This window comes from Chlorocebus sabaeus, chromosome 10 (genome assembly GCF_047675955.1).
Source record: "Chlorocebus sabaeus isolate Y175 chromosome 10, mChlSab1.0.hap1, whole genome shotgun sequence".
Taxonomy (NCBI): Eukaryota; Metazoa; Chordata; class Mammalia; order Primates; family Cercopithecidae; genus Chlorocebus; species Chlorocebus sabaeus.
This window is the reverse complement of record NC_132913.1, coordinates 93647003-93719091: the sequence shown is the minus strand read 5'-3', so window position 1 is coordinate 93719091 and position 72089 is coordinate 93647003. Positions and strand designations below refer to the sequence as shown.

The following is a 72089-nucleotide window of genomic DNA, read 5'->3' as shown; positions in this document are numbered from 1 at the left end:
CTAACACGGGGAAATCCTGTCTCTACTAAAAATACAAAAAATTAGCCGGACGTGGTTGTGGGCACCTGTAGTCCCAGCTACTTGGGAGGCTGAGGCAGGAGAATGGCGTGAACCCGGGAGGCAGAGCTTGCAGTGAGCTGAGATCGTGCCACTACATTCCAGCCTGGGCAACAGAGCGAGACTCCATCTCAAAAAAAAATATATACTCAAGGCTTTTAATCTTTGGGGGTGGGGGGACACGTCACAAACTCAACCACTGACAATCTGATGAAACTACAAATCTTTTATCCAGAAAAAGTTCACACTCAATTTTAAGGAGTTTATGTACCCAAGTAAATAACACATTCAATAAATGTTATTGAGTTTCACTGAGTCCTAACGTTGTAATAATTTGTATGATCTTTTTTATTTTTTGAGACAGAATCTCACTGTTGCCCAGGCTGGAGTGCAGTGTCGTGATCACAACTCACTGCAGCCTCAACCTCCTGGCTCAAGCAATCCTCCCATATCAGCCTCCCAAGTAGCTAGGACCAGAGGTGCATGCGTCACAACACTGGGCTAATTTTTTTAAATTTTTTGTAGAGATGGGGTTTTGCTAATTTTTTTAAATTTTTTGTAGAGATGGGGTTTTGCTCTGTTGCCCAGGCTGGTCTTGGACTCCTGGGCTCAAGTGATCCACCCACCTCAGCCTCCCAAAGTGCTGGGATTACAGGCATGAGCCACCACACATGGCCGTTTGCATGATCTTAAAGCAGCTATGAATTTCATTCCTCCAAAGAATTGGTTCACACAATCTTCCTAGTGAACTTTTCTTAACAGATTCATCTGTTCAAATCATTCCCAATTCTAGGCTTTCTTCAAGGTGTCAGAAGCCCTTACCGCTGTGTCATTCTCACAGGGTTCCACCCAAGTTCAAATATGACAGAACCTCTGGCCTCACGCAGTATCTGCCATCATGTGTTTGCTTTATGGGAAAACATCCCTTTGTGCCTGGTTTGTCCATGAACATATTACTGTGCATTCACTCAGTTAAATTAAACAACTTAAGCCAGGCGTGGTGGCTCATGCCTGTAATCCTAGCACTTTGGGAGGCCAAGGTGGGTGGATCACCTGAAGTCAAGTGGATCAGCTGAAGTCAAGAGTTCAAGACCATCCTGGCCAACATGTTGAAACCCCGTCTCTACTAAAAATATAAAAATTAGCTGGGCATGGTTGCGGGCCCCTGATATTCCAGCTACTCAGAGGCTGAGGCAGGAGAGTCACTTGAACACGGGAGGAGGAGGTTGCAGTGAGCCGAGATCACACCATCGCACTCCAGCTTGGGCAACAAAGCAAAACTCCATCTCAAAAAATAAAAAAATTAAGCACCTTGATGTAACGCATATTTCCAGGACACACGAGCCTGGAGGTTAAAAATAATCAAAATAGACATCACCTAAAAGGATAACCTTGATTTCATTCTCATTTATGCTGTAGGAAATCCAACCATCCATCAAATTCCTCCCAAATGGTGCCACTTAGCTCTATTGGGTGCCTCCAATGTACCCTTGAAGCCACCTTCCATGTACCTCACTCAGCACTTACTATAATCCCAGCACTTTGGGAGGCCGAAGTGGGTGGATCACAAGCTGTCATAACAGTTGTTGGCCATGAAGTCATACCATCACTGATCCAATTAGGAAGCCATCATGAGTAGAAACCTGTCTCCACAATGACCAACTTCAGAATGGAGCTGTACCTGCTGTAGCCTGCTCCTGGACAGAGGAGCTAGTGCCTGAATGCTGCTAATCCTACCCCAGAGAAACCACCACAACATCCTCACAACCCTGCCCTCTCTTGTCCCCAATACTTGGCTTCTTGCTATCTTTAAACCAACCTATGAACTTCAATTCTTTTTTCCCTTTATGTGGTTCCTTTCCATAAGGCTCTTAATAAAAAGCCCAAGCCCGGGACACATCAGCCTTCCAGATCATGCCCAAGCAAGTTTGACCTCTAAAGCGACCATAATGTTGCAAGACCTGATATCCTCCCTGCTTTTACTCCGTAAGTCCCTGTGTCCACCACCCACTCCAACTGCATCCAAGGAGAAACATATCCTGCCACTGGATGGAAGTAAAACTGCATAAAAGCAAGCTTACTGCAGTCATTTCTGCCTTGCAAGAGGCCACAGTCCATGCACAATTCATATCAAGGGGCAGAGAAATTTCTTCACTGCTTCCATCTACTGCAAACAGACACTGGTGGAGGCGAGAGGAAAAGGAAGGCTGAAATTTCAAAGGCACAGCTCCTCTATGTTGCTAAACTGTGTGATACAGAGAGTAGATGGCATGTCGTTTTCACAGAGATATTCATGAGACTTCAGCTATAAAACCAAAGGCCTGAAAAACTAAGAGAGGGCAGAGAATTTAAACTAGTAGCAAATGAAATACAGAGAGTAGGTGTCTTGGTTTAGATTTTACAAAAAGCAGCTGCTAAGGAAGGGCTTAGGTGTAGGCAGGTTGCCGGGAGGTGTTGCCAGGAAACAGAAGTGAGGGGGTGGGTAAAGTGAGAGACAGGAAAAGAGAAGCCATGAAGGATTTTTGTTTTTCTGTGTTTTTTTTAAACTAAATTTTATTTTGTTAATTGGCAAATAATAATGGGATACATTCATGGGATATATAGTGATGTTGCAATACATACGTAGAGTGATCAGATCGGGATAATTAGCATATCCATCATCTCAAACATTTATCATTTCTTTGTGTTGGGAACATTCAATATCTTCCTTCTCACTATTGAAATGACATAATATATTATTGTTAATTATAGCCACCCTACAGTGGCACGTGTTAGTGAGAACACTGCTGGTGCTGAGCCTCTCCGCAGAGCTCTGTAGAACATGCTCACGATCTCCCCACTGAGACTGGGAAGCTGGGCTATTTATCTACCAACATAGGCTCCCCATCAGCTGTGGCTTGGTATTGGGGCATAAAACCCCCTGTCCCAGGTCCGGTGTCTGAGAATGCCCTTTAGCAGTGAGGCACTTAGGGCCCTGAGGTGAGGAATAGTCAGTGTGCCTGATAACCAGTCACCAAAATGGGCAGGTGACCTCAGGCAGATTGCTTTGTGGTGAGATAGACTTTCCAGGGAAGGCTGAGCTGGGCAGTGATGTGATACCATTTCTGGACCCTAAATATTCAATAAAATCTGCCACATGTATAAACACCTTCCATGAAGGGGTCTTTGAAAGAAAGCAGGAAAGGCTGGGTGTGGTGGCTTCTGCCTATAATCCCAGCACTTTGGGAGGCCCAGGCGGGTGGATCACCTCAGGTTAGGAGTTTAAGACCAGCCTGACCAGGGCTGGGCGCGGTGGCTCACGCCTGTAATCCTAGTACTTTGGGAGACCGAGACGGGTGGATCACAAGGTCAGGAGATCGAGACCATCCTGGCTAACACGGTCAAATCCCGTCTCTACTGAAAATACAAAAAATTAGCTGGGTGTCATGGCACATGCCTGTAGTCCCAGCTACTTAGGAGGCTAAGGCAGGAGAATGGCGTGAACCCAGGAGGCGGAGCTTGCAGTGAGCCGAGATCGCACCACTACACTTCAGCCTGGGCGACAGAGCGAGACTCTGTCTCAGAAAAAAAAAAAAAGACCAGCCTGACCAATATGGTGAAACCCCGTCTCTACTAAAAATACAAAAATTAGCTGGGCATGGTGGTGCATGTCTATAGTCCCAGCTACTCGGGAGGCTGAGACAGGAGAATTGCTCGAACCCAGGAGGCAGAGGTTGCAGTGAGCCAAGATTGCGCCACTGCACTCCAGCCTGGGTGACACAGTGAGACTCTGTCAGAAACAGAAAAAGAAAGAAAGAGAGAGAGAGAGAGAGAGAGAGAGAGAGAGAGAGGGAGGGAGGGAGGGAGGGAGGGAAGGAGAACAGGAAGGAAGGAAGGAAGGATGGAAGGAAGGAAGGAAGGAAGGAAGGAAGGAAGGAAGGAAGGAAGGAAGGCAGGCCGGCCTTGGAAGGAAGGATGAAAGGAAGGAAGGAAGGAAGGAAGGAAGGAAGGAAGGAAGGAAGGAAGGAAGGAAGGAAGGAAGGGAGGGAGGGAGGGAGGGAGGGAGGGAGGGAGAAATAATCCTAGGAAAGTGCTTGAACTCCAAATCTGGGGGCTGAGGGGTGGGGCGAAGAGGCCAGTGGGAGCAGGAGCCAGAGGTGACCCTGGGGATAGCCACGGAAAACTGAAAAATCGGGGTGCTCTCAGATGAAGCTTCACAGTAAGGTGTCCTGGTCCCCTTTATGCCTTACTGAGGTTACCAGCAGAGCAACTCTTTCCATTCTCATTTGATGTTTATTGCCGTTCCTTCTCCCTCCTCCAGGACGCAGGAGTGCAGCCGGGCAAGCTGACACAGAGGGCAATGGGAGTGAATGGGAGTGGCGGATATCCACCACAACACCCTCACAACCCTGCCCTCTCTTGTCCCCAATACTTGGCTTCTTGCTATCTTTAAACCAACCTGTGAACTTCAATTCTTTTTTCCCTTTATGTGGTTCCTTTCCATGAGGCTCTTCATTCAAAAGCCCAACCCCCTGGGACACATCAGCCTTCCAGATCATGCCCAAGCAAGTTTGAGTCCTGAGATGAATGGGGCTTAGGCTATCCAGCAGGGATCCCTGCTGTGAACCTGCTGCAAGCGTAGAGGGGATCAGCCCCAGGGCAGTTGGCTAATTGCTGCCTCACAGAAATATAGCACCGTGTCAGCAGTTCTGAGAGCACCCTTAGAGACAGACCCTGTGGTGAGCCAGAAAGAGCTGTTTTTCTGTCCACTGGAAAATATTTCTAAGACAAAGCCTGATCCACCAAAGCATTAGCTAGGATTTTAGGCCATGGGCAAATTAATCACATTCCTGCCCAGTGGGGCTCCACTGAGGGAAACCAGGGAGAGCTGCTAAGTGGGTAACTGCAGTGCCTGAATAAATGCACCCAGGATTCAGGCAGATAACAAATCCCAGATCCTGCCTGAAGATGGGGAAGGAGTTCCAAATATCCCACCATGCTTGGTCCTCAGAGTTTCCAGACCTAGACTGGGTCAAAGTTTCCAACCATTTTACTTTCCTTACGAGTGTTCTTTGAATACTTACCAAGTCCTCTACAGACTTCCTAATGTTTGAAGCGTCTCAACCTGCCTCACTCCCCAGCCCCAGCCCCAGCTCTTCTTGCTCTGATTATAGGGCCCATAGACTGGGCCACCCTCTGCTAGTGCAACCCATTTTGGCAGGGAAGGAAGGGTAGCGTGATGCTGCCAAAGAAGGATCTATTTTTAACTTCCATTCTTGTGAAAAGATAAGAGAAAAACCTTCTCTGAAAACACAGAACCTTCTCTGTGGTCCTACCAGAAAAAACAGATGTAGGTACCATTACTATGAGACCCAGATGGAGAACACACACTTGGTGGCATTAAATTCTCCCTTGGCCACATTGATAAGATGTTACTGCAAATGTATGTCTGACTGAATGCTACTCTCAGAATCCATTAAACCTCTTCTATATTTTATTATGTTAAAATGTATCCCTAAATCAAATGGGCTAAGTTATGCTGCAGTAATAAACACTTGCAAAATGTCAGTTGCTTAAGACAATAAAGGTTTATTCTCACTCTCCCTACACATCCATCATACCTTGGCTGGAAACTCTGCTCCAAGTTTACTCACTCTAGGACTCAGGGGAAAAGGAGAAGACATTCTCGAGAATATTGCCTGTCTCTCTGTCACAGGAAAAGAGAGAACGTGGTGTTGTAGACCGAATTCTGAAAGTTCAAAAAAAAAGGCAAGCATTATCCCCCTTCCCTCTCTATAGAATCTCTTCACATTAAAAAAAAAAAAAAAAAAAAGTCAGCACACAAACCTTTCTCAAACTCCTCTAGTTACTATTATTATTACTATTACTATTTTTATTAGTATCTTTCCAGCCTTTTTTTTTTCTTCTGAGATGGAGTTTCGCTCTTGTTGCCCAGGCTGGAGTGCAATGGCACGATCTCGGCTCACCGCAACCTCCACCTCCTGGGTTCAAGTGATTGAACCCCATCTCTACTAAAAAAATGCACAAAATTAGCCAGGTGTGGTGGCGCATTCCTGTAATCCCAGCTACTCAGGAGGCTGAGATAGTTGAATTACTTAAACCTGGAAGGTGGAGGTTGTAGTGAGCTGAGATCGTGCCACTGCATTGCAGCCTGGGCGATAGAGTGAAACCCCTGTCTCAAAGGGAAAAATAAGTAATTTCTCACTGACTGCACTTGTCCACCCCCTTTCCTCTAACTACTCCCCAAATCATTTGGTCTGGCTTGCTCCTCAACCACCCATCTGTCTGCAGATGCTCTTGTAAAATCACCAATGACTCACCTACTGCTTAAACCAAGGAATGCTTTTCCCATTCTACCCTCCTGGTCATCTCTGAAACATTTCTGCCTGATGGCTATACCTTTCTTTAAATCTTTTTGTTTAGTATTTTAGGACACCGTCATATTTTAAAGACCCAGATATCATATGATTAATTAGCATTTCAGTATGTATTGCTAACAAACTTTTTAAAACATAATCATCTTTCCATTATCGCACCTGACAAAATTAACAAGGGCTCCTTGACTTACTTCATCTAATACCCAGTGTGTGTTAAAATTTCTCTGATTGTCTCAAAGGCAGTCAGGCTTCAAACAAGGTCTACACATTTTATCTGGTTATAAAGTCCCTTAACTCTCTTTTATTTTATGAGTCCCTCATCTCTCCTTTCATTCTCGTACAATAAATTTGATGGAGAATCATTTATCCTTTAGAATGTTACACATTTTAGATGTGGCTGGTTGCTTTCTCATAATGTCATTTAACTTTTCCTCCATCCCCGGCATTTCCGGCAAAATGGTAGTTAGATTTAGAGATTTGATTCTATTTGGTTCAATTTACTTTAGGCAAGAACACTTCATAGGTGATGCTGTGCACTTCCTATTGTATCACATCAAGAGGCACGGAATGTCTGGCTAGCTCACATTTAGTGATGTTAAGATCGATCAGGTAGGTTCAAGTAGTAGCCTAATTCTTCATTTGTAAAGTTCCTCCATCAACCTTTAATCTACTTATTTTAGCATCCACAGAAGATCGTTTTTATCTCCTAGATCCATTATATCTTCAGAAGTTGCAAAATGGTGATTTTCTAATCCTTTCATTTTCTTCCCCCTACAATTATAAGCTGGATTTTTTTATGTAAAGAAAAACTTTCCTTTATTAATAGTTCGGCTATCCTCAGCATAGCGCATACAGGAAATACAGGAAAATGCTTAATTCTTTCCTTATTTTCAGGGTAATGACAGTAAATGAGTTATAATGCCCTAACGACCTCCAAATGGTGACCAATTAGTTTTTCCTTCCGTGTCATTATGAACTCACAGATTTTTAATATATTTGATGAGCTGCAGTCTTTATTTATCTTGATTTTTGTCCAAAACGTCTCTTCTGAGACCAGAGAAAGGCCTTCAAGTTGGTTCTTTTATGGCCAGGTGCAGTAGCTCATGCCTGTAATCCCAGGACTTTGAGAGGCCGAGGCAGGAGGATCACCTGAGGTCAGGAGTTCAAGACCAGCCTGGTCAGCATGGCGAAACCCTGTTTCTACCAAAAATACAAAAATTAGCCAGGCATGGTGGTGCATGCCTGTAGTCCCAGCTACTCAGGAGGCTGAAGCAGGAGAATCACTTGGACCCAGGAGGCGGAGGTTGCAGTGAGCCGAGATCACGCCACCACACTCCAGCCTAGGTGACAGTGAGACTCCATCTCAAAAAAATAGATGGCTCGGCCGGGCGTGGTTGCTCATGCCTGTAATCCCAGCACTTTGGGAGGCCGAGGCAGGCGGATCACAAGGTCAGGAGATCAAGACCACGGTGAAACCCCGTCTCTACTAAAAATACAAAAAATTAGCCAGGGGCAGTGGCGGGCGTCTGTAGTCCCAGCTACTCAGGAGGTTGAGGCAGGAGAATGGCGTGAACCCAGGAGGCGGAGCTTGCAGTGAGCCGAGATCGCCTGGCCAACATGGTGAAACCCTGTCTCCACTAAAAATACAAAAACAATTAGCTGAGTGTGATGGTATGTGCCTGTAATCCCAGCCACTCAGGAGGCTGAGGCAGGAAAATCTCTTGAATCTGGGAGGCAGAGGTTGTAGTGAGCCGAGATCATGCCACTGCACTCCAGCCTAGGCAACAGAGTGAGACTCTCAAAAAATAAAATAAAATAAAAACTTCACAAACAGCCACTGAGTCCCTTCCTCCTCCATGTTGTGTTCCTGACTATACCACGGGCAAATAGGAGTAGAGAATCAGGAAAGAGTAAGCCAACCTCTGGAAACTGTCCTACAGGCTTAGAGAATGTGGTAACTAACAACAAATTCTCCAATTTGTCTTGCAGGGCAGCAGATAAGGAAATAGTTTGTTACAATCCCTTCCCTTTGCAACAAAATTGGGTGACAGGTTGAAACTGGCTGAAACCAATATGGCTGACTAGAGTCAGCTCAGAATAGACCTGCTTACCCAATGAGTGACCTTCTGACATCACAGCCCAAATTTCCACCACATGTTACATACCAACTCCACCTGAATTTGCATGTGCGACCTATGAAGAAGAATGAAGAGGCAACAAACAGCCCATGCCCAACAAACACTCTCAGCGGCAGGCACAGCTGCCTTTTTCTGAATCTACATCCTACCCGAGCACTCAACAGTGACATAATCCCTTCAGATATTGGGTACAGGGTGCGGTCATGTCCCAGAAACATAACATCCAGAGATTACAAATTGTTATCTGGCACTCTCTTCAAATAGAAGGGCACTCCTTTTGTAATTCCAGTCTCATGAAATCCATTGCCTTTCCTTAAGGCCTTACCTTCTCAATTATTTTTGAGCTGAAATCCTCCTGAATAATGAACTGTCAGACAAAAAGAGGTTCGGAAAATAACAATACAGACTGCCAACGGCTAAGCTATAAAAATGATTGTCCCTGCTTTTTACTCCAAGGATAAACAGGATTTTTTTCTAGCTTGTTTCCCTTTGTGGTAGCCCTATAATGTTAGCCACTATGAACCAAGTAACCAGTATGTGTCAGGGGCTGTGCTAAGCAGGTAAACTTACGTGCTTTCTTTTCATTCCATCGTCACAAAAATTCCGTAAGGGAGAGTTTGCAGTCAGTTTTTCATTTATTTGTTTCAAACACAAAGTCACCCAGATTACCTCACACAATGAGATGTTATTGTAATGATACCTTGAATGATGAAGTTGTCCTTATTTTTCAAGGAATTTAACACGGTGTGATGTATGTGAGTCACAACTTAGTCTGGCAACATATCATAACAAACTCAAAGTAATGGTGACCTAAACACATAAGAGCTTGTATCTCTCAAGAGACAAAAAGTCTGGAAATAAAAGGTTGCTAGCATTACTTCAGTGCCTCAAGAATTTCTGAACTGAGACAGCTTTGGTAACTTCTCCCCTACACTTGTCTTTCCCTTGTAGTTCCAAAAGAGTTGCTGAAGCTACAGCCGTCTTGTTGACCTTCCAAGTCATACCTTGAAATCTGAGCCAGCTTTCCTTGAAGCCCCAGCCGGTGTTTTCTACCGAAATCTTAGTGGCCACGCTCAGTTTCATTGGAAGCTGGGAAATGTAGTGCTTTGTCTGAGTATACTGCTGTCCTAAGTAAAACTATGGTTCTGATGATAAGAAAGGAGGGAATGGATTTTTTGGTGGTAATTGTGGTCCCTGTCACAAGGTGAAGAAGTGGTATAGCACCTTACCAATAGAAAGTATAACCAGTCTGGGCATGGTGGCTCACACCTGTAATCCCAGCACTTTGGAAGGCCAAGGCGGGAGGATCACTTGAGCCCAGGAGTTCAAAACCAACCAGGGCAATGTAGCTGAGGTTGTTAATCAGCAGCACTTGTTTTCTGAGCACCCGTCATGATCCTGCTGATCAATAATAGAATATGATTAAAACAGGATGGTGTAAAGACACTGGCCAAAACCAGCTACAACCAAGATGGCGACGAAAGGGACTTCTAGTTGCCCTTACTGCTCATTATAAGCCAATTATAATGTATTAGCATGCTAAGACAATGCCACCAGCACCATGAGTTTACAAATGGCCATGGCAACGCCCAAAAGTTACCTTATATGGTTTAAAAGGGGAGGAACTCTTGGTTCTGGAACCTCTCCACCCCTTTTCTAGAAAATTTGTGAATGACCCACCCCTTATGTAGCATATAATTACGGAATGGCTATAGATCTAGCTAGACAGCAATCCGTATGTACTACTCTCTGCCTGTGGGGTAGTCCTGCTCTGTCTATGGAGCAGTCATTTTCCCATACTCTATTCCTGTAATAAACTTCCATTGCTCACACTTTATTCTGTTGGCTCACTCTTGAATTATTTCCTGTGTGAAGTCAAGAACTCTACTGGTCCGACCCCAATTTGGGGATTCACCTATTTATAGTGAGACCCCAACTCTACAAGAAAAAAAAATTAGCTGGGCATGGTGGGGGCACATGCCTAGAGTTCCCATTACTTTGGAGGCTGAGATGGGAGAATCACTTGAGTCCAGGAGGTTGAGACTGCAGATCATGGCCACTGCATTCCAGCTTGGGCAACAGAGTGAGACCCTGTCTCAAAAGAAAGAAAGTATAAGGCTGGGCATGGTGGCTCACACCTGTAATCCCAGCACTTTGGGAGGCTGAGGCAGGTGGATCACTTGAGGTTAGGAGTTCAAGACCTGCCTGGCCAATATGGCGAAACCCTGTCTCTACTAAAAATACAAAACAAAGTTAGCCAGGCATAGTGGCATGCACTGGTAATCCCAGCTACTGGAGGGGCTGAGGCAGGATGATCACTTGAACCAGGGAGGTGGAGGTTGCAGTGAGCCAAGATCATGCCACTGCACTCCAACCTGGGAGACAGAGTGAGACTGTCTCAAAAAGAAGAAAGAAAGAAAGAAAAACCAGAAAGTATCTAGGGCAGTTCATAGCAAGTAACAATAAAAACACAAACATTTATTGAAACTTTATTCTTTATGTGCTTTACACATACCATCTCAGTGAAACCTCACAACAACATTATGATATAGGTAATATCATTATCCCCATTCTCCAGATTAAAAAACCAGGGCTTGAATAATTTCAGAAACATGCTTATGGTCATCTAGCCAGGCAGTGCAAGAGCAACTCGGATTTAAAAACTCATCCTTCTAATGTCCCAGATCTTGCCATCAGTATCTGATGAGCTCTCCTCTCCCTCTGAAACAAGCGACTAATCACAAAATTGCAAGTTGAAGAGTCTCATTCTAGAGAGGAAAGACCTCTCCTGGAAAATATGTGGTCAGTGTCTTTCTCAGGGCTGGGCCTTTTATCTGCAAGTGCAACAGCACTTAATCAGTCTGACTCTGTTTTTTCTACCAGCAAGTAATTTCTTCAGTGCCATTTCCATTTTCTCTTCTGGCCAAGAGTGCCCTGCTCTTTGCATTTATCACCCTTATGTGCATTGGTGCCATAATAATTTTGGTTTTGTTTCCAGACAAATTTCCAAAGGTGACATTAACTGCAACTTTTTGATAGCCACGATGACAGGAGAGGAAATAAAATATCAAGTATGCTCTTTTTATTATGTTTTAAAGCACTATAAATTTGTATTCATTGCAGAGGGCTTATGGACTCTAGCTGAAGCTATACACTTCCAACTCTGTTGCTACCTGACTCTAGAGGATGCAAGAGAGGCTTTTGTTTTTCCATTTCAATATGCTTTATAATTCAACAAAAATTTCTCCTCACGTTGCTTCCTGGATTTCGTAAAAACTTAAATGGAAAATGTTAAGTAGCTTAATAGCAAAGCAACACCAAGTAGCATGCTTGGAATAACATTTTTAAAATATAGTCTCATTATATTAAATAAGTCTCATTATTGTAATTATGCTGCTGCAAGTACAGTGAATGACATACACGTCATTATTTAATTTTATGGAAAAAGCTTTCTAAATTGTTTGTTGACAGATAACACCAGATTCTCTTTTTACTTTGCCTAAATTGCAGCCTATGCTAAGGTTTTGTCTTTTACTTTAATATTTCTTAAAATGTACTTATCCTTTAGGGTACAACTTGATAATAGCATGAGATAAACCAGTAATTGCTTGGAAGACAGGTTCGACAGCACTGAAACTTTCGTATTCTAGGGTGGCAATAAATTTAGTTGTCACTTTTTAAAATGCCTTAAAGAACTCTGTAGCGTATGATATTATGCAACCATTAAAAGCATGTTTGTGAATAATATGTAATGACATGAAAAAATGCTCATGATGTAAGTAAAATGGGTAGGCTATAAAACTCCATGTCTGACCTAATCTCACATATCTTTTAAATATTAAAAATATGCCAAAATGTCAAGACTGGTTTCTCTAAATGGGGGTGGGGGTGGATTAAGAATGATTTTTGTCATTTTCAAAATGAGGTCTCCTTGTGTTACCCAGGCTGGTCTTGAACTCCTAGACTCAAGTGATTCTCCCACCTTGGCCTCCCAAAGTGCTGGGATTATAGGCGTGAGCCACCATGCCTGGCTGCAACTTTTTTAATTGAAAAAAAAAAGATTTTGGCTTGGCACAGTGGCTCACGCCTGTAATCCCAGCACTTTGGGAGGCCAAGGAGGGCAGATCACCAGCGATCAGGAGTTCAAGACCAGCCTGACCAATGTGGCAAAACCCCGTCTCTACTAAAAATACAAACATTAGCAGGGCCTGGTGGTGGGCGCCTGTAAACCCAGCTACTTGGGAGACTGAGGCAGGAGAATCGCTTGAACCCGGGAGGTAGAGGTTGCAGTGAGCCGAGATTGTGCCATTCCACTCCAGCCTGAGCAACAAGAGCAAAATTCTGTCTCCAAAAGAAAAGAAAAAAGGGGCCGGGCGCGGTGGCTCAAGCCTGTAATCCCAGCACTTTGGGAGGCCGAGACGGGCGGATCACGAGGTCAGGAGATCGAGACCATCCTGGCGAACACGGTGAAACCCTGTCTCTACTAAAAAAATACAAAAAACTAGCCGGGCGAGTTGGCGGGCGCCTGTAGTCCCAGCTACTCGGGAGGCTGAGGCGGGAGAATGGCGTAAACCCGGGAGGCGGAGCTTGCAGTGAGCTGAGATCCGGCCACTGCACTCCAGCCTGGGAGACAGAGCCAGACTCCATCTCAAAAAAAAAAAAAAAAAAAAAAAAAGAAAAGAAAAAAGGTTTTTTGTTATGGGGGATTTCGGGGTTTTTCTTTTCTTTTTTTTTTTTTTTTTAAATGAGACAAGGTATTGCTCTGTTACCGAGGCTGGAGTACAGTGCCATGAATACAACTCACTGCATCCTCAACCTCCCAGACTCAAGCACTCCTCCCACCTCAGCCTCCTGAGAAGCTGGAACTACAGCCGTGCACCACCACGCCTGGCTACTTATTTGTATTTTTTGTAGAGATGGGGTTTCTCCATGTTGCCCAGGCTGGTCTTTAACTCCTGGACTCAAGTAATCTGCTAGCCTCAGCCTCCCAAAGTGCTAAGACTATAGGCGCGAGCCACTGCACTCAACCAAAGTTATTATTTTAAAAGTTCCTTTGAATGAGTGAGTGGAAGGTGCTACAGTGTGACCATGATTGTAACTCAGTAAAGCCTAAACAAGCCACTAGCATCTTATTCTATGGACAGTTTCATTCCAAAGATATCAAGCATCTCCAGAGCCTGTGGTAAAGATAATGGTCTGGGCTCTTTTCTATCCTCCTTCTTCCAGCAACTCCACTGGGACCTCTGCCACTCCAGGCAAATCAGGCAGTCCTGTCAGGACCTGCTTGGACTGTTCTTTCTGTCTATTTACATTGCCACTGTGAGGTTGACTCCCTTCTTCAGGATGGCTGAAAAGATCAGTTGAGATCTCCTTTTGAAAATTCAGGGGACCAGGTGCAGTGGCTCACACGTATAATCCCGGCACTTTGGGAGGCCGAGGCGGGTGGATCACCTGAGGTCAGGAGTTTGAGACCAGCCTGGCCAACATGGTGAAACCCTGTCTCTACTAAAAATACAAAAACTAGCCGGGTGTGGTGGCAGGCGCCTGTAATCCCAGCTACTTGGAAGGCTGAGGCAGGAGAATCGCTTGAACCCAGGAGGCGGAGGTTGCAGTGAGCCAAGATGGTGCCACTGCACTTCAGTCTGGACGACAGAGTGAGACTCTATCCCCATACCCACCCCCAAAAAATGGTTAAGGTCCAGACACATGCCTTACAACTGTAATCCCAGCAGTTTGGGGGTCTGATGTGACAGGATCACTTAAGCCCAGGAGATCAAGGCTGTAGTGAGCCATGATCATGCCACCGCACTCCAGCCTGGGTGACAGGCTGAGATCCTGTCAAAATAATAATAATAATAATAATAAGTAAATAAAAATAAAAGTGGTCAAGATAAGTCAGGCACTGTGGTGTGTATCCGTATTCCCAGTTACCCAGAAGGCTAAGGCAAGAGGATCACATGAGCCCAGAAGTTGAGACTATAATGCACTATGATAGTACCTGTGAATAGCCACTGTACTTCAACCTAGGCAAAATAGCAAGACCTCGTCTCTTTTTAAAAATGGTTAAAACAGTAAGTTTTGTGTGTTTTTTACTACAATTTTTTTTAGAAAGAAAATTTTCTAAAAATTCAGTACAGAGAGCTCCAACAGAACAGAAGAAACCCAATGAACCTGGACATACATTGATAAGTTTGTGAAGGGGATCAGAATATGCCACCCCCAAATATATCACTTTGGTATAAGGTTTATTTTAAGCTGAAGGCAATTAAGAAATAGTGGACACAGGAAGAACCTTTGCTCTCTTCCTTTCTGCCTAAAACCAGTGCATAAGTTTCTCTTTGTACAGATAACACAAGTTTCCATTTATAAAGATACGTTTGTCTGTAGTACCAGGAGAGAAGAATAACTTTTTTTTTTTTTTGAGATGGAGTCTTGCTCTGTCACCCAGGCTGGAGTGCAGTGGCACGATCTCCACTCACTGCAAGCTCCGCCTCCTGGTTTCACGCCATTCTTCTGCCTCAGCCCCCCAAACAGCTGGGACTACAGGCGCCCTCCACCGCGCCCGGCTAATTTGTTGTATTTTTAGTAGAAACAGGGTTTCACCATGTTAGCCAGGAAGGTCTTGATCTCCTGACCTCATGATCCGCCTGCCTCGGCCTCCCAAAGTGCTGGGATTACAGGCATGAGCCACGAGGAAAACAATTTTTAACCACCAGACTGTCATCACTGGAGATGACACTGAATTGAGTCTGCATAACAAACTTGGGAGCTTGTTTGGAGGTTCTAGCAGGGAAGCACGGTTACTCTTATACCCTTGACCGAAGATCAGTCCTTCTTTATGGGGGATGGTCATCCTCTTCCACCAAGCGTGCAGCTTTGGGAGGATGCACATGGGGTGGTGAGGGAAGAAGAGGACACCCACCTAGCCATCTAGATCAGCTGAATCAACCTTGGCAATCAATGGGGTGAGAGATGTCACAACCAGATTGCCCTCACATCCTGCATAACAAACTTTACTTAACAAGCCTTGTCTACTATACATTTCCTAGTCACCTGCCCACAATTTACTGCCCCTAGAAGCCCAAACCACCTCACTTCCCTTTGTCTAGTCACTTCTCTACAATTTATCACCCTTTGTTAAAATGGCATATAAGCTCCAAACCGCTTCTTTGGGTTTTTAATTCTTTTCTGTGAAGACCCTGTGTGCTTGTGAAATAAATCTTTTCTTCTGTTAATCTGTCTTTTGTCAGTTCAGTGTGCAAGCCCCAGCTTCCAAATTTAAGGGGGTACACAGGAACTTTTTCCTCCTACATTACTTTGATGTCTCTGTGTACCATTGCAGTGGTGTATCTAGGCTGGCAACTATAGTAGATCAATTTTTAGTACCCCCTTTTTCAATATGACCAGAATAATTTCAGTAATATCATGAAATGAAACAAAAACTGTAGATGGTGAGGTGTTTTTTTGTTTGTGTGTTTGTTTTAGAGTCTCCTTCTGTTGCCCAGACTGGAGTACAGTGGCACAATCGTGGTTCACTGCACCCTCAACCTCCTGGGCTCCAGTAATTCTCACATCTCAGCCTCCAAGTAGCTTGGACTACAGGCATGTGCTGCCATGCTAACTTTTACAGACAGGGTCTCACTATGTTGCCCTGGCTGGTCTCAGACTTCTGCACTCGAGCAATCCTCCCGCCTCAGCCTCCCGAAGTGCTGAGATTTCAGGTGTGAGCTACCACACTGAGGCATGAGCTACCACAGAATTTTTTTTAATTGAACCTCATAATATATAATTATACCAGGAAGCTAAATTAAAAATAAACGAGTAATATATAGCCACAGTACAAGAAAAGAAAAAATGGACAATGATTTCCTCACAGTTTTTATATCTAACTAACAATTTGACCATAGATCTCTTGGTTACAGTATGACATAATAATATTTTATGCAAATAATTGTCCAGTAATTAATAACTAAATTTTTAAAAAACTGAAATGTCTGCAGAAGATACAATTTAGGCAACTACTAAATCACATCATTGCCATATGCCTTTACTTCTTGATTCAGTTTGTAGTTTTAAAATAGAATATTTTTTTAAAAAGTCTTTTTTTTAACTTTTTCCTTCCTCTTTTTTTTTATTTTTTTTTTTTTGAGACAAGGTCTTACTCTGTCACCCAGGCTCCAGAATGCAGTGGCACAATCACACCTCGCTGCAGTCTCAAAGTCCCAGGGTCAAGTGATCCTTCCACCTCAGTGTCCCAAGTAGCTGGGACCACAGGTACAAGCCACCATACCCAGCTTTTTTTTTTTTTTTTGTGGTAGAGACAGAGTCTCACTATGTTGCCCAGGTTGGTCTTGAACTATTGGGCTCAAGTGATCCTCCTGCCTCAGCTCCCAAAGTGACCATTTTTTGAAATAATTTTTAGACCAGGCACTGTGGCTCATGCCTGTAATCCTAGCACTTTGGGAGGCCAAGGCAGGCAAATCACCAGAGATCAGGAGTTCAAGACCAGCCTGGCCAACATGGCGAGACCCCATCTCTACTAAAAATACAAAAATTAGCTGGGCGTGGTGGTACATGCCTGTAATCCCAGCTACTGGGGAGGCTGAGGCAGGAGAATCGCTTGAACCCGGGAGACAGAGGTTGGAGTGAGCCGAGATCGTGCCACTGCACTCCAGCCTGGGCGACAGAGTGAGACTCCATCTCAAAAAAAAAAAAAATTTAATGTAAAAAAATCCAAATTCAGCCAAAAATTTCATCTATGGACTAAAATTTACAATTGCCAAAGGGGAAAAAAAATAGTACACCTTGAAGCACTTTTTGTTTCACTGTTTAAAATTTTTAAAAACTAAAACTTCCAAGAGAGAATATGGAATAAAGAAGTTGAAATGCCAACTTCTGCTTCTTTATTTTGCCATGGTTGTGCTATCACTATGTATTTTGAATCTATTGCTTGAATGCAGGCCCATGTAGATCGCAATGGGAAAATACAAGCTGTGCCAATGTTTTGGAACCATTATCAACTTAATCTCAAGAGAAAGCATATCTGAATCAACACACGGCATCAGGGCATCTTTCTAAATGGGAGTTGTTTCAGTTATCTTCAATGTAAAATACATTGTCAATTAAAGAGAAGTAACAAAAATTAAAATAAGAACAGTTATTTTTTATGTAAAATACATTCTCTATTTAAGAGTAGATTATACATATTCATGAAACTACAGCTCATTATAATCACAGTAATTGTTCACAACTTAAACCAAAATCAACAAGAGGTCTCTTGAGGGGAGGAGTAGTTCATCATTGAGTTGAGAATTGCTGGCACATGGTGCCAACAAAAAGCAGAAGGGCTTTAGTTGGTTTTATTATCGTTTTTTAAATTCCCTACAGACAGTAGTCCCTTTATTGCCTACACCTGGGTGGACTGCCTCCTACTACATGACCTTTCATCATACCTCCATTCCGTAGTTAAGCTCGGCATGGTTGGTTTTGTTAATTTCATAATGCTTTATAATGCATTCAGGTTTTAGTAGGGAAACATTGGGGATTCATTTTCTTTTAGTGAACAAATCTAAAGTTCCTTAGGCAATAAAAATAAGCACCCAGTGACTTATCATTCTGCATATTCAATTTTCCTAAATGGAAGAAACTCAATAGGAAAAGAATTAGAAAGAGATACAAAAACTGAAAGTGCAAATTGCTGGAGGATCCAGACGGTGTCCATGAGTGAGGAGGACAGAGGAGAAAGGTGTGGAGCTGGGATGCAATGCCCTGCCAAAAGCGGGCAGGTGGTGCTGGGAGTAAGCCACTACGCAGGCAGCTCAAACAGTATCCTTGTTGGGACATGGGTCCAGTGTACCCAAATCTGCTGATTTTTTCATGAGGAGCCAATAATCTAGATGGCTAAGATTCCTGACTTCTAAAGGTTGGAAATTAATTCAAACTCTAGAAAACACTGCTTCACAAACAAAACACATTCACAGCTGCAGTGAGCCCTCAGGCTACCAATTTCCTAATGAAAAATGCAAAAGTAGCAGCTGAACAAGTTTAAAGAGGTTGAGAAAATATGCTGTTTTATCTGATCCTTTTCCTTTCCTAAAATGTGGCATTTTGGAAAACTCCAGATACACTTACATCATAGCCACAATTATCTGCAGTTTAATGAGAAAAGTAGCATAATTAGAGTAGGTAATTGGGAGTGACCTGAATGTCCACAGCAGCCCTTTCTCTTAAATCAGGGCCAACAATGGTGTCACCCAGATGCTGTTGACTAACTGAGGTACAACAGATTTACTTAACCACTGGCAAACCACATTTCCTTTTCCAGAGCAATAACTTAAAAGATTATGTATCTCCCTTTGTTGCAGAGAGAGGAAATACTTCCTAGACTCAGGGCAGCTGTGACCTGTTCTCCCAGAGAAATCATTAAACCACAAGGATTCAGACAGAGCCCAGAGCCCTGAAAACTTTGGTCACGCGCTTTCCTGCAGCAGCCACGGGCACCAGCGACTTCCGAGAGGTGAGTGCTTGCTCTGCCCCCCAAAGCTTCACACCCCGCCTGCATGCCATGTGTCTGAGCCAGTAGATTGTAGTTAAGAAAACCAACCTAAAAATGCTTTGTATCTGGATCTCTTTTGAATTTGCATTTGACATATTAAAAGTAAGGTTTATTCAAATTAGAGATAAAACAGAAGTTGTTCCCCGCATTTCTACAGGTAATGAGAACTTTGGAAATCTTAGTGGAAGAGATGGAGAACTAAGTCCTCCGTAGACTTTCCCACTAAGTATCCTCAAGACTCACTTTCTACACGGGGCAAAACAGAATTAGAAGCAAGAATCTAGACAAGGCTTTGTCCTCATTTAGAAGCCTTTAAGAATTCTCTGCTTTAAGTGGATGAAAACTTCCCTTTATGGCTGGGTTGCCATGGTTCCTTGCTGTGACCCCCAGGGCTACTGAGCCTGCCACTGTGAGTCCATTTCAGTCTCTGGAAAAAGCTTTGTGTGTCTCCAGCCTCACAGTTTAACCAAGTAAGGGCCCCCCAAGTCTAATCTCCTTCCTGACTACCCTGAAGAGCCAGGCCTAAGAAAGGCATTTACACAAGATAGTCATCACCCTGTATGACGGGAGGAAAAAACTGAAGTGTCTTTGTTTCTCATTAATCAGCTTCTTTGTAAGAAAGTGTCCTTTTGTATATCTCTTTTCCAATGCTTTTGTTCCAGATTTCTTTTTCAAACAACAACAAAAAGGTTAGAAAAGATAATTGACAAAAAATAATATGACCTGATGATATCATATTCTCCCAAATGTCTATTTCTAAAATTTCTATCAACAGAGTTTTTAGATGTTTGGGGGAAAGATGCTATTTTAGCATCACACAAGAAAGAGCAAGAATAATACTAACTTTAATGATATCAAAAGATGAAAGGCCAAGTTAGCAACCCCAATTTTTCTCATGGGGTTGATGGGAGGGGAGGGGATAACCTACTTAAAATCGCCCAACCCTTTCTCACTATTAAATCTTCATTAGATTAATATGAATCTTCTCTTTTACAATGTAATATCTTCAAAAGAACAGTTTTCTAATAGTGGTATTTCAAGCATTAGTGGAGAAGTGCTATTTGTATGAAATGGGAGATCCCATTCCCCAGAATAATATGATAGTGGCATTGTGTATCTTCCATCTCTGAGCCCAGTTGACCCTATAGACCTCCTTGCACACATTCTCCTGTCAAAAACTCATTGAGACCAGGCATGGTGCCCCATGCCTGTAATCCCAGCACTTTGGGAGGCTGAGGCAGGAGGATTACTTGAGCCCAGGAGTTTAAGACCTGCCTGAGCAATACAGTGAGACCCTGTCTCTAATTTTATTTTTATTTTGAGATGGAGTCTTGCTGTGTCGCCCAGGCTGGAGTGCAGTGGCACTATCTCGGCTCACTGCAACCTCCACCTCCTGGTTCAAGCGATTCTCCTGCCTCAGCCTCCCAAGTAGCTGGGGACTACAGGCGCACGCCACCACTTCTGACTAATTTTTGTATTTTTAGTAGAGACAGGGTTTCACCATATTGGTCAGGCTGGTCTCGAACTCCAGACCTCAGGTGATCCACCCACCTCCACCTCCCAAAGTGCTAGGATTTCAGGTGTGAGCCACCACGCCCAGCTCCTGTCTCTATTTTTAAAAATAAAAAAGTATATTATAAAAAGAAACCCCTTGAAATACTAGCCATAACAGCCTTCAGAAAATTTGCAAATGATTTTTTAAAAAGTGGCAAAACTGTCCTGAAATCCTTCTACCTGGCAGAAGTTTTGCTATCCCTTCCTCTCATACACTCAATTCTGTAAATATCTCTTCCAATAAGGAGATGGATAGCCCGATGATTAAGTCTCTTAAGATAATGGTATTTGAAGTCAGAACGTCTGGAACCAAACCCCAACTCTGCCACTTACATGAAAGGCTCTCTTAACAGATCTCCAATTAACTGGCCACCAGCTTAACCAATGCACCAAACAGCCTGGCTGGTATCTACTATACCCTTAATGCTCTGAGGTGGCAAGTAGCTTATCTCTAGTACACCTGAGCACTTCAGCTCCTTTTGCATAACAGATCAACTGCAAGTCATGCCTTAGGGTGTCAAAGGGAAGCTCTTCAAACATACATCAAACTATAAGGCACATTTGCAGAGATATTTTATTTATTATTCCTTTTATTTATTGTTTCTTAGACTAATTTCAAAGCTAAGCAAGCATGTGTTTTAATTGTTTTAGGTGGTGGCTAAAACATAAAATCGCATACACTTTCCTGGGTTTCATTGTGTACTGTGCTTAAACTACGCTTGGCACATAGGACAGTCCTTGATCAATGGCATTTCTCTTGTCGCTTTTTATATTCTTTGCTACTCAATGGTTCCTGCTCTAGAGCCAAAAATAAACTCATATAACGTAACCACAACTTCCTGAGATTCTCCTCAATAATGGCTTTTACAGATGAAATTGTGATTTTGTGTGATTACAGAACATAGTATAGACTATAGTAAATACTAATACTGCTAATGCAAAGGAATGGAAACTAGCAGAGCTCTACTAAGTACCCCCTTCACTGACCACATCTATTCATCCGGTCTCACAAAACACTGAAAAATATGCCAAGATTGAATCAAAGGATTGCGGGTAGGTGTGGAAGAGCATATATTCTTATAAAGCAGAGGGATATTTGTAGTTTGAAAAAGTGCACCCCACTTTTTCTGACCCCCACCGTGAGAATTCCTGCTTTAGATTTCCTAGACTTGGTCTTTAACAGTGGACAAAAACAAAAGCCTGTGCTTCTCTGGCAGCTGACCTTTCACGGCCTAACAATGTTCACTTTCAGGTATCACATGGTTAAGCTGAAGTTAGACTATACAAAAATAAAGAGAGCAGCCGGGCTCAGTGTCTCACGCCTCGAGGCGGGAAGATCACTAGGTCAGGAGATTGAGACCATCCTGGCTAACATGGTGAAACCCTGTCTCTACCAAATATACAAAAAAAAAAAAAAATATATATATATATATATAAAAGCCAGGTGTGGTGGCGGGTGCCTATAGTCCCAGCAACTCGGCAGGCTGAGGCAGAAGAATGGCATGAACCCGGGAGGCGGAGCTTGCAGTGAACCGAGACTGCACCACTGCACCCCACGCTGGGCAACAGAGTAAGACTCCATCTCAAAAAATAATAATAATAATAATAAATAAATAAAATAAAAAATAAAGATAACTAGCTGTCAGAGGTAAGCTCGCTACATTAAGGCATGCCTACCTTCCAGCTCCACACTTCTCATCCCTTGAATTTATGAATTCTAAGTCCTACCTCAGGTACACAGATGTGCCCACATCTGCCAGGCCCATAGATGGTGACCAGGGATAAAAATCAAACCTTTAGGCCGGGCACTTTGGGAGACTGAGGTGGGTGGGTCACAAGGTCAGGAGTTCGAGACCAGCCTGGCCAATATGGTGAAACCCCATCTCTACTAAAAATACAAAAAAATTAGCTGGGCATGGTGGCGCATGCCTGTAATCCCAGCTACTTAGGAGGCTGATGTGGAGAATTCCTTGAACAAGGGAGGTGGAGGTTGCAGTGAGCCGTGATCACACCACTGCACTCCAGCCTGGGCAACAGAGCGAGATTCCATCTCAAAAAAAAAAAAAAAAAAATCAAGTCTTTAGGGCCAGGCATGGTGGCTCATGCCTGTAATCCCAGCACTTTGGGAGACTGAGGTGGGTGGATCAACTGAGGTCAGGAATTCAAGACCAGCGGGGCCAACATGGTGAAACCCCATCTCTACCAAAAATACAAAAATTAACTGGGCATGGTGGCGGGTGCCTGTAATCCCAGCTAGTCAGGAGGCTGAGGCAGGAGAATCACTTGAACCTGGGAGGCGGAGGTTGCAGTGAGCCGAGATTGTGCCTTTGCACTCTAGCCTGGGCAACAGAGCGAGACTCCGACTCAAAAAAAAAAAAGTTAAAATTCACAATTAACCAATATGTGATTCCATCTCTTCACTATTAGGACACACTGAAGCACAGAAAGTAAAATCTCCTGATAAGCCTTATACCATGCATTTGAAGAACATTCCATCTCTGCTAATTTAACTTAACTTTTCATAAGCAAAAGCCTACCCAGACAAAGGAGGGGTGGGTGCCCCCATCCATAACTGATTTTCAGCCTGCAGAACAGCTAGTAGCAGTGATTTCCATTCAAAAAACAAACTTGTTACACCAACATATGCTGGTCAAAAGAATTAATTTGTACAGTATGTTCATGGCTTACTTTTCTCTAGGATTGCATGATGAATTTTTATGGAGGGTGGTGGGGGAAGGGAAGAACCACATTCAAAACCCAGCATCATTCTTCTCTACACTGTCATTTCAAAAGCCAGATAAAAGTGGAATGAGGAATGCAGCCGTTCTGAACACCACCCTCCATTTCATTCCGGAACCAGGAAGGTACACCAGGCATGACAATAGCTTCTCTCCTCACAGAAAATTAACTGGTAAGTGCTGTCCTGTTTGTTTTCCTCAAACTGACACATTTACAGCTGACCTGATGAGGATTCCTGCAGATGATTTATTTACAAAACAGTATTTGACTAACTACCAGCTGGCAAAAAAGGAAAAGGACTACTGATCGTTTACAAAATGCTCTGTCTGCAGATTCATATTTTTGGTCTTGGCAAAAGTGTTTAGGGACGATCCTTCAGGGTTCGCTACAGCTGCTGATTAATCCTAAAACACTGCAAGAGAGAAAATGAGCATGTTGCTGGGGTGGGCGGACAAAGAAGAACTTTCAGTAATTTTCTCAGCTTTTACCTACATAATTACAGCTCATAAATCTGGCTTTTAAGGAGTTGTGATCTAGAAATAGTCAAACATCATTTGTGGAAGACTCACTGTTGAGAAACTAGTAGAAAAAATTGGTACTCCGAGAGGAAAACTGGTATCGCCCTCTTTAGATTACAAGGTGGGAAAAAAGTTCTAAACTGAGTTGTATTGCGGTTCCCTGCCACTGGCTCCCCATTTGTACGATGAAAGGTTTGTGATTTGTTGTGCTCTCCCATTTCTTTGTTGTTGTTGCCTTGTCGAATCTCGCTATCAATTTCTTGTTAGAATAATTGGTATCTGGGCTCTCCCAACAAGGGGTAGATGGCTAAATGCAGGGAAGACTGTGGGAGAGAAGAGTTCAGCTATTCAGTTGTTCCTTTTCTAGTCAGAAACTGTGAGCACCAATTGCCTTTTATCTTTTCCTCCAAAAGAAAGCTAATGAAAACCAAATAAAGTTTGATAACAGAACTTTCACTGGCAATAATGCTCTTAAACTGCCTTTTTCACTTAAGGCAGACTCATTCACTCAAGAATCCACAAACCTGTTGTTACATGAATCCGATGGTATTTTCGTTTAAACAAACAAACAAACAAAAAGGCCAAGGGACCTTTCCTGGGTCTCAAGTTACAAGTAATTATTCTTAGTGAATAATTCTCATCATATTTGTACATCTTCCAGACACTAGAGTATTATGTTTTTCATGGCCTATTTTATTATTTTATCTGATCTAAGTCACTTAGTTTATAAAAGGTCATACATTTTCTGTTACTTGACCGCTAACTGTCATGTCCCTGAGATAAATATTTAATAACAGATCATGTTAACCAGAATTATAATCATGTAAAAATAAATGAAGTAGAAAAGATTGAATATGCAAAACTGATAAGAGATGTGTTACTCTGATGGTGAGATTATAGATGTGTCAAGGAGAAAAAACTTCTGTTCCCTCTTCAATTTGTTATTAGGCACCAGCAAATGAAATTGACAGAAGAAAGATTAGCAAGAGAAAACAAAATTTAATTGTATGTATGTAGATATGGGCGTTCCCAAGTAAATGTGACTCAGAGGTTGCTGAGTGAGCTATGATTGTGCCACTGCATTCCAACCTGGGCAACCAGAACCTAACCCTATCTTAAAAAAAAAAAAAAAAAAAAAAAAAAAAACAAGTGACTCAGATGGGCAGTTAGAATTTGGGGCTTACATGCCATCTTTTTTTTTCTTTTTTTTTTATGTGTGTGTTTTTTTGTTTTGTTTTTTTTTATATATGCCATCTTAATAGAATAGGAGAAATGGAAGAGAAGGGCACTTATGGGAAAACAAATGACTTTTTGGAAACATAAATGGGTCCTTAGGAGAACAGACCAGTGATATGATAGTTTTGGTGACAATGTCTGTTCAGGTGTGGTGCAGAGACTTCTCATCTCTGGTGATAAGGGTCAGTCTTCCCTGTTTGCTTCCAGGGAGGGAATCTATGGCAAGTTAAGGTTTCTTGAGTTCTTTTGGAAGGCTCTGCTTTTAGGCAGATAAGAGATTTCAGAACTCAAATCCCTTCTGCTCAAAATAGTTTTTATGCCACCCTTGTGTATTCTATACTGCTTCAGGCAATATATCCATTCCTTTTCCCCAAACTTAGTCTAATGGTACATTATTTTTATAACGTTAAAACCGTATAATATTGCCAGGTGCAGTGGTGTGCAGCTAGAGTCCTAGCTACACAGGAGGCTGAGGCAGGAGGATCTCTTGAACCCAAGAGATGGAGTCCAGCCTGGGCAATATAGTGAGACCCTGTCTCTAGGGAAAAAAAATAGCCATCTATTTTTTTTCAGATCTGAATTACCATATAAACCACAAAGTTAAACTTTTAAATCTGGTGGTGATATTCAGTCCTAATTCACCTGGTTTCTTTGGTGACATTAACTTCAGTATGGCTACTGCCTCATCAAACATTTAACAAAAGTAATAGACACTATACCACAATAAAAACTGGTAGTACAATATTAAAAGGTAGAAAAGGCATAACTAGTTAAATCAAGATTAATAACATAGCACTCTCTTGAACTTGGACAATTTCCAAATATGCCTCAAATCTATAACTGCACAATATCTTTACACTTGTAATTTTGATTTTGCCAAGTCGTCCCGAGCTTTGCCTCTAACTTGTCTCATGGCATGAGGCAGTGTAAACTCTCTGGACCTCAGCTTCCTTTCCTTTACAATAAATCAAATGGACAAGATTCCTTTCAAAACTCTCCAATTCCTTTTTGGATTTGTTTTTTACCCCTTCTTATTAAGTCGTTACTCAGTGTGATCTATATAATGGGTTATCTAGCATATACAATGGGTACTTAATATTTAGTGAAAAAAATCTTCTATTCAGACTCTGTTTTCATATTTTTCAACATGAACTTGATCTTATTATGTTCCGATTATTTTACTGAGACTCAAGCGGAAAAATGTTCTTCATTGTTAAAGAAAGTGGCATCAACAGGAATAAAATATAACATGAATCAGGCACGAATTTTTGCTAGAAATTATGCAATCCTCCCTTCATTGGAGTGGAGAAGGGCAGGGGTGAGGAATGGGACCTGGCTTTGCCTACAGAAAAGTTTCTCTCTGGGCGAAGCAAATTGACCTAGGGGAGATCCAGTTGCCCAAAGTTGGTCTCGTTGCCTTTTATTCAGCAAAAAAACTCAGCTAGCCCATGTAAATCGAGTGTGTGAAACATTGCAAACAGCAACTCTCTACAGGACAGGTGCAAATAAAGACCTGTTTTGTGATAAAAAGAATTCAACAAAGCAAATAAATAAGGTATGTTAGGGCTTTTTGGATGGTGTAATATTTTTGTTTTACTCTCAGTTTTCACCTTCATCGTCAGGCAGAGGAAGATGGAAACTGTAAAATTTGGGTTACTTATTTGGAAGTCTAATATTTTCCCCTGTCGGAGAGGTGTTTAGCATTAACTAAGAGAATCCACCTGTATTTGTCATTGTCAATCAAGCAAATATTGACTGAACCCTCAGTTAATGTGATGGGAGAAGACAGGGGATTTTAATAGTAAGTTGTTAACCTCAGAAAGCTTTGAGTTGTGCTGCCTGGGACACAGAATTAAGTTCATAAACTAAGAAGTTTTAAAACTGTGTAGTGCCTAGAGAATATAGAGTTCAGAAAAGGAAGGGATTGGATTTGAACTGAAGTATGAAGGCTCACAGTTCATGGGGAAGGTGAGAAGGTGAGAGGGTTTTGGTGTGCCATCATAGGTCCTAGTGAGATGAAAAGATCTGAACTTTGCAGCTGCTGGGGCATACCAGAAGTCCTTCCTGGCCTGAGTAGCCTTGCGGAAAAACTTACTGGGAGGGAGGAGCTTGGCACAGCCTTTGACCTCTGAGAGGAGAGGAAATGTGAGATCAGCATGCAAATAAAAATGGAAAGGCTGGGCACGGTGGCTCATGCCTATAATCCCAGCACTTTGGGAGGCTGAGGCAGGTGGATCACCTGAGGTCAGGAGTTCGAGACCGGCCTGGCCAACATGGCAAAACCCCATTTCTACCAAAAATAAAAAAATTAGCTGAGCGTGGTGGTGCACACTGTAATCCCAGCTACTCAGGAGGCTGAGGCAGGAGAATCACTTGAACCCAGGAGGCGGAGGTTGTGGTGAGCCAAGATTATGCCACTGCACTCCAGCCTGGGTGACAGAGCAAGACTTCATCTCAAAAAAATATATAAAAATAAAAAATAAAAATGGAAAGAATTGTTTCCACTAAAATCTCGGAGCATAGGCAGCCCTATTTTGGGACAACTTTAACAACAAAAAAATATATATCATAAGAGAATGGAATTCTCTGGCCTCCTACCTTCACTTCATCCTAAAGCTCTATCCAATTTTGACAACACAAGAAGCCCAGTGATATGGCAGCATACCTGTAGAAATGTGGCACCCAAGGAGGAGCAGACTTATACACAAACACATGTAACTCGCCTAGCCCTGGAAATACTTTTTTTTTTTTTTTTAGACAGAGTTTTCGCTCTATTGCCCAGGCTGGAGTGCAGTTATGCAGTCTCAGCTCACTGCCACCTCCACCTCCCAGGTTCAAGCGATTCTCCTGCCTCAGCCTCCTGAGTAGCTGGGACTGCAAATACTTTTTTTAGAGAACTCTTTTCGAGCATGTTTCTCTGGCAAACACAGAAGTCAATGTACCAGTCAATGGGGACACTTCAATGACTCCTGAGTTACAACTGTAAATACTACCCCATTTGTACCCACTGTCAACTGAGGAAATTTTTCAGGTTACAACCAAAATATATTTGTATGGCACTTGACATTTTTCACTGTCTATTCTTGACAAGACTGCCCATTACTATCTTCTAGGAAATATACATCTAACTCAAACGTGTAATGAAGGTTCTGACTTAAGTCTTTAAATCCTGTAACCCCAGTGTTGCCGATCTGTATATAGAATTTCAGAATTTAACTAGGCCAGATAATCCAGCTGTGCACAAAGCCAGGTCACCCAACTAGGATCAGGAAGCTCCCATTGTTTGCACCGAGTGGAGTTTTAAAATTCTACAGAGGCCTACCAGTGGGTTGGGAGATGTTCTTGGAACACCAGAAACAGGAGGCCCTGTTGTTATCACTGGCAGTCCCTAGATGACAAAGTCTTGTGTAAAGTGAAATGGAAAAAGTAATTTCTTTCACAAAGTTTAGCACATAAGGAATTCAATAAGGAGAGGTTGTAGTCTTCCCTCCGGAATCATGCAAAAGCAAAGCAGATTTCACATGTGCTTAAAATGGCACCCAAGGTCACTCTCTGAAATGCTAATTTTATGTTTCTTTTTATACAAAATACAAAAAAGTTAACCTTCCAAGTCAACCAGTCAATCTCCTAGTATGATAATTGAATGAAGGCTGGGCATGGTGGCTCAAGCCTATAATCTCAGCACTTTGGAAGGCCGAGGCAGGCGGATCACCTGAGGCCAGGAATTTGAGACCAGCCTTTAGTAGAGACCGTCTCTACTAAAAATACAAAAATTAGCCAGAAGTGGTGGCGTGCACCTGTAGTCCCAGCTATTCGGGAGGCTAAGACAGGAGAATTGCTTGAACCTGGGAAGCAGAGGCTGCAGTGAGCTAAGATCGTGCCACTGCACTCCAACCTGGGAGACAGAGCAAGACTCCGTCTCAAAAAACAAAACAAAACAAAAAGTAACGGAATGAATTGGGTACAGTTCCTCCACGTTAAGTGCTTTACATAACTGGATACAGTGGAGACCAATATTCAACAAAAAGTGATCACTATAAACACGTGATCTATCGTCATTATGAAAGTGCTTGAGGAACACTAAGGGGTGGGTCAGGCATGGGATAAAGGTGGAGTTAATCTGAAAAAGAAAGAAAAAGAAAAGACTTCATGGAGAATGAGTTTGAAAGGAGGCAGACAACCTGGCAGCTTGAAAAATGTGGAGAATCCAAGTAGGAATATATATGTGCCTGCTTGAATTTTCATTAGGACCAAATTGTCCGTAATGGCATGAAAAATAATAAAATACGAAGTTGAATCAATGTTAGATCATTGAACCTAGAAAAAATGGCATATAGATATGACATCCTTAATTTTTCACAAAACTCTGTCTTTAACAGTTTATAATGATAAAGCTCTAATTGAGTGGAAAAATCTGGCAATGAAACATTTTACTTAATTGTATAAGTGAGAGTTGACAGAGCCTTTTCTTTATTCAGTTGTGCCATATAAAAATGATATTTGCAGGCTGGGCACAGTGGCTCACGCCTATAATGCGAGCACTTTGGTAGGCCGAGGCAGACAGATCACCTGAGGTCGGGAGTTCAAGACCAGCCTGACCAACGTGGAGAAACCCCGTCTCTACTAACAATACAAAAAAATTAGCCCGGCATGGTGGCACATGCCTGTAATCCCAGCTACTTGGGAGGCTGAGGCAGGAGAATTGCTTGAACCTGGGAGGCGGAGGTTGCGGTGAGCTGAGATTGTGCCATTGCACTCCAGACTAGGCAATAAGAGTGAAACTGTATCTCAAAAAAAAAAAAAAAAAAAGAGTAAAAATGCTATTTGCTATTCACAATAGCGAAGACCTGGAATCAACCTAAATGCCCATCAGTAATAGATTGGATAAAGAAAGTGTGGCTCATATACACCATGTAATACTATGCAGCCATGAAAAGGAATTAGATCATGTCCTTTGCAGGGACATGGATGGAGCTGGAAGCCATTATCCTCAGCAAACTAATACAGGAACAGAAAACCAAACACGGGGCCAGGCACGGTGGCTTAGGCCTGTAATCCCAGCACTTCGGGAGGCTGAGGCAGGCAGATCACCTGAAGTCAGGAGTTCAAGACCAACCTGGTCCACATGGTGAAACCCTGTCTCGGCCGGGTGCGGTGGCTCAAGCCTGTAATCCCAGCACTTTGGGAGGCCGAGATGGGCGGATCACAAGGTCAGGAGATCGAGACCATCCTGGTTAACACGGTGAAACCCCGTCTCTACTAAAAATACAAAAAAAAAACTAGCCGGGCGAGGTGGCGGGCGCCTGTAGTCCCAGCTACTCGGGAGGCTGAGGCAGGAGAATGGCATGAACGCGGGAGGCGGAGCTTGCAGTGAGCTGAAATCCGGCCACTGCACTCCAGCCTGGGCGACAGAGCAAGACTCCGTCTCAAAAAAAAAAAAAAAAAAAAGAAACCCTGTCTCTACTAAAAATACAAAAATTAGCCAGTCATGGTGGCACACACCTGTAGTCCCAGCTACTTGGGAGACTGAGGCACGAGAATTGCTTGAACCTGGGAGGCAGAGGTTGCAGTGAGCCAAGATTGTGCCACTGCACTCCAGTCTGGGTGACAGAGTGAGACTCGGTCTCAGAAAAAAAAAAAAGAAAAAAGAAAACCAAACACGGCAACACAGCAACACGGCAACACGGCATGTTCTCACTTATATCTCACTTATAAGTGAGAACTGAATGATGAAAACACATGGACACATGGGGGTAACAACACACTGGGGGCATGTGGGAGGGCTGGGGGAAAGAGAGCATCAGGAAGAATAGCTAATGGATGCTGGGCTTAATAACTAGGTACTGGGTTGATCTGTGCAGCAAAGCACCCTGACACAAATCATTTACCTATGTAACAAACCTGCACATCCTACATCTGTATCCCAGAACTTAAAAGCTGAAAAAAACAAACAACAACAAAAAAGTGCTATTTTTTTTTTTTTTTTTGAGACAGTCTCACTCTGTCACCCAGGCTGAAGTGCGATGGGTGCAATCTCAGCTTATTGCAACTGCTACCTCCTGGGTTCAAGTGATTCTCACGCTTCAGCCATCAGAGTAGCTGGGATTACAGGCGTGTGCCACCATGCCTGGCTAATTTTTGTATTTTTAGTAGAAACAGAGTTTCACCATGTTGGCCAGGCTGGTCTCCAACTCCTGGCCTCAAGTGATCCACTTAGCCCCCAAAGTGTTGGGATTACAGGTGTGAACCACTGAGACTGGCTGTGACCTTGACCATTTTTGATCTAACAAAATGGCAGTTTCTTATGCTTTGACATAAAAAGTGGATTAAATTTTAATAAAAATAGAAGGCTGGGCCTAGTGGCCCACACCTGTAGTCCCAGCACTTTGGGAGGCCAAGATGGGAGGATTGCTTGAGCCCAAGAGTTCAAGACCAGCCTGGGCACCGTAGTGAGTCTTTGTTTCTTTTTTTTTTTTTTTTTTTTTTTTTTTGAGACGGAGTCTCGCTCTGTCACCCAGGCTGGAGTGCAGTGGCCGGATCTCAGCTCACTGCAAGCTCTGCCTCCTGGGTTCACGCCATTCTCCTGCCTCAGCCTCCCGAGTAGCTGGGACTACAGGCGCCCGCCACCACGCCCGGCTAGTTTTTTGTATTTTTTTAGTAGAGACGGGGTTTCACCGTGTTAGCCAGGATGGTCTCGATCTCCTGACCTCGTGATCCGCCCGTCTTGGCCTCCCAAAGTGCTGGGATTACAGGCGTGAGCCACCGCGCCCGGCCATGTGAGTCTTTGTTTCTACCAAAAATTTAAGAATTATCCGGGCGTGGCAGTACATTCTTTGTAGTCCCAGCTACTTAGGAAGATGAGGCAGGAGGTCCCAGCTACTTAGGAAGCTGAGGCAGGAGGACTGCTGGAGCCTGGAAGATGGAGGCTGCAATGAGATGTGATCATGCCACTGCATTCTAGCCTGCATGACAGAGTGAGACCCTGTCTGGAAAAAAAAAAAGTTACATAGATTTATATATGTAAATATTTGCCTCATTTTATATAAATATTTGTTTTGTGTATTTCTACACATTAAAACCATAGTAAGCATAACGTTTGTTTGTTTTTGAGACATGGCTCTCTCTGTTGCCCAGGCTGGAATGCAGTAGCACTATCACAGTTCACTGTAACCTCGACCTCCTGGGCCCAAGTAATCCTCCCACTTCTCAGTAGCTAGGACTCTAGGGATACACCACCATGCCTGGCTACTTTTTCGATTTTGTAGAAACGGAGGTCTCATTATGTTTCCCAGACTGGTTTCAAACTCCTGGCCTCAAGCAATCCTCCCACCTCTGCCTCCCAAACTGCAGGGATTACAGGCATGAGCCACCACACCCAACCTAAACATAACATAGTTTTGATGATTGAGAAAGCACTTCCGTCTTCTTTCACAAGACATTCATTGAGCACCTACTGAGCACTCTGCTCCTTGTGAGATAAAAGGATAAGTAAAAGTTATTCCTTGCCCTGGATGTTCTTAGTTTAGTAAGGGAGATGAACACCTTAACAGATCATTCCTCAGAGAGACTGTGTGTGCAGGGATTAAGAAGGAAGGCCCTGCCTGGATGCGGTGGTTTACGTCTGTAAACCCGGCACTTTGAGGGGCTGAAGTGGGTGGATCACCTGAGGTCAGGAGTTCGAGACCAACCCGACCAACATGGAGAAACTCTGTCTCTACTAAAAATACAAAATTAGCTGGGTATGGTGGCACATGCCTATAATCTCAGCCACTTGTGAGACAGAGGCAGGAGAATCGCTGGAACCCAGGAGCTAGAGGTTGCGGTGAGCCGAGATCACGCCATTGCACTCCAGCCTGGGCAACAAGAGCAAAACTCCGTCTCAAAAAAATAAAAAATAATAAAGGCCCTGAGGTCAGACAGACCCAGATGTTTAGTCTGGTCTTCACCACTTTTGCTAAGTGCCAAAGCTCTCTTAGCCTTGTGGAAATAATAACAGTACCTCCCAGGATTCTTGTGAGAGTTAAATGTGACAATGCATGTGAATTGCTTAGCATTGTACTGTACTTAACAAGCACTCAGGAAATGCTGAGTATTACTATATGTGTTAAGTGCTATTTGCATAATTAGATGTGGTTGGTACTTGCTTCCTTTGAGTGGAATTAGGTCAACTGGTTTTAATTAGAAGCAACAGGGCGGGCATGGTGTCTCACGCCTGTAATCCCAGCACTTTGGGAGGCCGAGGCAGGTGGATCACCTGAGGTCAGGAGTTTGAGACCAGCCTGGCCAACGTGGCAAAATCCCATCTCTACTAAAAATACAAAATTAGCCAAGTGGGGTGGAACATGCTTGTTGTCCCAGATACTCTGGAGGCTGAGGCAGGAGAATCGGTTGAACCCTGGAGGCGGAGGTTGCAGTGAGCCGAAATCATGCCACTGCACTCCAGTCTGGGCAACAAGCAAGAGACTCTGTCTAAAAAAACAAAACAAACAAACAAACAAAAAACAACAACAAAAAAAAAATTATAAGCAACACATGACAGTGACAATGGTTTATAGTGAACTGGTTTGCTCCTCATACCAGTTTAGAGAAAAATCTCATCATCTTTTCCTGGAAATGGGACCTGTTGTCAGTCAGAAGTGCTGGTCTAGGGAAGTGACTAAACAGATTGAACACACCTCTCAGGAGCGGGGCTGGCTTTTCTAGGTATTCAACATTCTTTTAATGCTTTTGATTAAAAAAAAACAAGGTGGGTTTGGTAATAATGGATTTGATGATAATCAAGAATTCAAATTCTCTTCTTCAGTTCACGTTTGTCTTCTCAGACAAAATAGTTATTGCCAAGAAGCCCAGACACATGAATGCCCTTATCAAAACCTACTGAATAGTCTTTCCTTCAATAAATACTATTGAGCCTTACTGTTTGCCAGGCACTGTGCTAGGCTCTGGGAGCGTGAAGGTAAGCAAAACCACAGGCTGGTGGCGGAGACAGACATTCTTGAAATAAGCCTCCACATACATAATCACAGTTGCTCTAAGTGAGGAGCTTAGAGTAGGGGCCCTGATTTAGGCTGGGGCATAGGTTTGTGGAGGCAGGGAAGAGTTCATTTAGGGAAGTAACATCTAAAAGTACCACTTACCCTTTAGAAGAGCTGGCAATTTTCTCTTTAATTCCAAAACCACCAGCAAGCTTAGGAGGTAAAAGCTTAGTCAAATAAATTTTTGGTTGCTATATGGAAAATGCCATGTTGATATAAATTATTTATTCTATCACCCAGTTGTATTGATAACATTAAACATGGCCTTTCCATTTGTCATTGTGCCCCAATGGGACTCCCATTTTATTAACTGTATTCAAAATAAAACCGTCCACCTTTAGAATGATTTTATCCCTATTAACACACACATATAAATGCATACTTAATTACAGTTCTTTACATACAACAAACAAGTTGGAAAAAATTTAGATGGTAAAATGAAATGGTTTCTTTCTTGTCTGGGAGAGACTCCTTGTTCTGGAATGATATTTCATAGATAAATATGGTGTTTCTCCAGGATCTTCCTTTTGGGTTTTTGGTAGTTGAGTGGGGAAGGGTGTATTTCAGCACACACTGAAAACTGCTTGTCTTGTAGGAAGGATTATAATACACCAAACAGGTTGGGCGCAGTGGCTCATGCCTGTAATCCCAGCACTTTGGGAGGCGGGCGGATCACCCGAGGTCGGGAGTTCGAGACCAGCCTGACCAACGTGGAGAAACCCCGCCTCTACTAAAAATACAAAATTAGCTGGGCGTGGTGGCATATGCCTGTAATCCCAGTTACTAGGGAGGCTGAGGCAGGAGAATCGCTTGAACCTGGGAGGCAGAGGTTGCGGTAAGCCGAGATCGCGCCATTGCACTCCAGCCTGGGCAACAAGAGCGAAACTCTGTCTCAAAAAACAATAATAATAATAGTAATACACCAAACACTGTGTGAAAGTGGCATTTTCACCTCACACCTAAAATCCCACCACTTTGGGAGGCCAAGGCAAGAAGATCACTTGAGTTCAGGAGTTCAAGACCAGACTGAGCAGCATAGTAAGACCCCCGTCTCTACCCCAAATTTAAAAAAAAAAAAATTAGCTGCGTGTGGTGGTGCACACCTGTAGTCCCAGCTACTGGGAAGGCTGAGGTGGGAGGACCACTTGAGCCCAGGAATTTGAGGCTGCAGTGAGCTATGATCGTGCTAGTGCTCTCTAGCCTGGAGACAGACTCTGTTTCCAAAAACAGAAAGAAAAAAAGTCATATTTTGAGACTTCCTCAGAAATATGTTAGATTTCCCAAAATGAAGTAAGTTAAAAAAAAAAAGTTTAGCTATTTTAACTTGTTATTTGAACATTTACAATAATATTCACACATCTTTCAGCCTTAAATAAAATAATGATTTTTGAAAATAAAGACCTATTTTCTAGGTATGGTAAATGCAATCTGCTCAGAATCACTGGATGCTGTTTACTAATTTCCCACATGATGACCACTTCTTTTTACTTTTTTCTCAAACAATCAGTAAATGATATATTCATCAAACTTAAGAGAGTAAACAAAATGTATCTCTTGCTAAGGCAAACAACTGATTGCTTCTTTGAGCCAGCTGGATTATAGGAGGTCAGTGAGATCATAGCAAGTAGCCTGGTTATGTTGTACTGATATTCATCACAAGAAATGAACTAATCTATGCAAATCTTTTGCTGCAAAATAAATAAACTCCTTTGGTGGAACATTATCACACGATCAGAATGTGCCACTTTGTCAAGGGCGGAATAAACACAGTGTAGCTTTACTGTAACAGCAGGAAACCATTATTTTGTGGCTCACAGCAGTCTTTCAGTTGATGTTTTCTCTTAGGATGAAACCCAGATCCAAAATGCCGTCAAAAGTAACCACAAACTGGGTGCAGTGGCTCACGCCTGTAATCCCTGCTACTCAGGAGGCTGAGGGCAGAGGAATTGCTTGAACCCTGGAGGCGGAAGTTGCAGTGAGCCAAGATCATGCCACTGCACTCTGGCCTGGGCGACAGAGCAAGACTCTGTCTCAAAAAAAAAAAAGTAACCACAAATGAGTTCTCTGATTAGAACCATTGATCATTAAATTAGCTAGAAACCCAAGAATTTGCTGTTTCTGCAAAGTCATGTAAGTCATGTGAAATATTTCATAATACACTCTAATGAAAGAATCAAGTAAAGTCATAACAATGATATTGCACATTTATTGAGCTCTTACTATGATCCAGACACTGTGCTGTGCCCTAACATATATTATCTTTTGTCATTCACAATAAACCTAGAACGGTTTAGTCATGGTTTCTTCCCCAGTTCCCTAGATCATCGATGAAGGAACAGGAACTGATTGTACCAAAACATTTATATGGTAAGCTTGATCAATGTATTTGATTTAGTATCTATGCTGGGCTGAGAAAAACATGCAAAGCAGTATCTACAAATAAAAAAACAGGAACTAAGCTGGGCTTGGTGGCACATGCCTGGAGTCCCAGCTATTTGGGAGGATGATGCGAGATCACTTGAGCCCAGGAGTTGAGGCTGCAATTAAGTATGATCAAGCCATTATATTCTAGCCTGGGCAACCGAGCAAGATCCTGTCTCTAGAAAAAAGAAAAAGAACATAGGAACTAGAAGGACACTAGAAATAGAGGGAAGATAGGAAATTGGAAGGGACTCGAGATAGAAAAGAAAATTAGAGTAATAGTTTATATATCCTGAGTATATGATGGGATAAACAAACTTTTTTCTACACTCAAAATATTCTCAATACTTCTGCCACCAGGTTAGAGAGTTTTTCCCACACCAAGCAATTCTTTAATTCTTTTTTTTTTTAATTATTATTATTCAGGGTCTCTCTGTCACCCAGGCTGGAGTGCAGTGGTACAATCTCCACTCATTGCAGCTTCGACTTCCTAGTTCGAGCAATTATCCTGCCTTAGTTCCCGAAGCAGCTGAGACTACAGGTGTGTACCACCACACCTGGCTAATTTTTTGTGGAGACAAGATTTCACCATGTTGCCCAGGCTGGTCTCAAACTCCTGGCCTCAAGTGATCCTCCCACCCCCCAGCCTCCCAAAGTGCTGGGATTACAAGCCTGAGCCACTGCGCCCATCTTTTTTTTTTTTTTTTTTTTCCTTTAGAGACTGTGAGGTCTGGACTGGTCTGCCTAGTCTGGAGTACAGTGGTAGGATCATAACTCACTACAGCCTCAAACTCCTAGGCTGAAGTGATCCTTCTGCCTCAGCCTCCCAAGTGACTGAGACTGTAGGTACGCACAATCACATCCAGCTAACCTAAAAAAAATTTTTTGGGCCCAGGTTGGTGGCTCACGCCCGTAATCCCAACACTTTGGGAGGCCAAGGTGGGCAGATCACTTGAGCCCAAAAGTTCAAGATCAGCCTGGGCAACATGGCGAAACCCTGTTTCTACAAAAATGCAAAAACTGAAGTAGGAAGATCACCTGAGTCTGTGGAGGTCGAGTCTGCAGTGAGCTGTGATCATGCCACTGCACTCCAGCCTGGGTGAGAGTGACACCCCATCTCAAAAAAAAAAAAAAAAAAAAAAAAATTAGCCACACAGGTGGCTCATGCATGTAGTCCTAGTTATTCAGGAGGCTGAGGTGGGCGGATTGCTTGAGCCCAAGGAGCAGAGGTAGCAGTGAGCCGAGATCCTGCCACTGCCCTCCAGCCTAGGTAATAGAGCGACATTTAGTCTCAAAAAATTTTTTCTTAAAAATGTTTTTTAGAGACTGGGTCTTACTATGTTGCCCAAATCAGTCTCCAACTCCTGGCCTCATGCGATCCTCTCGCCTGGCTGGGATTCCGGGCATAAGCCACTTTGCCGAGCTTGGACATAAACTGGTGTCCTAAAAATTAACTCAATTCTGACCTTTTCTGTCTGGAGATAGCACAGACCCACGTAGATCAAGGGCTTCTTTACACAAGACTGCCCCCACTTCAGAAACCAATTGCAAGTCCAGGTTGTTACCTGTTCTTCTAAAATGCAATACAAATCAGGCTTCCCACGACAGCCCCTCACATTCATTAGTTTGCTAGATCAGGTCAGAGAACTTGGGAAAATGGCGTACTTACAAGACTGCAGGTTTACTACAAGGGCCAGAACTCAAGAAGAGCCAGATGGAAGCGATGCACCGGACAAGGTCTGTGAGAAGGGGCGCCGAGCTTCCATGCCCTTTGGGCGCGCCACCATTTCCGGGACCTTGGTGTGTTCACCAAACCGGAAGCTCTGGTTTTTACGGAGGCTCATTACTTAGTCATGATTGATTAAACCACTGGCCATTGGAGATTAATGCAATCTCCAGCCCCCAATCCTCCCCTGGAAGTGGAAGTTGGGGAGTGGGTTGTGGATACGATTTGTAATTAGTACAAGACACCCGCGTTGCGCTTTTCTTTTTTTTTTTTTTTTTTGAGACGGAGTCTCGCGCTTTTTGCCCAGGCTGGAGTGCAAGGGCGCGATCTCGGCTCACTGCAAACCTCTACCTCCCGGGTTCAAGCAATTCTTCTGCCTCTGCCTCCCGAGTAGCTGGGATTACAGGCATGCGCCACTAGGCCCGGCTAATTTTTTTTTTTTTTTTTTTTTTTTTTTTTTTTTTTTGAGTTTTAAAAGAGACGGGGTTTCACCATGTTGGTCAGGCTGGTCTTGAACTCTTGACCTCAAATGATCCGCCCGCCTCGGCCTCCCAAAGTGCTGGGATTACAGGTGTGAGCCACCGTGCCCAGCCTGGGCTCTTTCAAACGGAGCAAGGTTCAAGTTTGTGTCTACAAAGGGGCACAAAACAGGGTTATCTACGAGGGAAGAGGTCGATCTGGTAGCAGGAAAGAACTAGGGCGGAAGGTGAGTTTGGGAGGTGTCTGCGATAGGAAAGGAAATGCGGTGGAGTGGGCGCAGTGCATGGAGGAGTGGCAGGCTTGGAGGGGCTGGCAGCATCTGAGGTCCGCAGTGCCATGTGGACCTAGGCATTGACAGGAGCAGAGTTTTCCTCTTTTGTAGTAAGGTAAACTGGCCGCCTGACCTGGGTGGGTTGAAACCCCGCCCCCGCGCCGCTGCCACCACCCACTTCCCCCATCCCCACCTGAATGAGGCGGGCGCCCTGGGCGAATAGCTATGGACGCCATCCAGCTTTAACCAGGCTAGTGTGGAACGGGGTGGTGTGCCTGCAGTCCCAGCTACCCAGGAGGCTGAAGCAGGAGAATCACTTGAGCCCAGGAGGTTGAAACCGCAGTGAACCATTATTGCGACGCTGCACTCCAGTCTGGGCAACTGAACGAGACCCGTCAAAGGGAAAAACACACACACAAAACCAAGGCTGTGATCCTATGATCTTTAGCCAATCTGACTCCACCCCTTTTCAAACAGCCTCAAGATTATTAAAAATATGTATATTTCATACAGTCCTCTCTATATACCTACCCTCCATGTCACCCCATCCCTTCAAAAAACTTAGTAGAACCTAACAGAACCTTAGGGTTTCAGCGTTGACTGAACTTTAGACATCGACAAGTCCAATCACGTGTAATGTCTGATTTCCTGCTTAAAACTTGTCACTTTATGGTTGCGTCATTAAACATCTCCAAGTATGAGAACTGTACCACCCTCTGACATAGCTTTACAGTAGAACGAAAGATCCATAAGTTCTGTGTCCTACTCTCTCTCCAGGGCCTAGAATACATAGTAGGTGCTGAATAAATTGTTCATTTAATTTAGTTTTTAAATTTTTAACAACTATAATCTTTAGGAAATTCTGCCTTACATTGAGCTAACATTAGCGTCCCTCAATTTTTTGAGGCCACTTTGAACAGTTCCCTCTTCCAAATGCCAGCCCTTGGGCATTTGAAAAAATTGTTACCCTGCTCTTTCTTTTCCAGTATAAATAGCTTCCACCAGTTTGCTCAATGCTCCTCACATGATACAGTTTCTCTCCATCAGGTTCCCTCTACCCTGGATATATTTCAGTTTATCATTGTTTCTCTTAAACTGTAATTCCCAGAAAAGAATGCAGTACCCCTAGGTGCTGTCTGATCAGTTCAAGTAGAATTGGATAAACACTCCCCCAATTCTATTAAGACAGCCCAAGGGCAAAGTTACTTTTTTTTTTTTTTTTTTAGCTGTCTTATCCTGTTGTTGACTCACATTGAGCTCAAGGTCAAGGAGAAAGGTTGTATTTGGGCAGAAATTTAGGATGTTTAAATCACAGAACAGGTCATCGCAGGGCACTAATTTTGATGCCCTTGGTGAATGGTGCGTGTTCAAAGGAAATGTATATGAAAAGTGGTTGATGGGGACCCCGCTGGGGTACACTACATTTACTTCCTTCTTATGGTGAAAAGGCACTAAATAAGCCATTAGTCAATATTACATATCTCTTTAATGTAGAATTATGAAATCCATTTTAAGGAAATAACTCAGGGCCTGCAATTGCTGCCTAGACACATTATCTGCTAGGAAAACCTGTTGGAGATTATTTGCTTTGCATGGCAACTGGCGTAAAGTTCAGTGAAGGTGCTGCTTAACAAGAGAATGTTGAGCAGGCAGGGTGGCTCACACCTATAATCCCAGCACTTTGGGAGGATCACTTGAGGTCAGAAGTTTGAGATCAGACTGGCCAACATGGTAAAACCCCATCGCTACAAAAAATACAAAAATTAGCCAGGAGTGGTGGTGGATACCTATAATCTCAGTCACTCAGGAGGCTACAGTGGGAGGATCCCTTGAGTCCAGGAGTTTGAGGTTGCAGTTAGCTGTGATTGTGCCCCTACACTCCAACATGGGAGAAAGAGTGAGGCCTTGCCTCTAAAAAATAATAAAAATAAAATGAAAGAGACCGGGCGCAGTGGCTCACGCCTGTAATCCCAGCACTTTGGAAGGCCGAGGCAGGAGGATCACAAGGTCAGGAGATTGAGACCATCCTGGCTAACACGGTGAAACCCCATCTCAACTAAAAAAATACAATCAATCAATCAATCAATCAATAAAAGAAAAGGAGAAAACATGCTTTGTCTGATTTTGCCTTGTTAGAGAAAATCTGTGATGAGAACAAAAGATACAGGAAATTATCTAAAAGTAGAATTTCTTAAACAAAATTTTTTTGTATCAGATGGTTTTTTACCGTGTTCCTTCCAAGTTCCTTGTCAGAAATAAACTGCCTATTAGGTATGATGGTGTGTGCTTGTAATCCCAGCTACTCCAAAGGCTGAAAGGGAGGATCTCTTGGGGCCAGGAATTCTAGTCCAGCCTGGGTAGCATAGCAAGAAACCATCTCTATAAAAATAAAAAAGAAACATAAAAAGGAAAAGTGCTTGTGTTATCTTTCAGTGAAGATATATTGTATTACTGGTATAAGTATCAAGATATTTTGTGACCACTTTCTTGAATTTGAATACCTGGAGATGTACTTGGCTTTTGAGTTGTCTAAAGTATTGAGACCATAGACAGTGCAGATATGTGCCTATATCCATCCTTTCTATGACCCACCATTCTTTTTTTTTTTTTTTTTTTTTTTTTGAGGCGGAGTGTAGCTCTGTCACCCAGGCTGGAGTGCAGTGGCTGGATCTCAGCTCACTGCAAGCTCTGCCTCCCGGGTTCACGCCATTCTCCTGCCTCAGCCTCCCGAGTAGCTGGGACTACAGGCGCCCGCCACCACGCCCGGCTAGTTTTTTGTATTTTTTTAGTAGAGACGGGGTTTCACCGTGTTAGCCAGGATGGTCTCGATCTCCTGACCTCGTGATCCGCCCGTCTTGGCCTCCCAAAGTGCTGGGATTACAGGCTTGAGCCACCGCACCCGGCCGACCCACCATTCTTAATGGCCTTTAGAAGGTCACTTTTTTTTCCCTCAAGTACAAGACCTTTGTTTCTGGGACAAGGTGATTAATATCAACTATGAAAGAAAGATTAAGTAAATTAAAATGACTTACTATACAGCTATTGGTATATATTCTTCATGTCCAGAAGCAATTTATAATATGTCAAGAGGTCTCTCTAAAGTGGTTCTTGCCCTCTCATTTCTACCACTGGTTAGAGAATAGGTATGTGGAAAAGATGTCATAGGGCCAGGCATGATGGCTCACGCCTGTAATCCCAGCACTTTGGGAGGCTGAGGCAGGTGGATCACCTGAGACCAGCCTGGCCAACATGGCAAAACCCCATCTCTACTAAAAATACAAAAATCAGCTAGGCGTGGTGGCGGGTGCCAGCTGGTCCTGGCTACTTGGGAGGGTGAGGCAGGAGAATCGCTTGAACCCAGGAAGCAGAGGTTGCAGTGAGCTGAGATTGAGCCACTGCACTCTGCCTGGGGGATGGAGTGAGAGGCTCCATCTCAAAAAATAAAAATAAAAAATAAAAATAAGCCATAATACAAAATAGGCTAAGAATAAAGAAAAGAGCTCTTAAAATACATTTTCTATTTTAAGGTTATGTATTTTACCACTGAACCAGGATCTTTTCCCTTCCCTCCTTCTTTGCCTCTTTCCCTCCAGGCACTCTTGCGCATGTGCTCGCACTCGTGCTCTCTCTCTCTCTCTCTCTCTCTCTCTTCTTTCTCTCTCTTTCTTTAAATGAGAGTCTCACTCTGTTGCCCAGGCTGGAGTACAGTAGTACAATCTTGACTCACTACAACCTCCACCTCTGAGGCTCAAGCAATTCTCCTGCCTCAGCCTTCAAGTAGCTGGGATTATAGGCATGTGCCACCACGCCCAGCTAATTTTTTGTATTTTTAGTGGAGGTGGGGCTTTACCATATTGGCCAGGCTGGTCTCGAACTCCTGGCCTCAAGTAATCTGCCCACCTGGGCCTCCTAAAGTGCTGGGATTACAGGTGTGAGGCATTGCACCCAGTCTCTCTCTCTCTCTCAAGGAAAAAAGAGGAGAAAAGAAAAGGGGGTTTGGGCTATATGCGTAAATGCTCTCTCTCCCTGCTTTCTAGTTATGCGAACTGAAATATGAAGAACTAGTTGGGAAGTGGAAATTCTGTTTCTTCTAAAATTCTACAGCTGTTCTGGGCACTGCTGATGTTTATAACCTTCTCTCACAGATGTTACATTTTATGAACTGTGACTCATTAGGGTGGTTCTAGCATCTTTAGATGGACAGAAATCCCCAAGGGCAGGATGATTACATAAGTCTGCTTCACTCAAAACCTGAAATATTGGAATAGAGTATTTCCTGGGGTGGGGTGGGGGAAGCAGTAAGACTTTGCCATACTTTAACGAATCAGAAACACTAATGATTTCAGTTGGTTCTTTTCTGTGGGAGGAATGAGGGAGGTACAATAGTCTTGTTTGGGAAGGTTTTGTTTTCATTTGCAGAATGTTTTTAATTTGTGTAGGCTTTTTGGTTTGGACCTTGATCTAAATTTTTGTTCCAATGTGCAAAAAACCATTTACTGGAAGATGTTGTTTGAATGTCCAAGGGACTGGATTTGGTGCTTGTTTGAGGAATGGAGAGTAATACAAGAGCTAGAATATATGGTGCTGCCATCTTTGAGCTTCTCAGTTAGGAAACCCCAGGGGCAGAATCATAAAAGTTTAGAATTAGATGTCACCTGTATTTTCCACATGAGATACCTGGGGTCCCAATTGGGCCACTGACCCACCCAAAGTTACATAGCTAGTGATATTCAGAGCTACATTTTAGAACCATCTTTCCTAAGTTCCAATGCTTTTTCAACACACAGGACTGCCTAATATCCACAGACTTGAACAGGATCAAGCATTATGGCAGGTCAGAACTAGGATAAGGCAACTGAGGCAAAATTTAACAGGGTACCAAAAGCCTCAGTAATTAAAATTAATGGAAAATAATCCATGATTAACAAAATACCAAATTTTTAAACAAAGACAAGATCCTACCCTGCTCTTCCATAACCCAGCTTTACCTGTCTCACTCTAATCTCAGCCCTCCATGATACAATCTGAACTTTTGGGTGGATCAAGGGGAAAAACCAACATGGAAAATATTCCGCTGGCTGGAATCCCTGGATGTGTAGAGCGAGCTGTCCAGGTGTTCGAAGATGGATCACAAACCTTTGTGCACAATAGTGTATTGAGAGAAAATGGCTCTCATTTGTTTTAATAAAAAAGTGATGGCAGTTTTGAGGGCAAAACTACAAAAAGAAACTGAGACTGGGTTGAGCATGGTGGCTCACACCTATAATCCCAGCACTTTGGGAGGCTGAGGTGGAAGGATTGCTTGAGCCCAGGAGTTCTAGACCAGCCTGGGCAACATAGCAAGACCCCATTTCTACAAAAAAATTTTTTAATTACAATGAAATTTTTAAAATGAAACTGAAGAGTAAAGGGGAGACTCAAGATGTGACAGTGGGTCATAACCTCTACAGGGCACTGCTCCCATAATGAACCCCATTCCATTCAAGAGCACTGCTAGGCAGAGCACAGAATGGAATCCCCAGAATCCTACAAAGGGATTTAGTTGGAGGGCTTTGATTAGAGCAAGATACTGGGTTAAAATTTTTCTTTCCGTGTTTGATTTTCTTCTCTCTCATCCATGTCCTGCACCTGAAGTGTTAACGAGCACCTGGATTTGCACCATCTGAAGTACCCTTGCCCTAAGAAAACCTAGAAGGAAAAAACCTAAAAGCAATCACACTGGGTCCCAGAGGAAAGGACAGGCCCTTGGACAAATGCAATCCTACAGGTTCACATAGGAGTCCTACAGGTCACCAAGAGAGGCTGAAAGGGCATTGGGGACTTAACCAGCTCCGAAGCAGTAAAGAATATGCATTTGGTTTGGGCGCAGTAGCTCACGCCTGTAACCCCAGCACTTTGGGAGGCCGAGGCTGGCGGATCATGAGGTCAAGAGATTGAGACCAGCCTGGCCAATATGGTGAAACCCCGTCTTTACTAAAAATACAAAAACTAGCTGGGTGTGATGGTGCGTGCCTGTAGTCCCAGCTACTTGGGAGGCTGAGGCAGGACAAATTGCTTGAACCTAGGAGGTGGAGGTTGCAGTGGGCCGAGATCATGCCACTGCACTCCAGCCAGGGAGACAGAGCAAGACTCGGTCTAAGAAACAAACAAAAAAAGAATATGCATTTGCCTGAGTGTCCTCTCTTCATTTATTCCTCAGAATCCAGCTTCCAGAGGCTGGATGAGAGTTGGTTTATGTTTGGCAATTTGGTTCTTGTAAAGTCATCCAGCAGTGACTTTAACAACAGAGTCAGAACCAGCCCAAGGAACAGAGCAGACCCTGGGCAAATGTGGACTTCTGACATAGTACTAAAATAAAGCTATGATAAAAGCTCAAAGTTAAAAACTGTTCTTACAAACTGGCTGTTCCACTGGGTCTGGAGGTGGAGATGAGAAGACGGGAGTGATGAGGAAGAGTCTAAGAAAGAACCAAAGTCGCTTTCTTTTCCATGCATCCTTCTGGGCTTCCTCCTATTAAGTCATCCTCCTCTGCAGGGAAGAATGGTTTATTTTGTGTTTTGTTTTGTTTTTTCATTCAGCTACAGGTGCAGTTCTAGAAAAGGAATGTAGATTTATTCTCTAAAATTCAGCATCGCTCTTTCCTGGTTTAAACACTATTTATTTATTTATTTTTATTTTTATTTATTTTTTTGAGACAGAGTGTTGCTCTGTCACCTAGACTGGAGTGCAGTGGTGTGATCTTGGCTTACTGCAACCTGCATCTCCAGGATTCCAGCGATTCTCCTGCCTCAACCTCCAAGTAGCTGGGATTACAGGCGTGTGCCACCACCCTTGGCTAATTTTTGTACTTTTAGTAAAGATAGGGTTTCACTGTGTTTGCCAGGCTGGTCTCAAACTCCTGAGCTCAAGTGATCCACCCACCTCAGCCTCCCGAAGTGCTGGGATTACAGGCATGAGCCACCACACCTGGCCTGGTTTAAGCATTTTTTTTTTTTTTTTTTTTTTTTTTTTTTTGAGACGGAGTCTCGGTCTGTCGCCCAGGCTGGAGTGCAGTGGCCGGATCTCAGCTCACTGCAAGCTCCGCCTCCCGGGTTCACGCCATTCTCCTGCCTCAGCCTCCTGAGTAGCTGGGACTACAGGCGCCCACCACCTCGCCCGGCTAGTTTTTTGTATTTTTTTTTTTAGTAGAGACGAAGTTTCACCATGTTAGCCAGGATGGTCTCGATCTCCTGACCTTGTGATCCGCCCGTCTCGGCCTCCCAAAGTGCTGGGATTACAGGCTTGAGCCACCGCGCCCGGCCATTTTTTTTTTTTTTTTTTTTTTTTTTTTTTTTTGAGACGGAGCCTCACTCTGTCGCCCAGGCTGGAGTACAGTGGTGCGATCTCAGCTCACTGCAAGCTCCGCCTTTCATGCCATTCATGCCATTCTCCTGCCTCAGCCTCCCAAGTAGCTGGGACTACAGGCGCCCGCCACCACACCCGGCTAATTTTTTTGTATTTTTAGTAGAGGCGGGGTTTCACCCTGTTAACCAGGATCATCTCGATCTCCTGACCTCGTGATCCGCCTGCCTTGGCCTCCCAAAGTGCTGGGATTACAGGTGTGAGCCACTGCATGCAGCCTGGTTTAAGGACTTTTGAAGAAGGATTCTTGTGCCCCAAATGCCTGGTGGTTAAGAACATAGGCATTTACCAATTTAGACAAGAATGCTAAGCACGCCACTGAATAGTTTTTGGGGTTTTGTTTGTTTGTTTGTTTTTGAGATGGAGTATCATTCCTGTTGCCCAGGCTGGAGTGCAGTGGCGTGATCTCGGCTCACTGCAACCTCCAACTCCCTGGTTCAAGCGATTCTTCTGCCTCAGTCTGCTTAGAAGCTGGGATTACGGGCATGTGTCACTACTCCCAGCTAATTTTATATTTTTAGTAGAGACGGAGTTTCTCTATGTTGGGCAGGCTGGTCTTGAACTCCCAACCTCAGGTGATCCACCCGCCTCAGCCTCCCAAATCCCCTCCTAAATCCCCTCCTGGGATTACAGGCGTGAGCCACCGCACCTGGCCTCTGAATAGTTTTTATACATGTTTTAATTTTCTTGACCTTCAGCTTCCTAATCTGTAAATAGAGAATAAGAGCTCAAAAATGATATCCATTATCATAGAGTCTTGCCCTTGAAGGATGATGTGAAAAGCCGCTTAATGCATGAGTCAGTGCCTTCTGGAGTATCCCCAGCTAGCAGTATCCAGGCTGTGATCAAACTCTCTTAGTGCCCACCCAATGCAATGCATTCTGCTTGCTTGCTTGCTTGCTTGTTTTGTAGACTTTTAACTTTCTCAATATTAAACAGATGTAACTTCTTGCTTCTCTTAAGCCAAAATTTTCTTGACTATTATGCCAACATTTTCTGCCCTGGCATCTTCAAGTATCTGAAGATAGTCATCAAATTGCTTAAGTCTTCCTTTCTCACTGGTTCCTTAAGCATTCCAACAAAGACTAATTTCAAGTCCCCTCCATAACCCCCCAGAGTTCTTTCTTTTGCACTGCTTTTGTTTTCCAACGGTCTCTCCAATGTCTGTTTTGCAGAACTCAACAATCTGTTCCAAATATAGACTGGCCATGAGAAAATAGAGTGTTGCAGTTACTAGCTTTGTTTTCATTACCATAAAATAATGTAAAATGTCTATGATGGACCAGGCATGGTGGTTCATGCCTGTAATCCCAGCACTTTGGGAGGCCAAGGCGGGCGGATCACAAGGTCAGGAGATCGAGACCATCCTGGCTAACATGGTGAAACCCCGTCTCTACTAAAACTACAAAAAAAATTAGCTGGGCGTGGTGGTGGGCACCTGTAGTCCCAGCTACTCAGGAGGCTGAGGCAGGAGAATGGCGTGAACCCGGGAGGCAGAGCTTGCAGTGAGCCGAGATTGAGCCACTGGACTCCAGCCTGTGCAACAGAGTGAGACTCCGTCTCAAAAAAAAAAAAAAAAAAATGTCTATGATGGCCCAGTGTAGTGGCTCATGCCTGTAATCTCAACACTTTGGGAGCCTGAGGCAGGCACATCACTTGACACCAGGCGTTCAAGATCAGCCTGGCCGACATGGTGAAACCCTCTCTCTATTAAAAATACAAAAATTAGCTGGGCGTGGCTACTTGGGAGACTGAAGCATGAGAACTACTTGGACCTGGGAGGTGGAGGTTGTAGTGAGCCATATCACGCCACTGCACTCCAGCCTGGGTAACAGAGCGAAATTCTGTCTCCAAAGAAAAAAAATAATAAAAGCCCATAACAAATATCTTAAACCATTAAATCATCACAATAATGAATCTGGCACCCCCATTGTTTAGTTGTGATCAACGAGCAAGTCTTTTAACCTGTGCTTTATCTTTTATGTCTACATTTTATCCTATACTCCTTTGTATCTCCTCCTAGGAGAAAAAAAGGCAAAAATATTTTCAAGCATTCTGTACGAATGAAAGGAAGTTCTAGAATTTTCCTCCTCCCCCTCCTTTTGCTGCTGTGTTGAAACAGCATTACCGTTGCTACAAAAACAAGTTTCCCTCCCCTCCCCTTCACTGAGTTCACGTATTACCTCTCTGGATAATGAACAGTATTGTTTTGTGAAGTGGCTGCAATCTCAATATATTCTGCAAGTTCCCTGATTATTGTTCCCTCCCCTTTAGGAGACAGCCTTTTCTTTCTTTAAGAGAGGAAGTATCTTGATGTAAATTAAAATAAGAATACATTGACCACCAATTCAGTTTCCAGCCTAAACCGGATATTCTCCCTGGACTTCTATAAATGTCACTGACAGTGTGTGATTGAGAACGAAAACATCTTCAGTGCCAAACAATAATGAAATAGAAGGCAGAGATACAGGAATACAAATTTCCACCATGTTTCCTGGGCTTTTTGGAAGCCTGTCTTGGCCTGTAGAGATTTCAGGCCATGATTAAATATTCTAGTCTCAGACGTAGTCATTTGTAGCCTTTAAAAAATGTTTAAACCATGGGTAATATCTATTTATGAGAAGTTTTATAATCTGGTAGGTACCCTGCCGTGATACTTTCTTCCAAAATCAGTTCTTTCTTATGTTACGACACATAACATTGCCCAGAAGACACTAAAGAGAATGAAAGCTTTAGTTCTGACTGTTTATATGGATGAACGTATCTGCAACATAAGCTAAACATTTCGGATCTCTAACAGTTGTCCAGTCACATGCCCTACAAATGTAAAGTTACAGAAGTTCTGTGCCATCAAGGTTTCCAAATTCAGTGCCCATATTCTTCCTGATAAAAAGTGACTTGTATACACAGAGATCTCTTTTTAAGAAAACACAGCTGGGGCTGGGTGTGGTGGCTCACGTCAGTAATCCCAGTACCTTGAAAAGCTGAGCCAGGTGGATTACCTAAGGTGAGGAGTTCAAGACCAACCTGGCCAACATGGTGAAACCCCGCCTCTATTAAAAATATAAAAGCTAACTGGGCATGGTGGCGGACACCTGTAATCCTAGCTACTCGGGAGGCTGAGGCAAGAGAATCACTTGAACGCAGGAGGTGGAGGTTGCAATGGGTCAAGATTGTGCCATTGCACTCCAGCCTGGGTGACAGAGCAAGACTTGGTCTCAAAAAAGAAGAAAACACAGTTGGCCCTCCATATCTGTCACAGGTCAAAAATATTCAGAAGAAAAAAAAATCAATGGCTGTATCCGTACTAAACATGCCCAGGCTTTTTTTTCTTATTGTCATTCCCTAAACAATACAACAACTATTTCATAGCATTTATACTGTATTGGGTATTATGAGTAATCTAAAGAGGATTTAAAGTATATGGGGCCAGGCGCGGTGGCTCAAGCCTGTAATCCCAGCACTTTGGGAGGCCGAGACGGGCGGATCACAAGGTCAGGAGATCGAGACCATCCTGGCTAACACGGTGAAACCCCGTCTCTACTAAAAAAAAAAAAAATACAAAAACCTAGCCGGGCGAGGCGGCGGGCGTCTGTAGTCCCAGCTACTCGGGAGGCTGAGGCAGGAGAATGGCGTGAACCCGGGAGGCGGAGCTTGCAGTGAGCTGAGATCTGGCCACTGCACTCCAGTTTGGGCGACAAAGCGAGACTCTGTCTCAACAACAACAACAAAAAAAGTATATGGGATGGTGTGCATAGGTTTTTTTTTTTCTAGTTTATAAACTGAAACAAGTGGTAACTTCTTCCCAAGCTTTATCTCAAGTCTTGGAAAGAATCACAATGTAACAATGTAATGTTTGGGCGGGGCGCGGTGGCTCAAGCCTGTAATCCCAGCACTTTGGGAGGCGGAGACGGGTGGATCACGAGGTCAGGAGATCGAGACCATCCTGGCTAACACGGTGAAACCCCGTCTCTACTAAATATTACAAAAAAACTAGCCGGGCGAGGTGGCGGGTGCCTGTAGTCCCAGCTACTCGGGAGGCTGAGGCAGGAGAATGGCGTGAACCCGGGAGGCGGAGCTTGCAGTGAGCCGAGATCTGGCCACTGCACTCCAGCCTGGGCGACAGAGCAAGACTCCGTCTCAAAAAAAAAAAAAAAAAAAAAAAAACAATGTAATGTTTGAAAGTCTTGATCATAGATAGAAATCTCCAAATTAGTACAGTTATCCTTCAGTATCCACCAGAGACTCATTTCAGGACCTCCCATGCATACCAAAATCCAAGAATGTTCAAGTCCCTGATATAAAATAGTATACTATCTTCTCACCCTTTTCATGAAGTAACTCAAAGAAGTCCCACTCTCTCTCTCTGCTTCCCTTTTATTATCCACTGTTTTTAAAAGTCCTAAGCTAAAACTTGTAGATAATGATCAATACCTACAATTATTGAGCATGCTTTGTATGCCAGGCACTGAGCTAGCCACTTTTTAAGGATTTCCTCATGTGATCATTATGGCAACCCTATGAGTTAGGTGCTATTACTATTCCCATTTTACAAGGGAGGAAACAGGTTTCTTGGTAGCAGGTGATTTGTCCATGATCCCACAGCCAGAAATAGGAAGAACTGGGATTTGAGAGCGGGCAGTCTAATTCTACAACCCATAGACCGTGATAGTGCCTGATATTTACATTATACATGTGTGTTAATGATCTTAAAGTCTTGCAAAGGAATTAAGCCTAAAAGTTTCTTCATAACCTAAGGATAATCATTCACCCCCAGCAATCAACAGAGCCATACAGATTGTACAAGTTAGAACACTAATTTCTGGGTGGAGCATTAAAACAACAGGTACATAAGTGGGCGTTGACTTCCCGTACATGTGCTGTGTTCTCTTTTTCAAACTGTCAAAGTGAAGCATGGGGGCTGACGCGCGGATGAGGTTGCAAATGCCTTTTATGACAAGAATTTGATCCCAGCATCATGAAAATAGGTATTATTAATTTCCATTTGATTCAATTATTCTTTGAAAAGGAAAAATTTTCTCTCTCCTAATCTCACTGCCTTTAAAACTGATAAAACATTTGTATGCCTAAAATTAGCTCGCTTTTGTGTTCAAGGTTTTCAATGCCAACTCAAGAAAAACGTTATTGTGAAGATTATTCGCAATTCATCTAAGCTTCCTGAAAGATTCTATTCATTTCTCAAATCAGTGTCTTTCAAATACATCTCCCTCATCTCAATTCTCTCACTGTGTAAGGCCCTTCCATCTTTGACTTCCATTGTGGTAATAGGCTCCTGAATGATTGTCTTACTTCCATGCAAATTCTTTTCCAAACCATCTTGCAAACTGCTACCAGATGATCTTTACAAAAACAAATATTCTGTCACGTCGCTCCCTGCTACAAACATTTTTACGTGCTTTGGGAGCAATGGAATAAAATCCAAAGCCTTAAGCATGACATTCAAAGGCCTTTGTCATCAGAACACTCCCATTGATGTTATCCCTTCTCGAGCCAAATCAAAACACTTTCATTCTTCCTAATATACCAAAGAATATTGTCATTTGTCTTAACGCCTGGCATTAAGTAATAAATGACACAGGAGCTACAGCTAGGCAAGCTGCGTCTCTGTTACAGGATAAGCTATGCCAGGGGTTGGGGTGTGAGGGTTATTCTACCACCTCCCAACTGGCAGCAGCGACAATATCACCACCCAACCTTCAATTTCCATCTAGCCTCCCTTTCCTTCCCTTGGGTGAATAAACAGGGTCTCTTTTTAAAGTGTTGTTGTGCCTCAACGCCTTCCAAGCAGAGATCGTTCATCTGAATGGCAACAAAATACTCTACTGATGCCAAACATCTTGAGTACATTGTGGGGTGTAGCATAGTTTATGTTTGACAGTGGAAAATACTCAGCAATGTCCCAAATACCACCTCCCCAGGGCAAAACACACATATACATGTTTCAAAAAATCTTTCTTCCCTAAGAAGGCAGCCCTTGAAAAACAGCTTGCTGACCATATGTTTGATAGGTCATGGATCTGTGGTTTTCACTGGAGAATTTCTCTCTTGTGTCCATCAATTCTTTCTATTCATTCTTTTTTTTTTTTTTTTTTTTAAATGAAGTTCTCACTCTATTGCCCAGGCTGGAGTGCAGTGGCACCATCTTGGCTCACTGCAACCTCCACCTCCCAAGTTCAAGCAATTCTCCTCCCTCAGTCTCCTGAGTAGCTGGGACAGGCACGCACCACCACACCCGGCTAATTTTTGTATCTTTAGTAGAGACGGGTTTCACCATGTTGGCCAGGCTGGTCTTGAACTCCTGACTCAAGTGATCCGCCTGCCTCAGCCTCTCAAAGTGCTGGGATCACAGGCGTGAGCCACTGCTCCCTGCCTTTTCTATTCTTTCCTGTTATCTAGTCAGAAGCAAAATACATGTTCCCCCAACAGCCGCTGTGGTGTTAACAGGAGACATATTCAGAGCTTGATTTCTTTTTACCAGAGTGTGTGGAGAACTCTACACAGGCAACCTACGTAGACAAAGTTCACAATATCAAGTCCTTCTCTCTGTTCAAACCAGCTTAGAGCCTAAACTGCCTTAAGAGTCTGTGAAGTGTACATTTTTTGCAGTGGTCCATGAAAACCCATCTAACTCAACAATACAGAACAAAATTAAACCTCTCTTCATTCACCAAATGTTCTGCCAGAAGGAATCTTTGTGTTTTGTCAAGGTAGATGAACAAAATGTTTCCCTCTATAGCCAAGCCTTGTTGAAAGCCACACTTAAAAGTTTAATGTTACAGACCCCTACCAGGTGTCCTTCCCCAAAATCATCTGGATTTTATAGACTGTTTATTATTACACTTTCTGCCAGACCTCTTGCAGTAAAATTTATTTATTTAGAAAAGACTTTCAGCTTTGCCATCTATTAAATCTGAATAGATCAGACACCAGATTGTTTAATTCAATAGGTAGTTCTATACTCCACAAGCACACAATTTGCCATTTGAGTATCTAGGTAGAAGTAACCTAGGAATGTGATAACGTGGGTCCTCAAAGCAGCTGAATCCCTGCAGTAAATATGTCCCTTCACTTTCTATGGAACTTAAACCAGAGGCTTCAGGGAGGTTCTCTGAACCTTGCTTCACACCAAGCATTTTTCACACACTTCTAATAGACTTGGGAGGCCCTACATATATCCCTGTTCACAGTACAGCTTGGCGGTTAAGTGGCTACACAAACTTTTTATGCTCATAGAGACCTCTATTAGTCTTTATTTCAGTCAGAATTATTTATGTGCCTTTCAGCAGCACCTATGGTTTAAGACAAATACAGTAGCTATTTCCTCTTTTCTGTCAAGTTGAAAAGCCTCATCCTGGCTTTGTTATTGTGCTCTTCCAAACTGAGAAGACTACATGGACATCTCAATGGAAAGTCACTGCCGACCAAGACCACTTGATCCTGCCTGTTTAATGATCCTGTTTATTTTAAACCTGGATTTAAAGACCTAATGCTGCCGGGTGTGGTGGCTCACACCTGTAATCCCAGCACTTTGGGAGGTCAAAGGGGGTGGAGCACTTGAGGTCGGGAGTTCAAGGCCAGCCTGTCCAACATGGCAAAACCCTGTCTCTACTACAAATACAAAAATTAGCCGGGTGTGGTGGCACATGCCTGTTATCCCAGCTACTTGGGAGGCTGAGGAACAAAAATCACTTGATTTTTCATACTTGATTCTCGAGTGAGAATTGCTTGAATCTGGGAGGTGGAGGTTGCAGTGAGCTGAGACTGCACCACTCCACTCCAGGCTGAATGACAGAAAGAGACTCTGTCTCAAAAATTAAAAAAAAAAGAGACCTAATATCCACCTACTATCTGTCTTCATTTCTGATTACTGCCCACCACAGCCTCTTTCTATAGCCCAGACATCCCTCCTATTTACCTCTGATCCTTCATTCACATCCTCCCATCAGCCCTCAGAAACTATTTGTATATATGCATATGTATATATGTGTGTGCATGTATATATGTATATCTTCACACGGCTAAATTGAGGAAAAATTTCCCCCATTTTCTTTTTGTGTCTCTTTTTGTCCTTTGTCTCTTATCCCACCAAAAATAAACAGGGAACTACGACACGACATGATTGATTATACAGTGTAATACCACTTTTTAATAATTTAAAGAAACATCTCTATAGGCCCTTTAAGTTGGCAGAAATGCTCAAGGTAGTAAGCTTTCTTTGTAAACACATTTTGCCTTTGAAAGCACCGATATTACTTTGAGATTGCATTATTACACAGTTCATTTTCACCCTCTAATCTCCACAGATTGGGTCTGTCAGTTCCTACCTGTAAGCTGTGCTCTGCCCCAAAGTTACACTCAACCATGTTTCTAGTTCAAAGTATAACTTAGCAGACACCTCACCCACTTCTACTTCATTCTTTTTTTATTTTATATTTTGAAATGGAGTCTCATTCTGTTGCCAGACTTGAGTGCAGTGGTGTGATCTCAGCTCACTGCAACCTCTGCCTTACTGCACCTGGCTAATTTTTGTGTTTTTAGTAGAGACAGGGTTTTGCCATGTTGGCCAGCCTGGTCTCGAACTCCTGACTTCAAGTGATCTGCCCGTCTTGGCCTCCCAAAGTGCTGAGATTACGGACATGAGCCACCAGGCTTGGCCTTCATTCTCTTTTCTGGAAAAAAATGTATTCTTATTTTCATAGAGGCAGGATCTTCCCTATGTTGCCCAGGCTAGTCTTGAACTCCTGGGCTCAAGCAGTGCCCTCGCCTCAGCCTCCAAAAGTGCTAGCATTACAGGTGTGGGCCCCTGTGCCTGGCCTACTTCATTCTCTAATCAGGGTAACTGGGTTACTGCCTAGTGAGCTATGATTCTGCCACTGCTCTCCAGTCTGGGTGACAGAGCAAAACCCCTGTCTTAAAAAAAAAAAAAAAAAAAAAAGGCAGCAGAAAAAAAGGCAGCAGAGTCTTACCAGCAGCACTTCTTTAACCCACCATAGTCAACTGCAAAACCTCCTTCATGTTAAGTCTTCATGGCTAAAAAGGGGATTTCCTAAATACCTCCCTAACCATGCTGGGGTAAGAGTTCCTCCTCCTAAGACCAGCTTCTTTCCCTTTCTGTCCCCTCTAAGGGAAGCTCCCCTCTGCCTCCTCCAGTGAGCTTCTGAAGCCATAACCATTGTGAGAAATAGCTCCTACCTCAAAGACTTCTTATAACATCTTGTCACAGGAGGTGAGCACTGCCAGGGCTCCACCACAGTGCTCAAAGGCAGGGCCTAGAGAAGTTATATTAGTTAGGATACAGGTTCAGCTGCTTTAACAAAAGCCCATTCCAGCCTGGTGCGGTGGCTCAGGCCTGTAATCCCAGCACTTTGGGAGGCTGAGATGGGCGGATCACGAGGTCAGGAGATTGAGACCATCCTAGCTAACACAGTGAAACCCTGTCTCTACTAAAAATATAAAAAATTAGGTGGGCGTGGTGGTGGGCACCTGTAGTCCCAGCTACTCTGGAGGCTGAGGCAGGAGAATGGAATGAACCTGGGAGGCGGAGCTTGCAGTGAGCTGAGATCCGGCCACTGTACTCCAGCCTGGGAGACAGTGTGAGACCCCGTTTAAAAAAAAAAAAAAAAAGCCCCTTCCACAGACCCACTCAGTTTTGTAAGAAAAAAATAAATAGCCCAAAAGGATTCCAGGAGAATATTTTCACTTAGTAATCCAAAGGAAGTGGTCCAGAAAAGTAGGGCAGCTCTGTTCCATGAGGTCACCCAGGGGCCCAAACTTCTATTAATGAAAAACCATGTTTTCTTCATTTATATGGTGCAAGGTGGCTCATCACTGCATCTATATTCTAGCCCACGAGAAGAGGAGGAAAGGGGATGTAGAAGTCCTTGGACTCTGGTACAGAAGGCTCCAATGTCTGGGGGTTATATTTGACTTCAAGAAAACTGTTGGTTCTATCTTCAAAATATACCTAGAATCTAATCATTTCCCATCACCTTCACTGCTACCACCTATTCCAAGCCACTGTCATCTCTGGCCAGGATTATTGCAATAATTTTCCATCTGGTCTGCCTATTTCTTACTTGTTTGCCCCACCATTATACCTAACAGTCTATTCTCAACAGAGCAGAAAGAGGGATCTTTCTATAATAAAAATCAGATTGCTTTTTCCCTTTGCAAAAATCCTTCAAAGGCTGACAAGCATCTATATGATGTAACCTCCTACGTTCTTGTTGAATTTTTTCCTTCTCATCTTCCTCTTGCTTGGTTTTCTCATTCTATCCTAGACAGACTGGCATCCTTATTGCTTCTAGAATATGTTAGACACACTTCTGCCATAGCAAGAGTGCCTGGAACACTCTTGCTGGAAATATCCACGACTAATTCCCTCACCTCCATCAAGCCTTTGCTGTTATTTTCTCAACGAGTCCTTCTCAGACCACCTTATTGAAAATTAAAACCAGACTGGGTGCAATGGCTCAAGCCTGTAATCCTAGCATTTGGGATGCTGAGGTAGGCAGATCACTTGAAGTCAGGAGTTTGAGACCAGCCTGGCCAACATGATGAAACCCCATCTGTACTAAAAATATGAAAATTAGCTGGCTGTGGTGGCTCATGCCTGTAACCCCAGCTACTCGGAGGCCGAGGCAGGAGAATCACTGGAACCCAGGATGCCACGGCTGCAGTGAGTTGAGATCATGCCACTGCACTCCAGCCTAGGCAACAGAGCAAGAATCTGTCTTAAAGAAAAGAAAGAAAGAAAGAAAGTTAAAACCACCTTCTAATCCCTTTATCTTGTTCAATTTTTTCATCTTTCTATAGCATTTACCGTATTTTAATATACTATGTAATTTTAGTTACTTTTTTACTATCTATCCCTACCTGGTAAATATAAAATCTAAGAGGGAAGAAATAATTGTCTTATTTAGTGAAGTATCTCAGTCAGGTAGAGTAGTGCCTGAACAATGTGAGCACACCAAATATTGACTGAATGAATGAGTGATCGGGATTCAAAAATGGTGGTTGCCACTCCTGAGTTAGTCTTATGGGTTGAATGGTAACTCTCCTCCCCCACCAAAAAAAGATAAGTTGAAGTCCTAACCCCCATTACCTCAGACTGTGACCTTATTTGAAATGGGGTCTAGGTTGGGTACAGTGGATTATGCCTGTAATCCCAGCACTTTGGGAGGCTGAGGCAGCCAGATCACGAGGTCAGGAGTTCGAGACCAGCCTGGCCAACATAGTGAAACCCCATCTCTACTAAAAATATAAAAATTAGCCAGATGTGGTGGCGCACCCCTGTAGTCCCAGCTACTCAGGAGGCTGAGGCAGGAGAATCGCTTGAACCCAGGAGATGGAGGTTGCAGTGAGCCAAGATCATGCCACTGCACTCCAGCCTAGGCAACAAGAGCGAAACCCTGTCTAAAAAAATAAAAAATAAAAAAATATATAAAAATTTAAAAAAAGAGAGAGAGAGAAATGGGGTCTTTACAGAGGCAATAGAATAGAAAATAGAATGAGGTAAGGGTGGGCCCTAATCCAAAATGACGGCTGTCTTTATATAAAGGGGAGATTTAGACACAGAGTCACACAGGGAGAATGCTATGTGAAGATGTAGGCAGAGATCAGTGTAACACGTGTCCAAGCCAAGGAAAGCCAATGTTTGCCAGCAAACCACAAGAAGCTAGGCAAGAGGCATGGAAAAGATTTTCCAGGACAGCCCTCAGAAGGAAACAACCTTGATTTCAGACTTAGCCTCCAGACTGTGAGACAGTACATTTCTGTTGTCTTAGGCCAAGCAGTTTCTGGTGCTTTGTTACTGCAGCCCTAGGAAATGAATACATTTAGTCTCTAGATATTTGGAAAGGTCTAAATGAGGTCTGGAAACTTACTTAGATCGGGAAGTACCTGAAAACTGTAAAGCAATAGCCAAACATAGTATAATAGGTAAACAAGAATATGTCTTCAAAAGTTAACTGTGTCCACTCAAGGATTCAGTAGGACAGTTGCTAAGTTCTGCTGTCTCTCTTTTCTCCACTCTATCCCTACCCCTCACCATCACCATCACACAAAAACATCTGCTGTAAGTCTTAGGGGAATTCCTAAGCTCCTGTTTCCCATAAAAGATTCAGGTGAGCATCAACCAGCTGTTCTTGAAGCTTTTTCTCCAAGCCTGAACTACACCTTAAATCTAATGTATTCATCTGCTTCCTGGAAGATTAGAACCTTTCTGGTGCAGGGCTTTCTGTTTGAAGTTGTTCTGTTCAGATAGATCACTCATCCTCAAGGCATACGCACACACATGTAAACATACCACTATCCCACCCTCCAACCCCCTTCCCCAACAGAATGCAGAAGAAGATGTTTGCCTTCAACAGGCCCTGAGGTGATCACACTGTCCCAGCAGGGTCAGTAATGACATTGGAAGGGGAGGCTCCTGACTTTTGGTGAGGATAGTGGTTAGAAGCTATTAGGGGTCTTCCATGGGCTTTTCTTTGTTTGGGGAATGAGATTCTGTTTAGGGTTTTATAAGGTGATTCAGACCACCCCATAGGCCATATGGCTTCTGAATTGCTAATAGCCTAAAGGAACAGATCATAGGCACCTGGAAGGTAAGGATGTCCTAGTACACAGAAAAGACAAAGTTTTAGACTAAGCTGGCAAGGATCTGACACTGGGGAGAGTCAGTCACCAGAAGGAGTGAGTGAGAGGGCAGAGTGAGAGCCCAGGCCTGAAAGAATGGGGCACCACCACAGGAGCCAATTCTTGCTCACTGGAGTGGGACCCGCGAAGGAAGGGATTTGGTGTCGAGGAATAAGCCAAGATCCTAGTGATAGAACTGTGGGTTTTCCAGGCACGGTGGCTCACTCCTGTAATCCCAGCACTTTGGGAGGCCGAGGTGGGTGGATCACGAGGTCAGGAGTTCAAGACCAGCCTGGCCAAGATGGTGAAACTCTGTCTCTGCTAAAAATACAAAAAAAAAAAAAAAAATTAGCCGGGCGCGGTGGCAGTTGTAATCCCAACTACTCGGGAGGCTGAGGCAGGAGAATCGCTTGAACTCGGGGGGTGATGGTTGCAGTGAGCCCAGATCACGCCACTGCACTCCAGCCTAGGTGACAGAGTGAGACTCCATCTCAAAAAAAAAAACCAAAAAAAACAACCAGAACTGTGGGTCAAGGTTAGAGAGAGTCTGGCAGTGACACTGACATAGGGGTGAACTCACAAAATCTCACTTAAAGTTTTAAAATTATCTTTGGTTTGGAATGGGAGCCAATCATTTATTAAGCATCTGTTAATCACCTGTGATATATTAAGATATACAAGGCACTGGGGGTACAGCAATGACAGTCCTTATTCTCAAAGAGTTCATAGTCTATTAGGGGAGAAATTAAAAATAAATTAATCGGCCGGGCGTGGTGGCTCAAGCCTGTAATCCCAGCACTTTGGGAGGCCGAGATGGGCGGATCACGAGGTCAGGAGATCGAGACCATCCTGGCTAACACAGTGAAACTCCGTCTCTACTAAAAAGTACAAAAAACTAGCCGGGCGAGGTTGGGGGTGCCTGTAGTCCCAGCTACTCAGGAGGCTGAGGCAGGAGAATGGCGTAAATCCAGGAGGCGGAGCTTGCAGTGAGCCGAGATCTGGCCACTGCACTCCAGCCGGGGCAACAGAGCGAGACTCCGCCTCAAAAAAAAAAAAAATTAAATAAATAAATAAATAAATAAAAATAAATTAATGACAACATAATGTGTTAAGTGTGATACGACAAGTATGACAGAAGAGGGGAATGCTGTCGTGGTTAAGAGCTCAGGCCATGGGTCCAACAGATCTGACTTTAGATCCTGACTCTGCAATTGCAGGTTGTGTGATCTTGAGTAAGTTACTAAGCTGCTATAAGCTTCAGTGTTGTTTCTTATAAATGAGACCAATAATAGTACAGTTGACCCTTGAACAACATGGGTTTCAACTGTGCAGATTCACTTAGGCATAGATTTTTTTCCCTCTGCCCCTACCACCCCGAGACAGCAAGACCCACCCATCTTCTTCCTCATCTTCAACCTACTTGTTGTGAAGATGATGAGGATGAAGCCCTTCATGATGGTCTACTTGCACTTAATGACTAGTAAATACATGTTTTCTTCCTTGTGATTTCCTTTTTTTTTTTTTAAATTGAGATGGAGTTTTGCTCTTGTTGCCCAGGCTGGAGTGCAATGGTACGATCTCGGCTCACTACAACCTCCACCTCCCAGGTTCAAGCAATTCTCCTGTCTCAGCTTCCCAAGCAGCTGGGATTACAGGCATGTACCACCATACCCAGCTAATTTTGTATGTTTAGTAGAGACAGGGTTTCATCATGTTGGTTAGGCTGGTCTTGAGCTTCTGACCTCAGGTGATCCACCCACCTAGGCCTCCCAAAGTGCTGGGATTATAGGCAAGAGCCACTGCTCTTAGCCCCTTATGATTTCCTAATAACATTTTCTTTTCTCTAGCTTACTTTGTTGCAAGAATACAGTATATAGTACATAAAACATACAAAATATGTGTTAATTGATGCTTTATGCCATTAGTAAGGCTTTTGATCAACAGAAGGCTATTAATAATTAAGTTTTGAGGGAGTCAAAAGTTATATGCAAGTCAAGTTTGGTGGTGTGTTCCTGTAGTCTCTGCTACTGAGGAGGCTGAGTCAGGAAGAACCCTTGAGCTCAGGAATTTGAGTTCAGCCTGGGCAACATAGTGATACTCGTTTCTAAAAAAAAAGAAATAGGGCCAGGCGTGGTGGCTCACGCCTGTAATTCCAGCACTTTGGGAGGCTGAGATGGGCAGATTATTTGAGGTCAGGAGATCAAGACCAGCCTGGCCAACATGGTGAAACCCTGTCTCTACTAAAAATACAAAAATTAGGCATGGTGGCACAAGCCTTTAGTCTCAGCTTCTTGGGAGGCTGAGGGAGGAGAATCTCTTGAACCCAGGAGGCAGAAGTTGCAGTGAGCCAAGATCGCACCACTGCACTCCAGTCTGGCCAACAGAGCGAGAGAGTTGGTCTCAGTAATAATGATAATAATAATAATAATAATAATAATAAGGCCAGGCATGGTGGCTCACGCCTGTAATCCCAACATTTTGGGAGACCAAGGCGGGCAGATCACCTGAGGTCAGGAGTTCGAGACCAGCCTGGCCAAGAAGGTGAAACCCCATCTCTACTATAAATATAAAAATTAGTAAGGCATGGTGGCAGACATCTGTAATCCCAGCTACTAGGGAGGCTGAGGCAGGAGAATCACTTGAACCCGGGAGGCGGAGGTTACAGTGAGCTGAGATTGCGCCATTGCACTCCAGCTTGGGCAACAGGGCAAGACACTGTCTCCAAATAATAATAATAATAATAATTATTATTATTATTATTATAGGCTGGGCACAGTGACTCACTCCTATAATTCCAGCACTTTGGGAGGCTAAAGCAAGAGAATCACTTAAGGCCAAGAGTTCAAGACCCACCTGGGCAACATAACAAGACCCTATCTCTACAAAAATAAAATATCAGCCAGGCATGGTGGTGTAATTCTGTAGTCCCAGCTACTTGGGAGGTTGAGGTGGGAGAATCACTTGAGCCTCAGAGTTTGAGGCTGCATTGAGCTGTGATTGTGTCCCTGCACTCTGATCTGGGTGACAGTGGGAGACTATGTCTCAATAACGATGAAAAGCTTTATGTAAATTTTTTTACTGTATGTGGGGTCAGCGCCTCTAGGTACCCCCCATGTTTTTCAAGGGTCACCTGTAGTTACCTACAATGTAAGATCTTTTTTTTTTTTCTCACTTTGTCGCCCAGGCTTGTCCCAAACTCCTAGGCTCAAGGAATCCTCCTGCCTTAGCCTCTCAAAGCACTGGGATTACAAGTGTATGTAGGATTCTTATGAGGATCAAATTAGATCATGCATGTCTGGCATCTAGTAAATTCACAATAACATTGACTATTATTTTATTGTAAATTGTTTTAATTATTATTATTATTATTATCTGCAGGAATGTAAGTCAGAAAATTTTCTAAGAAAGGTGGTATTTGAATTGAATATTGAAGAACAAAAAGTTGCTGGGTTAGGGTTGGGAGGAAGGGAATAAATTGCTTTTGTTTTTTAATTATGCCCTGCTAGATTTCTCAGAAGGTTTTAGGTAGGATGATGAATTCAGTGATAGTCAAATTGAATTTGAGATGACTGTGAGCAACACAGGATGTTTTGACCTCTTTATACTATAATCTAAAATTTTACATATTTACCTCATGTATGATTGTAGCTCCATGAAATGAATATAACTATTAATCTTTTTTCTGCTTGATCTTAAATACTACAGATATAAATAGCACAAAATAAAATGGAAGAAGACAGAGTTGCACACAGTACACTTTTGTGCTGATTGAAAAACTGACATTCAAGTCTTCTTAACCCAGAAAATTGGCCTTGATGAGAAAAAAGGCAGAGGGGCTGAGTGGGGTGGCTTATTACTGTAATCCCAGCACTTTTGGAGGCTGAGGTGGGTGGATCACGAGGTCAAGAGATTCAGACCATCCTGGACAACATGGTGAAACCCTGTCTCTACTAAAAATACCTGGAGGCTGAGGCAGGAGAATCACTTGAACCCGGGAGGTGGAGGTTGCAATGAGCCGAGATGGCATCACTGCACTCCAGCCTGGCAACAAGCAAGACTCTGTCTCAAAAAAAAAAAAAAGGCCGGATGCAGTGGCTCACCTGTAATCCCAGCACTTTGAGAGGCAGAGGCAGGTGAATCACCTGAAGTTGGGAGTTCGACACCAGCCTGACCAACATGGAGAAACCGCGTCTCTACTAAAAATACAAAAATTAGCCGGGCATGGTGGCACATGCCTGTAATTTCAGCTACTCAGGAGGCTGAGGCAGGAGAATTGCTTGAACTTGGGAGGCGAGGTTGAGGTGAGCCGAGATCATGCCATTGCACTCCAGCTTGGTCAACAAGAGCAAAACTCCGTCTCAAAAAAAAAAAAAAAAAAAAAAAAAAAAAAAAACGGGCAGGGGGGTGGGCACAAAATAAAACTTACTTTGGTAGAAATTCTAAGAGACAAAATTTGGTATGGGCAAAAATTAAAGTAAAACTGATTAATAAATACAATCTTTGGCCAGACACTCTGGCTTACACCTGTAATCCCAGCACTTTGGGAGGCTGAGATGGGTGGATCACTTGAGATCAGGAGTTCGAGACCAGCCTGGTCAACATGATGAAACCCTGTCTCTACTAAAAATACAAAAATTAGCCAGGAATGGTAGCAGGCATCTGTAATCCCAACTACTCAGGAGGCTGAAGCAGGAGAATTGCTTGAGCCCAGGAAGCAGAGGCTACAGTGAGCCGAGATCACGCCATGCACTCCAGCCTTGGTAACAGGAGGTTGTCTCAAAAATAAATAAATAAATAAAAAACAGGAGGCTGTCTCAAAAAAAAAAATCTAATCTTTGTCATAAATTATTATAGAAAAGAATTATTTCAATAAGGTAAAATTTTAAATAAAGCTTAATTGCATTCTGTAGAATTCTATATAGATAGATAGATAGATAGATAGATAGAAAGATAGAAATTAAGTGGTCATAATCAAATTTACTCCAAAAGCCACCTTTTGGATGAGAAGCCATCTATATTGATATAATTCTGATTACTATGTTTGCTTTCATAAACATGGACTGAAAACATCCTTGGATGCAAAATCTCAGGTAAAAATCTCCAGTGACCTGCAGGTGGATTGATTAGGAAGTAGTTGGAACTGTTTATCTAGAGTTTAAGTAATCAGGGCAACAACAAATCCAGATTTTTCAGGAAAATTTTTTGTTTTGAGGTGGGGTCCTGCTCTGTTACCCAGGCTGGAGTGCAGTGGCTTGATCATAGCTCACTGCAGCCTCAAACTCCTGGGCTCATGCAATCCTCTTGCCTCAGCCTCCTGAGTTGGGACTACAGTATGAGCCACCAGACGTGGCTATTTAAAAAAAAATTTTTTTTTGTAGAGACAGATTTTTGCTATATTTTCCAGGCTGGTCTCGAGTGATCTCCCTGCCTCAGCCTCCCAAAGTGCTGGGATTACAGGTGTGAGTCACTGTGCCTGGCTGAAATACAGATTGTGAAGTTATCACTCTGTAAGTATTAATCTGTTTTCTTTTGCATTTGTCATAAAATCATAATGCATATAGGAATCTAATAAATGCTTGTTGAATGTCAGATTCTCTCTAGTCAGCCCTACAAGCATTACAAACAGAAGAATTATAACTGTAGTCTGTCATTTTAATTTACCAATTACTAAATAATTTACAGAAATGAACTCTCATGCTGGGAGAATGATAATCAGAGTGAAACTGAGGCTCACCAAGACTTGAACATATGGAGTATAACCACAAGTCCTATCAAAAAATATACTGTGTTTGCTGGGCATAGTTGCTCATGCCGGTAATCCCAGCACTTTGGGAGGCTGAGGTAGGAAGATCACTTGAGTGCAGGAGTTCAAGACCAGCCTGGGCAACATAGTGAGACCTTGTCTCTAAAAAAATTTTTAAATTGGCTGGGCATGGTCGTGAGCACCTGTGGTCCTAGTTACTGGGGAAGCTGAGGTAGGAGGCACTTGAGCCTAGGAGGTCAGGGCTGCAGTGAGCCAAAATCATGCCATTGCACTCTAGCTTGGGCGACAGAGTGAGACCCTATCTCAAAAAAAGGAAAAAAAAAAATACTATGTCTAGTCCATAACCTGAAATATTTTTATCTCCATGTTCCTTATCATTCACTGAACTTTTATTTTTTAAAAAAAAATTTTTTTCTTTCTTTTTTTAATTTGCTTCTACAGATTTCTTCATTCTCCATTTAGCAAGGTCATGGAAGATTTGGAGGAAACATTATTTGAAGAATTTGAAAACTATTCCTATGCCCTAGACTATTACTCTCTGGAGTCTGATTTGGAGGAAAAAGTCCAGCTGGGAGTTGTTCACTGGGTCTCCCTGGTGTTATATTGTTTATCTTTTGTCCTGGGAATTCCAGGAAATGCCATTGTTATTTGGTTCACGGGGTTCAAGTGGAAGAAAACAGTCAGCACTCTGTGGTTCCTCAATCTAGCCATTGCGGATTTCATCTTTCTTCTCTTCCTGCCCCTGTACATCTCCTATGTGGTCATGAATTTCCACTGGCCCTTTGGCATCTGGCTGTGCAAAGCCAATTCCTTCACTGCCCAGTTGAACATGTTTGCCAGTGTTTTTTTCCTGACGGTGATCAGCCTGGACCACTATATCCACTTGATCCATCCTGTCTTATCTCATCGGCATCGAACCCTCAAGAACTCTCTGATTGTCATTATATTCATCTGGCTTTTGGCTTCTCTAATTGGCGGTCCTGCCCTATACTTCCGGGACACTGTGGAGTTCAATAATCACACTCTTTGCTATAATAATTTTCAGAAGCATGATCCTGACCTCACTGTGATCAGGCACCATGTTCTGACCTGGGTGAAATTTATTGTCGGCTATCTCTTCCCTTTGCTAACAATGAGTATTTGCTACTTGTGTCTCATCTTCAAGGTGAAGAAGCGAAGCATCCTGATCTCCAGTAGGCATTTCTGGACAATTCTGGCTGTGGTTGTGGCCTTTGTGGTTTGCTGGACTCCTTATCACCTGTTTAGCATTTGGGAGCTCACCATTCACCACAATAGCTATTCCCACCACGTGATGCAGGCTGGAATCCCTCTCTCCACTGGTTTGGCATTCCTCAATAGTTGCTTGAACCCCATCCTTTATGTCCTAATTAGTAAGAAGTTCCAAGCTCGCTTCCGGTCCTCAGTTGCTGAGATACTCAAGTACACGCTGTGGGAAGTCAGCTGTTCTGGCACAGTGAGTGAACAGCTCAGGAACTCAGAAACCAAGAATCTGTGTCTCCTGGAAACAGCCCAATAAGTTATTACTTTTCCACAAATCAGTATATGGCTTTTTATGTGGTTCCTCTGACTGATGCTTTCAGATTAAAATTGTTTCCAAGATAGAGAGCTGACTCTACTTTTATTGTTATTATTTCTGGTCACTATATAGGCATCACATTTTTATGTGGATATGAAACTTAGGAAGGATCCTCTTGACTCCTTGTGATGTGGCAATAAAAATTTTTTTAAAAACTGAAAATACTTAGGAAGGATCCACATAATTTTTTCTGCAACTTAAATGAAATGCATCATTCTTGCTAATTATACCATGGTGAATTAATCACTTTTGAAGCAATATCAGTTAGTTTTTAAATAATAACTTTTCTAAAGCCTTAAGTCTTAATATTGAATATATGATTGGCCGGGCACGGTGGCTCACACCTGTAATCTCAGCACTTTGGGAAGCCAAGGCGGGCAGATCACTTGAGGTTGGGAGTTTGAGACCAGCCTGACCAACATGGAGAAACCCTGTCTCTACTAAAAATACAAAATTAGCCGGTCATGGTGGCACATGCCCGTAATCCCAGCTACTTGGGAGGCTGAGGCAGGAGAATCACTTGAACCTGGGAGACAGAGGTTGCGGTCAGCCGATACCATACCACTGCACTCTAGCCTGGGCAACAAGAGCAAAACTCTATCTCAAAAATAAATAAATATATGATTAACTAATTTTTAAAACATTACAATGTTTTCTTCATTTTAATTTTGTACAAATAACCTACTAGACACATTTTTAAAATGCAACATGTGTACTTAATTTCTTTATGTAATCTATGTATATACATTTATGAATTAAAGTAATTGTTGGTGATCTGAAAACATCTGTTTTAGTTAATGATTTGGGAGTTTTTTCTTCTTTCTCCCTCTCTCTCTCTCTTTGTTTTTTATAGTAGGAACAGCCTTTATTGGTTGCAATGGGAAGTGGAAGAGGAGGGGATATGACAGCTCATGTTCCTGAGACGGTGTCCACAGATACTGTCGCTACACTCCAAAAACTCAGTTAACTAATGATGCTTAATAAACTCCTCCCAACCCTAGTTATTAAAACAATTTAGACTTGTGATATTATTCTCACAATTCTGAGGGTCAGGAATTCAAAGAAGTCAGAAGGGAGGTTCATCTCTCTCTGCTTTGCAATATCTGGAGCATCAGCTGGACTGAGATGATGCAAATCACAGCTGGAAGCTGCCTAAGACATCCCCTTCACTCCCTCCCTCTCCCCTCCTGACACAGCTATTCCACCATGGCACTTCAGGGTAGCAGACTTCTTATGTGGCAATTCAGGGCTCCAAGAGGCCAAGGTGGACATTTCTAGTCCTCTTAAAGGCTATGACTGGTACAGGTACAGTATTACTTCTACTGTATTGTATTGGTCAAAGTAGGCATAGACCAGCTCAGGTTTAAGGGGAAGAGACACAGATCCCCACCTCTCAACAGGAAGAATGTAAAAAAAAAAATTGCACTCATCTTTAATCCTCTACAGTATCATTACAAACAGAACTGCTTCCAGAAAATTCTGTGTATCAGGTACCTATCAATGGTAGATTGAATAAAGAAAGTGTGGTACATCATGGACTACTACACAGCCATAAAAAAGAATGAAATCATGTCCTTTGCAGCAACATGGATGGAACTGGAGGCCATTACCCTAAGTAAATTAGTGCAGGAACAGAAAACCAAATACTGCATGTTCTCACTTGTAAGTGGGAGCTAAGGCTGGGCTTAGTGGCTAATGCCTGTAATCCCAGCCCTTTGGGAGGCCGAGGTGGGTGGATCACCCGAGGTCAGGAGTTCAAGACCAGCCTGGTCAACAAGGTGAAACCCCATCTCTACTAAAAATACAAAATTTAGCCAGGTGCTAATCCCAGCTACTCGGGAGGCTGAGGCAGGAGAATCACTTGAACCTGGGAGGCGGAGATTGCAGTGAACCGAGATCACGCCACTGCACTCCAGCCTGGGCAACAGAGTAAGATTCTGTCTCAAAAAAAAAAAAAAAAAAAGGTCAGGTTCAGTGGCTCCCACTTGTAATTCCAGCACTTTGGGAGGCCGAGGGAGGGAAGATCACAAGATCAAGAATCAAGATCAGCCTGACCAACATGGTGAAACCCCATCTCTACTAAAAATACAAAAAATTAGCTGGGCGTGGTGGCACGTGCCTATAATCCCAGCTACTCCAGAGGCTGAGGCAGAAGAATCACTTGAACCCGGGAGGTGGAGGTTGCAGTGAGCTGAGATCACACCACTGCACCAGAGTGAGACTCCATCTCAAAAAACAAAACAAACAAACCAAAAACCTGTTGCGTACTGTGCTCACTACCAGGGTGACAGGATTAATACTTCAAACCTCAGCATCACACAATATTCCCATGTAACGAATCTGCACATGTACCCCCCTAACTAAAATAAAAGTTGAAATTTAAAAAAAAGGAAATGGGTATGTAAACGTGTATAAACTAAATGTATATATGAAAACACTGACATTCAGATGGCAAGCAGATTAGTCTAATTTCAGAATGATTTCAGAAAAATCATGGACATATTGATATATTTCTACCTTCTATTCCTATATTTTTATATATATATATAGATATATTTCTACCTTCTATTCCTATATTTATATTGATCAGCAGCGCAAAAACAGACAAATACAGTTAATTGGCACCAGTAGAGTGGGTCACTGCTGAAAAGGTACCTGAAAATGTGGAAATGACATTGGAACTGGGTGACAGGCAGGGGTTGGAACAGTTTGGAGGGCTCAGAAGAAGACAGGAGAATGTGGGAAAGCTGGGAACTTCGTAGAGACTTGTTGAATGGCTTTGACAAAAATGCTGATAGTGATAATAAGAATAAGGTCCAGGCTGAGGTGGTCTCAGCTGGAGATGAGGAACTTGTTGGGAACTGTAGCAAAGATGACTCTTGTTATGTTTTAGCAAAGAAACTGGTGGCATTTTGCCCCGCCCTAGAGATCTGTGAAACTTTGAACTTGAGAGAGATGATTTAGGGTATCTGACTTGTAGCAGTCCGTTTTCAGGCTGCTGATAAACACATACCCGTGACTGGGCAATTTACAAAAGAAAGAGATTTAATGGACTTATAGTTCCACTTGACTGGGGAGGCCTCACAATCATGGTGGAAGGCGAAAGGCACGTCTCACATAAGGCAGACGAGAGAAGAGAGCTTGCACAGGGAAACTCTCCTTTTTAAAACCGTCAGATCTTGTGAGACTTACTTGTGATCATGAGAATAGCACGGGAAAGACCTGCCCCATGATTCCATTACCTCCTATTGGGTCCCTCCCACAACACATGAAAATTCAAGATGAGATTTGGGTAGGGACACAGCCAAACCATATCATTCCACCCCTGGCTCCTCCCAAATCTCATGTCCTCACATTTCAAACCCAATCATGCCTTCCCAACAGTCCTCCAAAGTCTCATTTGAGCATTAACTCAAAAGTCCACAGTCCAGGTCAGGCGCGGTGGCTCACACCTGTAATCCCAGCACTTTGGGAGGCCGAGGTGGGTGGATCACCTGAGATCAGGAGTTCGAAACCAGCCTGACCAACATGGAGAAACCCTGTCTCTACTACAAATACAAAATTAGCAGGGCATAGTGGCAATGTTCCAAAATGATCTCCTTTGACTCCATGTCTCACATCCAGGTCATGCTGATGCAAGAGGTAGTAGGTTACCATAGTCTTGGGCAGCTCTGCCTCTGTGGCTTTGCAGGGTACAGCTTCCCTCCTGGCTGCCTTCATAGGCTGACATTCAGTGCCTGAAGTTTTCCAGGCGGAGGGTGTAAGCTGTCAGTGGATCTACCATTCTGGGGTCTGGAGGACAATGGCCCTCTTCTCACAGCTCCACTAGGCGGCCTCAGTAGAAACTCTGTGTGGGGGCTCCCACTCCACATTTCCCTCATGAGAACCCTGCCCCTCCGCCTGGTTATCCAGGTGTTTCCATACATCTGAAATCTAGGCAGAGGTTCCCAAACTTCAATTCTTGATGTCTGTGCACTTGAAGGCTCAACACAATGTGGAAGCTGCCAAGGCTTGAGGCTTAAACCCTCTGAAGCCATGGCCCAAGCTCTACATTGGCCTCTTTCAGCCATGGCTGGAGCAGCTGGGACACAAGGCACCAAGTCCCTAGGCTGCACACAGCTCAGGGACCCTGGGCCCATCCCACGAAACCACTTTTTCTTCGTAGGTCTCCAGGCTTGTGATGGGAGGGGCTGCCATGAAGACCTCTGATGTGCCCTGGAGACATTTTCCCTTTGTCTGTTGTCTTGGTGATTAACATTCGGCTCCCTGTTACTTATGCAAACATCTGCAACTGGCTTGAATTTCTCCTCAGAAAATGGGATTTTCTTTTCTATTACATTGTCAGGCTGCAATTTTTCCAAATTTTTATGCTCTGCTTCCCTTATAAAACTGAATGCCTTTAACAGCACCCAAGTTACCTCTTGAATGCTTTGCTGCTTAGAAAGTTATTCCACCAGCTACCCTAAATCATGATTAAAACATACCCATGACTGCGTATCATGAGAACAGCATGAGAAAGACCTGCCCCCATGATTCAATTACCTCCTGCCAGGTCCCTCCCACAACACATGGAAATTTGAGATGAGATTTGGGTGGGGACACAGCCAAACCATATCATGGCAGAAGAAATTTCTTTTTTTTTTTTTTGAGACAGAGTCTCACTCTGTTGCCCAGGCTGGATTGCAGTGGCACGATACAGAAGAAATTTCTTTTTTTTTTTTTTTTTTTTTGAGACGGAGTCTGGCTCTGTCGCCCAGGCTGGAGTGCAGTGGCCGGATCTCAGCTCACTGCAAGCTCTGCCTCCCGGGTTCACGCCATTCTCCTGCCTCAGCCTCCGGAGTAGCTGGGACTACAGGCGCCGCCACCACGCCCGGCTAGTTTTTTGTATTTTTTAGTAGAGACGGGGTTTCACCGGCTTAGCCAGGATGGTCTCGATCTCCTGACCTCGTGATCCGCCCGTCTCGGCCTCCCAAAGTGCTGGGATTACAGGCTTGAGCCACCGCGCCTGGCCCAATACAGAAGAAATTTCTAAGCAGCAAAGCATTCAAGGGGTGACTTGGGTGCTGTTAAAGGCATTCAGTTTTACAAGGGATGCAGAGTATAAAAGTTTGGAAAATTTGCAGCCTGACAATGCGATAGAAAAGGAAATCTCATTTTCTGAGGAGAAATCCAAGCTGGCTGCAGAAATTTACATAAGTAATGAGGAACCAAATGTTAATCACCAAGACAATGGGGAAAATGTCTCTAGGACATGTCAGAAAAACCTTTGAAGCAGCACCTCCCATCATAGGCCTGGAGGCATAGGAGGAAAAAGTGGCCTTCGGGCCCAGGGTCTCCATATTGTGTGCAACCTAGGGATTTGGTACATTGCATCCCAGTCACTCCAGCCATGGTTGAAAGGGTCCAGCATAGAGCTCGGGTCATGGCTTCAGAGGGTTCAAGCCGCAAGCCTTGGCAGCTTCCATGTAGTGTTGAGCCTGTGAGTGGACAGACATCAATAATTGAGGTTTGAGAACCTCCGCCTAGATTTCTGAAAATGTGTGGAAATGCCTGGATAACCAGG

General features: G+C 43.3%; 1 protein-coding gene across 2 annotated transcripts; it reads left to right on the top strand.

The window, feature by feature from the left end:
• The first annotated feature begins 23444 nt into the window (after positions 1-23444).
• CMKLR2 (chemerin chemokine-like receptor 2) lies at positions 23445-67303 on the top strand. 2 transcript variants are annotated; one of them, XM_007965978.3, is made up of 3 exons: positions 23445-23592; positions 64570-64672; positions 65371-67303. In XM_007965978.3, the coding sequence occupies exon 3, from the start codon at positions 65399-65401 to the stop codon at positions 66464-66466; it is 1068 nt and encodes a 355-aa protein (XP_007964169.1). In that variant the 5' UTR covers positions 23445-23592; positions 64570-64672; positions 65371-65398; the 3' UTR covers positions 66467-67303. The 2 variants fall into 2 exon arrangements, with proteins under 2 accessions (XP_007964169.1, XP_037857610.1); XM_038001682.2 differs by lacking the exon at positions 64570-64672 and having other exon boundaries at positions 23446-23592.
• Positions 67304-72089: the final 4786 nt, after the last annotated feature.

Excerpts from the sequence above, each read along its gene's own strand:
- CMKLR2 (XM_007965978.3), top strand. The coding sequence starts at position 65,399 with ATGGAAGATTTGGAGGAAACATTATTTGAAGAATTTGAAAACTATTCC.